Source organism: Ursus maritimus, unplaced genomic scaffold (assembly GCF_017311325.1).
Source record: "Ursus maritimus isolate PB19 unplaced genomic scaffold, ASM1731132v1 scaffold_21, whole genome shotgun sequence".
In the NCBI taxonomy this organism is placed as follows: domain Eukaryota; kingdom Metazoa; phylum Chordata; class Mammalia; order Carnivora; family Ursidae; genus Ursus; species Ursus maritimus.
The window spans coordinates 36,325,113-36,397,201 of record NW_024424564.1 but is presented as its reverse complement, the minus strand read 5'-3'; the positions used below and the strand labels follow the sequence as shown (position 1 = coordinate 36,397,201).

The window sequence follows — 72,089 nt, the reverse complement described above, 5'->3', positions numbered from 1 at the left end:
CTGGGTCCCTGCCACCACACAGCTGCTACTTCTGTCCCAAACCACTTACACGCAGACTATTATGTGAAGAGCAAATAGACTTCTCTCTTATTTAAGCTACTTTTATTTTGGTTCTTTGTGACAGCCATTAAAACTATATCCTGCCTAATATACCTCTTTACACAGATATTGGCAAACATAAGCAGCATCAGTAAATACTGTGACAGGCATTCTAATTAGATTATCCATTAGAGTAAGCCCCACTCATTTCCTTTCTATTGCTTTTTTTGTTTTCCTTTTTCATGTAGAATAATTCTGCCAACTCTTATCAGGTTGACAGATCTCTATTGTTTTATAAATAAAAAGTTTAGCATTTTATATGCAACAGGATTTTTTTTAAACATTTCCAATTAACACAGCATGCTTCTGAATTTAGGTTAAGTTTACATTTAAGTTAAATTTGAATTTTCTATTTAAATTTCTACTAAATTTTCTATTTACTTTCAGTAATCTTAAAATTTTTATTTCTTTCAAATTTTTTCTTCTATAAATGTTTTACTCTGAAATCTTCAATAATACAGAGAAACAACATATTTTTAAAAAACCCCAAGAAATCACTAACAAATCATATTTAAGAAATCTTAAGGTTTTTTCAGACTTGGTTCACTTAAACTTTATGTATATTATTCTACAACTTGCTTTTTCATTCAACATTAGGCTCTAGTTCATTCATTTTCATTCTCTTTTCTAATTCTTCTGCAATGTATCCATTCTCCCATTGATGAATATTAAGGTTGTTTTCGATTTTTCACTATTCCAATCAATGCTGAAATGAACATTCTCACATCCAACTCTGGGGGCACAGGTTCAAATGTTTTCTAGGATATATCCCTGAACTGAAATGGTAGCACTGTAGTGTATGCACAATTTCAACTTTAAATAGACTTTACAGAATTTCTCTCCAAACTTGTTCTACCAATTACTAACATATCTTGTCAGCTTTCTTACTTTTTGCCAATACCATAAGATTGAAATGATATTTCATTTTAATTTGCATTTCCTTGATTACTGGTTAGGTTTATTTGCCATTCAGTTTTCCTATTCTGTGAGATGCCTCTTTATATTCTTTGCCCATTTTACTATTGGGTTGTTTGGATTTTTCATTGATTTATAGCTAAATCTTCACATATTTGCAATCTTAAATTTTTCTAGTTATATGCATTACAAATATGTTCTCTCTCTCTCTGCGATTTTAACTTTCATGCACAGAATTTGAACATCGTAATGTCAGTTTTTTTCTCTATAAATTCTGCTTTTGTCTTAAGAAATCCTTTCCTACCTGAAACCATAAAAATATTCTTGAATATTTTATTACAATAATTTTGACGCTTTATTTTTCAAATAGAGGACTTTAATCCATGGAGAAGTAAACCTAAATTCAAACTTAAATGTTTTAAATTCTGGGAATACCCAGTTATAGCTTTTGTGACAATTGAAGGACTGGTGAAAGAAAAAAAAAATTGTGAGAAAGTAGAAAATACACCAAAAAGAGTCCAGAAAAAAGATGCAAGGTAGCTGAAAGAACTCTGTCACATGTATTTTTTTCTTTTTATGTCACTTTTAAAGTACTCTTCAGATTCTTTCGTCCATTTCTCGTACAACATATGATCCTCAGCTTATGGACTGAGCTCAGTTTATGCCCCACTCCAGATCTGCTCATCCTCACATATCCTGCAGCCTTGGCCACTTGCCTTTCTTCCCAGGCTGGAGCAATCCCAGACATGGCTCACATCCCAGCTGCTGCCACCATCACCTCATATCCTAACATCTCCAATTTCCTCAGCCTCCCTAGGGATGAGGGCTGGGCTTGGCCACAGATTCCTCTCTGCGCCAGCTGTGTGGGAACAGTAGCAGGTCCAGGGTGCACCCCCAACCTGATTTTCCCAGCCAGGGGTTGCCCAAAAGGGCAACATCAGGCAAGTAAGGGAAACTCAGTGCCCTGTAGGGCAGGCTTTTCCCAATGAAGCAAAAGATGGAAATAGGCTTGCAAATAAATGCCTCTATTCTTCTTCTACAATGGACTGTTCTAAGAAGAGGGGAATCCATGTGGCCACTCAGGAGATGTTCCACATTAGCTAGCAATGTTTTCTTGAAAAGGTGTGCCTAAGTGTGGCAACATACCAACTTGTATTGCTTTCCCTCCTTCTCTGCATTATTCCCGTTTTTCCCTCCCTCTTGCATTCTTAGGACTGCATCCTTTTCTCCAATGAGCATTGCATGAAAACTTTGCTTCATACTCTCTTTTCCAGGGATCCTACACTAAGAGAGTTTGCTTAAATTTTTCAAACATGTATTATTCATCAGTAACTAAAATTCATAATTTTTATCAAAACCGGTAAGCAGTTTTGAATTTGCATATATGACCCATTTCTAAGGCAAGGGAAGTTTACTGGGGAACTTCTAGGAGGGTCTTTTTCCCCTGATAAAACAGAGAGCAGCATGAGAAGAAAGCTCTCTTCTGCCTTCAAACCCCCTTCCTTCCATTCCCGATGTGTTATGTGGGAACCTGACGCTTGGAGCTTCAGCTGCCATCTTGAAACTCTATGATGCCCTTGCAAATGGCAGAGCTGAGGAAAGAGTCTTTGTACCTGATGACACCTCTGAACCCCTAAACCAACCCTGGAACAGACTATCTCCAGACTTCTTAATTCCATGAGATGACACTTAAAGATCATCATTGTTAGGCCGTTACTGGGTATTCTGGTGTTTGCAGTGAAAGTCTCCCTAAATAACACAGATATCTGCACACCCATAGTAACTGGAGCCATAGAAGTGGATGAGACCAGCAGAGAAGGCTTGCGGCAGGACTCTGAAAAATGCCATTGTTAAAAGGACAGATAGGAGGGAAAGGAACCTACCAAGGGTTGTTAGAAGGACCAGCTCAGACGTGAACACTCTCAAATAACAAAGGCAACAGTACTCATAATCTAGCAGCACCACAAGGAAGAAATGTAACTGAAAACTGTCGCTTTAGCTCTTTAATTGCAAATCTGTTCAAATATTTGATCGAGATAAGATGGAAAACAGGAGCAACAGGTTTTTATCTAAATAAACATTGTGCTTTTTAAAAAAATTCAGATAACTTAATTCTTTTTTTTTCACTCCATTATCTCAATCAAGAACTAGTATGGAGTCATTCATTGATATATAAAGTGAACATCTTCAAATTCCTTGCTTAAGAGTTTCCTATGGTGTTGGGTCATGAAATTCACTTGGCCCTGGAGAAATCATTGCTTGTCAGCGTGAAGCCAGGCTGATGAATAATTCTGACAACATCACACACCAAATTAGCGAACTGGCCAACTTCAGATTTCTCGACTAGCTACTGTTTTTGCCAACTTTCTAATTGTGAATGGACATGATAAGGTTATCCCTCTTCCTTCACTTAGAATAAATATTTGTACACTCACTGACATTACCCTGTCCATATAATGCATTTATTCGGTCATTGTGTTATTGGTGGTTTAAGGGGATAATACTTTGCTAGACCATAGCATAAAAGATGAGGTCGGGAAATACTTTGTGGGAGATAATAGTGCAATTTTAGAAATGTTTAAGGTAAACTAATTTAGCCCTAGAAAGAAGAAAGGGCCTGGGAAAGAGTCAGGTCAGAGTTGCTGTTGAATTTCAGCCTGTCACTTAGAAACTGAGAAATTAAGCAAGTTGCTTAGACTCTCTGAATCTCAGTTTTTGCTCTGCCAGAGAGAGATAATAATACCAACTCCCTAGGGTTGTTCTGAGGACTAAATCATGTCTGGAAAGAACTAGCACAGTGCCTGGCTCATAGTCCATTTTAATAACTAACGGTCTTAAATCAAAAAAATTTACAGGTTGTTTTTAATATTGGAAAACATTATTGAGTCTAACTATTAACTACATGCAAAAACATTTTCCCAAGCATCCTTAAGTTTCTTAACTTCGTACATAGTGTTTTTCTTTGGGCAAAAATTTCCACTTTTATGTAGTCCTGTCTGTCCATTTTTTTCTCTTTATGGCTTCTGTGTTTATGTCTTGCTTAGGAAAGCCATTCTCATCTTTAGGATTTAAATATGTTGCCCCTTATTTTGTCCTAATACTTTCTTAGTTACATATATGTAATAATCTGAGACTTTGTGTTAGATTATGATCTAACTTTATTTTTTTTCCAAATCAATATCCCGTAATCTTTTCTATTGAAATGACAACTTTACCATAGATTAACTTCTGTAAATGTATGCCTTCGCTTCTAAACTTTGTCTTCTGTTTCATTGATCAATTTATCTATTTCCACATAAGTACCACATTGTTTTCATTAATACTGCCTTATAGTATGTTTTAATATCTGGTAAGACAAGATCATCATTATTCTTTTTTCTCAAAATATTTTTTATTCTAGCCCAATTTTTTTCCATCAGATGAGCTTTGGAATCAGTTTATTAGTTTTCTTTCAAAAAAAAAAAATCCAGGTGTAAACATTATTGAGACTGGATTGAATTGCTATGTTTATGAAATTCAGTCTTCCCATACAGATCTATTCAAATGTCTTTTATGTTCTTTAAAAGAGCTTTCTGCACATTTCTGTTACGTTTATTCATTTTTTAAAGTACAATTCTTGTTGGGTTTTTTTGATGTCCATTTTAGAGTTTTATCACTAAGATAAACAGGAGTTTTATTTTATACTTTCGAATTGGTCCTCACAGCTGTGGTTTCTAGCTTCTTGTGTGATCATGTGTGATCTTCTGAGTCTTCTTATTAGCCTGCCTAGTTTTTCCATTGGTTTTCTTGAATCTCTAAAAATAGAACATCAGATTTTTACAAAAAGTGACAATTTTATCTCTTCCAATCAAATGTTTATACTTTCTTCTTTTTGTCATTATATTGCATGTTTTAAACCTTCCAGAATAATGTTGAATAATAATAGTGATAATGGGCTTCCTTGTCTTGTTTCTGACAGTAGTAGGAATTTTTCTGATTTTCACCGTTAGGTACAGTGATTTTTTCCCAATCCTACTTTTGCTGAGTGAGTTGATGAGGTACACATGCACCGAGTTTCATCAAATGCCTTTTCAGTATCTGCTTCCACCTGTTTGTAAATAGTTTTTCAAATAGTGAAGCATCCTTGTATTCCTGGGATAAATCCTACTTTTCTGTGAAATATTATTTTTTCTACATTGCTGGATTTAATAGGCTGATGTTTTAAGAATTTTTCATCCCTCTATCAATGGTGGGTATAAATTTTCCTTTGTGTGTGTGCTCTCTGTAATAGTTGTTGAGTTATTGTCGCTCAGGTCCAAACTCACCCTTCTATACTTTGACTCACGGTGCTAGAACTCTGCAAAACACAGTTCTGCTCCGCCAGCTGGCTTTTATTAGGCTCTGACTAACAAAGAAGACTGCAGGGCTAGAGAAGGAAGAGGGGATTTGCTCCTTCCTGACAGCTTGCTATGATCTTCCTGTTCGCTCCTCTTCCTGTGTGTGGTATCTGGGCAACGCTTCTTCACCCAGGCAGCAGCAGTTCCTTCCCTTAGCAACAGCTGAGTCCGGTTGGTGGTTTTCTTCAAGACTTGCAGAACCAGCCTCAACATGCTCCACACCCCCTCCCCCCACTATATTCCAGACACCAGCACAAGTGGGACAGCAGCATCTCTTGAGAGATCTGAATTTCGGTTCATGGGGACCCTCCTCTAAACTTCTCTATATTAATAAATTTAAGTTCTTGCCTTTATTTCTTCATGCCCTGGGGTGAAGAACCTGGTCTCTGCAGTTGCAACAATGCTGATACCTTAGAGTTCTCTTTCCATCCTTTCGGTTACCTGGGTAACAATTTCATATCTAGTTATCAATTCTTTCCTTTATTTTATCATTTTTCAATAACTGGCAAGTTTCCTATCTCCTGACTGGACCTTCGCTCATCCACTCTCCTGTCTGACTTTGGTAACAGGGTCCGGTAGCCTCTTTGATTGAGTTAGAAAGTTTTCCTTTTTTATATCTATTCCTTGAAGTTTAATAAAACTCTCCTATAGATACTTCTGGGCCTGGTGCCTTTTAAGAGGTATATATTGAAATTAATTTTTAATTTCTTTTGTAAATATAATTCTATTCAATTTTTCTATTTCTTCTTGAGTCAATTTTGGGGATCTATATTTTCCAAGAAGAGTGCCCATTTCAACTTTCTTTTCAAATTCATTCCTATTAAGCTGTTCACAATAGTCTCTTAAAATTCTGTTATCACTCATATTTTAATTTGCCTGGGTATAGAATCTTAGATTCAAAACCAAATCCTTTCAGGCCTTTGAAAATTTGGTACATTGTCTTTCAGCTTTCTTCCAAAGAGAAGTCTGTTACTACTCGGCTGCTATCCCTTTAGTAGAGAAAGCCTTCCTTTCTATTGTATTCTTTCTTCCTCTATAAAAGTTTCCTAATTTTTTTCTTTATTCTTTTAGAGTGAAGAATTTTCCTGAGATGAATTTTGTTACAAAAAAAATTTCTGCTTGTAACTCTCTGTAAGAACGTCTATTTCAATGTAACATGTCTATTCAGTTCTAGAATTTTTTTATTGCTTGATAATCTTTGATTATCTCTTTCTCTGTCTGGTAATCTTATCAGATGAATGTTGCACCAGCTTTCACTCCTGCCCATGATTGGGTAACAGGACTGAATTTATGCTTTTGCCTTATATGACTAGAAAACTGGACAAAATATTAGAAATGATGGGTATTAGACATTAGATAGTAGAATTTTGGACCATCAATCCTGAGAAAAGTGAAACAAATGAAGTGACACTTAGAGTTGGACCAGCTTACTATTGGGAGGCCATAATGCAGGGAGGCTGCTGCCAAACAGAGATCCCTTGGCAATTTTGTTGAGTTGAAGATATAGAAATCAGATTTTAGGGAGGTACCATTGCTCAGCTATCAGATGGACAAAAATTAAAAAGTATGACAGGACTGTGAGGTAACAGACACAGACACCCTCATACATGCTGGTGGGAGTGTAAACCGATAAAACTCTTCAGGAAGGAAATTTGACAATATATTACAAAACTACATGTGCACTTGCCTTTTGGACCAGCAATCTCACTTCTTGAAGATACATCTTCAGTTATATATATATATATTCACTGCATCATTGTTTACAACTACAAATATATGGAACAACCTAAATCCTCATATACAGGGGACTGGTTGGATAAACTATGATACAACCACACCACAGAGTAAAATGCCACTATAAATAAGAATGAGAAGATTTCTATGAGCTGATAGGGAGCAATCTCCAGGATATTGCCAACTGAAAAAAAAAATCCAAGTACAAAGAGTGTATATAGTATTCTTCCTGTAAGAAAGAAAAGTATATAAGATAATACACATTTCTGCTCATCTGTGCAAAAGAAATGCAAGAAGGATTAACTAGAAACCAATGAGATTATTACCTGTGAGGAGTGGGTGAAAATGACATGGAAAGAATGGGGGAAGGGGAACGGGGTGGTAGGGATAAGAAGATTAATGACACTTCTCTGAATATACCTTTTGGATAGTCTTGACTCTTAGAATCATGGTCATGTTTCATATGCCAGAAGAGGAATAATCAATAATGCAGAGGAGAGGGGAAGAGGAGGACCCAAAATGGGATGTAAACAGTACAAGTGAACCTACCTATATTACATGTAAATAATAGAACCACATTTGCTGCACCACTGCAAAGTCAGATCAGAGTCCAAACCGTATAGCAAGGACCCACTGAACAAGCAATCATGAGACTGCCTCATAGCCAGAGACCTAACTTTGTTATGCTTTTTTGTGCCTGCACTTATGGAGCCCTCTAACTGTATTATTGGGTTTCCGTGCCTGCACTTATGGAGCCCTCTAACTGTATTATTGGGTTTCAGTTATTTGTCATCATCCTTACCAACAATGTCAGTTAGCATGTGAAGAAGCCATAGGTTTAGGAAAACGTTCATTATATTTAGATTTGGCTCTTAGTTTTAGAAATATCTGCTATTGGGATCAGGACCATGCCCTGACAAATAGGGGGGAGAGAATGAAAGAGATTGACTGGCATGGGGTTGGTGAAAAAGGAAATTCTCCTTTTGTGAAATAAAGAGCATGATGTTGGGTGAAAAGATTTCATAATCATCAGTTTCTACATGACTTTAGAATGTTCTTCATGCTCATTAACAAAGATTAATTATAGTTAGCCTTTTCAGTTTAATCAAAATTGGAAGAGAAGTAGGCACAGGTTTTAAAAGCCTGGTGAGACACTGAGTAAGTGAGTGCTTAAATGACTCACTGTTGGGGACCTTAACTCTCAGCTTATCATGATGTGTTAGGTATAATGCTGAGAAATAATCAATAATCAAGAAGTTATTATTTTACCTTTAAAAATATTGACCTGCTGATTTTACACTCAACTATTTCTCACAAGGATATCATCAGAGACACGCACAAGTGTTTATGTACAAAGAGTGCAGCATTATTTTTCATAGCAATAATGGAAGGTACCTAGATGTCCAACAATAGAGAAATGGCTAAGGACATTATGTTACAGCTATGCTGTGGTATATTACACATCTATTTAAAATGTTTTCCAAAAAGTAAAAAAATAAAGTGTTTTCCAAAACCATCTAATGACATGGGGAAATACTCAGAATATTAGAAAATAATGCTGCAGGGAAGTTTGCCTGCATAATACTGTCTGCTAGCAGAAAAATGTTGGGTATCAATAGCTCAGGGGTATTTTCATTATGTTTTTTTTTTTAAAGCAGGATAAATATGTGTGTGTGTGTGTACTGGTTTATATATGTATTTATATATTTTTATAAATATGTGTACATACACACACAGAGAAAAACCTAGAACAATTAACAAGGAAGGAAACAATGACTAGATGAAAACCCCAAATGTTAACAATGTTTATCTTTAGGTAATAGAATCTTTGGGTAATTGTTGTTTTCATACTTATATTTTAGATGTTTTCCAAATATTCTGCACTAAACATGAGTTACTTTTGATAATTTATTTTTCCGGTTGCTTAAGCCAATAATCTTGGAGCTATTCCAAACCTTTTTTCTGTAAGATCCCATATCCAATGCATTGGCAACCTGTCAACACTACCCTCAAAAGAGTTCTGAATCTATTCACTCACTTACTGCCTCCCCTTATTATGGTCCAAATCACTGTCATCTGGCACCTAAATTTCCGTCATAGCCTTCTTTCTGGTCTTTTGGTTTCCACATTTGCTCTCCACTTCCACCCCATCTCTAGAAGGACCAGAGGAGGGGTATCGAGAGAAAATTATGGGGAGTAAAACGGGGTTCCATTTACAGAACAACAAGCCAAAGTCTAAAGAGGAGCATTTCTAATGGGGGAATTGCAGGAAAGCCTGATGCGTTTCAAGGAATAGTAGAGTCTGACATTGCATATGAAGTTATGTTCCCACTCTGTGATTAAATCACACACACCATCTACCATTATCCATTGAAAACACACAGTGAAAATCTCTTATCCAGAGTAAGGTTGAGTTAGTGGTGCTTTGGGTTGCTTGTGATAAATCTATCCAGATCTCCACAGAGAAAGTAGGAGACAAGATGACAAATGAAGAGCACGAAAGAAACTGGTGTGAGAAGTGACAGCCAGGAATCTTCAGAAAGCACTGAAGTAGGGTACTAAATTTCCCACAGTACATGTGACAGAGGTTTGAGCCATTTTATTCCCACGTGAAGAGAAAAGGGACTTCAAAAGTCTGGAGAACATGGGGCAGTTGGTTGAGTGTCCAACTCTTGGTTTCGGCTCAGGTCATGATCTCAGGTCATGAGATCAAGCCCCACATTGGGCTCTGTGTTCATCGAGGAGTCTGCTTGAGATTCTCTTTCCCTCTTCCTCTGCCCCTCCCACTCTTGCTTTCTCTATCTAAGATAAATAAATAAATAAAGCTTAAAAAAAAAAAAAAGTCCGGAGAACTTAAGTACATCCACTCAGGCAATTACATTACATTAACACAGTATCAGGGAAAAAATGGGTTGGACAGATGCCATTTTCACATTGCTTTCTAACTGGCTTCATGTGGAAATCTCCTGAGCAGAGGCAGTGCCTCATCAATCTTCATATGCCTGACACCTACCACAGGACCTCCCAAAAAACGGTGTCAGAAAATAGTCATGAAATGAGTGGATTAGTGAATTAGGAAGGAAGAAGGAAGGGAAGGAAAGAAGAAAGAAGGAAGGTTGAAAGGAAGGAGAGAAAGGGGAGGGAGGGAGGGAAAGGAGGAAAGAAGAATGAATGAACGAATTTACAGATAACAATAAATGCCTAGTGCTTCTGGAGCATTTACTACACCAGGTGCTCTTCTTAGTACTTTTATGTATTAACTCATTGACTCAGGATTAGAACTCAGTTCCCCCTGGCTTTATGTACTTTGTATATCTTCATTATCAGCTTCACCAACGATCAGATTCACGGCGCAAAGAACTCTCTAATGAGACTGACTTATAAGAAGCAGATGTCCTTAATTAAAAAGAGGATGCTCATCAAAGCTGTTCTTATGTAAGTTGTCCAGGTGCTGTTGGCCTATGAAAATGTGTATGAGCACCAGAGGCTAGAAATGCCAAGGGATGTTCTCATTATTCCATTATATGAGCAACGAGAATTGACAGACTAAGTCAAAACAAAGTAATTATGCTGTAAATTCAGGCCTTGCCAAAAGGTGCTGGTCCCGGCAGTTGTCTTAGTTCACTAATAACAAACCGAACATAGATTTGTTAATTTTTCCCAAGGGTCTTTGAGTACATTCCCTTTCATTTAGTCACTTAACAAGTATTTATTGAGCACCTACTATGCACAAGGCACTACTCTAAGTGCCTGGGTACAGTAGTAATCCAAACACTGTCACGGCTCCATGGACTTCACATGACCTCACAACTGAGACAGCAGGACAGTAATCCCCACTTCATAGATAAAGAAGTTGAGGCTCAGATTGCTTAAGAGACTCTAATCATGATCAGAGATAATGGCACTAGATTCTAAGTCTTGCTACTTAGAATTTCAAACGTGATAACTTGTATAGAGAGATCTCCTTATATAGAGTTGAAATAGTTTACAGTATTTTGATTTCCCCTCAGACTGTAGAATATTTTTGTGTCTCACACACAATGTGAAGGTTGAGCCCTCCATTCCCTAGTGGGAGTGTTGCTTGCAGAATTCAATGGGGAGACTCCTGGTGGGAAAGCTGTCGGCACCCTTGATTCAGCTCTTTCTATCAAATCCCACAGCAAATCTTATCCAGAAGCCCGTCATTGCTACACTCTGGCCTAAGCCCTGTTCATCTCTTGTCTAGGTGTCTACCCTTCTTTTTCTCTTCACTTCTGTCACCACAATGGCCAGAAGGATCCTTTTAACATGTAAGTTGGATCTTGTCACTGCTCTGCCCAAAATCCTACAAAGACTCCCCCATTTCAGTGATAGTAAAAGCCAGCCAGCATCTTTAGAGTGGCTGACAAGGCCCTGCACAATCTGGCCCCCATTTCACCTGAACTCATCTCATTCATTCTCCTCTTTGACTCACACTGACCTTCTCACTGTTTCTCAAACCCACAGGGCATGTTTCCATCTCAGGGCATTTGCACCAGCTCTTCTCTCTGCCTCAAAGTTTCACCCTAGATATCTGCATCTTCAAGTCTTTGCTCAAGTATTATCTTCTTAGTGAAGGCTGCCCTGGGCACTCTATGTGAACTTGCCACACTCTCAGATACTTCCAGTCCCCCTTACCGTGCTCTATTCATTTTCCATGTCTCACTTACCACCTTCCAAAAAACTATATAAACTGTTTCTATATCATGATCATGGTCTTTCTTCTTCCACAAAGTCAGGAATCTCGCTTCCTTTTATTTTCTTATGTATTCCCAGAAACTAGAATAACATGTGGCATATTATAGGGACCCAGCATGCATAATCATTATAGTAATAATTATTATTGCTATTATTTGTGAATGTCAAGGGGCAGGAACTATGAGACCTTTAGAGAAAGAGATTTTCTCACTTGGAGACCCTAGACTTCAGAGAAGGAGATGAAAAATTTTCATAGTCAAAGATAATTAGATTTGAATCCTAGATCTGCCATTTACTTGGGGGCTTCCACCAGTTACTCAGTGCCTGTGAGTTTCAAGTCTCTTGAATGTCAAAATGGAAAACTAATACTTACCTCACAAGGTTGCAGTACAGATGAAGTGATATGATATATAGCAAGTATCTGGTGGTGCAATCCAAGCATAATTAATACTAACTCTCTCAAACTAATACTCAAGTAGCAGTTTTGTTTTACTGTGGCCAGATTATTACTTAACAGCATGGCTTTGAACACATTCCTTCCCCTTTAGAGCCTCGGTCCATAGAGCTATGTAATGAAGGAGTTCATCGCCATGTTCTCTCAGTAGGAGCCCATGACCATGGTTTGGAGAGTTCCAAGGGGACTGGTGGGAACCTTGGGCCTCACAAGACATTGCTTCATCCTTTCCAGCGGGTTAGCTAATGTGCCTCTGTTCGTTACCCAGCCCTTTAAAAGTCAACAGATAATAACAGGAGATAAATAAAACCTTTGTCACTTATTGCTGCCTCAGTTTTATGCAAGTGATGCAAAAGGAGTTGCAATAGGAACCTTTGAACAGGAGACCAGTCAAATGGCACATGCTGATAAACGCTTAGAATGCAGTTCCCCCCCCACACTGGAATTTCTCAAAATTAACCAACTGCACTAACCAAGACCCTTCTAGACAGCTGTTTAGAGTAGCTACTCCCAAACTTCTTACCACTAGACATCCCCCTTTTTTTCCCCACAGCCTCCCCCACGTAAGCTCAGGTCTCTGAAGTTCTTTCTACCAAATAAATTGGTGTATCAAGTGATAATTCCTGTATTTTACATTAGTCAAATTAATGAGTATAGTCAAAGACTTATGCTCATTGGAGCTTCCAATCAGCATGAGGTAGACATACTGTCACACTGCATGGTTATCATTTGAGCCACAAACAAAGAAATATGATATTTTACACAGCCTAAGCAGCCTAACTGGAAGTATATTCATTCATTCAACATATATTTAATGAACACCTATTATCCGTCAGACACTATTCTAGATGCTACAGTAAAGCAGTGAACAAAATGCGCAAAAATTCCTATCCCTGTGGAGTTCACATTCTAATGAAGATAGACAATAAAGAAGAAAAATAAATAAACTATATAGATAGCATAAATGCTAAGGGAAACATAAAGCAGGAAGAAAATGGGATTCTCAAAACATGGTAGTGTTGTTCTTTTTAATGGCGAGGTTAGAAAAGTTCTGACTGAGAAGGTGACAATTGAAGAAAGATCTGGAGGATGTGATAGAGTGATCCCTTGAGACATATGAGAGAAGAGGAATAGCCCCTGAGGAGGAAGCATGCCCAGTATCTCTGGGGACAAACTAGAAGGCCAGGACAGCTGAGACAAAGGACAGAAGCAGGAGACACAGGAGAAGAGACCAAAGAAAAGTCTTGGAGTTTGTGCTCAGGATCAGTTTTACTATTAGTGAGAAGGGAGCCATTGAAGGCTTTTGAGAAAAGCAATGGCTTGATCTTCCATTTTAATGGCATCATTCTACCAGTTGTGTGAGACAATGGGGTGTTTCCAGTAGTACCCTTGAAATATTAAAAAGGGTGCAGGAGGGGTGCCTGGCTAGCTCAGTCAGTGGAGCATGTGACTCTTGATCTCAGGATTGTGAGTTCAAGCCCCACTTTGGGAGTAGAGATTACTTAAATATAAAATCTCTTGAATAAAAAATTCCAAAATCGCTTTGTTAAAAAAATTTAAATAAAAAGGGCTCATGAAAGTAGTAAAGGCTATCTCAAAGATGCAGAGCTTAAGCATTACTAATAGTATGCCCAAAAGTGAAAACAACCCAAATGTCCATCAACTGATGAACAGATAAACAATATGTGGTATAGCCATATAATGGAATATTATTCAGCCATAAAAAGGAATGAAGTACTGAAGCATAACCACAGGGTTGAACCTTGAAAGCATTATGCTAAATGAAAGAAGCCAGTCACATAAGCCATATATGATCCCATGTATATGAAATGTTCACAACAGGCAAATCTGCAGAGACAGAAAGTAGATTAATGGTTGCCAAGAAATGGGGAAGGGGGAATGACGAGCAACTGCTAATGGGTACGAGGTTCTTTTGGGGTGACAAAAGATGCTCTGGATTAGATGATGATGTTGGCTGCATAACTTTGTGAATATACTAAAAGCTACTGAATTGTACATTTTATTTATTTTTTTAATTATTTTTTAAAGATTTTATCTATTTATTTGACAGAGAGACAGCCAGTGAGAGAGGGAACACAAGCAGGGGGAGTGGGAGAGGGAGAAGCAGGCTCCTAGCAGAGGAGCCTGATGTGGGGCTCGATCCCAGGACTCCAGGATCACACCCTGAGCCGAAGGCAGACGCCCAACGAATGAGCCACCCAGGCGCCCCTGAATTGTACATTTTAAAAGAGTAAATTTTATGGTATGTGAATTAATCTCAATTTTTTAAATAAAAGATTTTGGTTTTTGGAAAGCGGTGCCAAGAAAATGACTTCTTCTCACTGCTCTCTGCCCAGTCACCCTTCTTCCCTCAGGAAACATGCACATTAAGTAAAGTCAATTCTGTGAAACTAGTCAATGCTCAGCCAGAATAATTTAATCCAGGGGAGTGGATTGTGATTGTGACTTGTTTCCTTCTTCCAAATGCCTCTTGCACCTATCCTTGACTATATGTCGCTGTCACCATGACCCTTATCTACTTCCCATGGATAAATGCATCAGCCTGGCTGTAGTACCTATCTCTTTTTTCTTCATATCTCTAATCTCCAATATGTTCTAACAGAACAATCACAAGACACTGCTTTCATCACCCCTGTGCCCCACTTAAGAATCCAAAGTTGCTTACTCACTGCATTTCCCATGTCAGAGAACATATTTTCTAAAGAAAACAAACAAACAAACAAACAAAAAGATTTGTCGTTTAACTATGATTTTGTATTGCTTTTGCCTTAGAAATAGAGTTTGGATGCTAAAATGTTAAAGGATGTTTTATTGTTTTACATGGAAAATGGAATACAGTATTTCAAATCAGAGCTAGCTTAGAAAATTCAGGAAGAATGGTTGATGTACCAATGGTTTATTGAATCAAGTTTACCAGCCTATTCCTGGCATTTTTTATTCTGCAACATCCATTTCCTTTCTTCCTTGCTCCTCTTATGTCTGCTCTGATTGGGAGGCCTTCTTCCTCCCTCCACTGTTCTAAATCTTCTTTATAAGACCCAGCCCTGGTTCCTACTGCTCCGTGAAGTTTTCAGGCCAGGCCAGTGGTCCTTCACTTTGGCTGTTCTTTGGGATATGCTGGCATTACCAGTTATCTCGAGTGTAGTCCGGGCATTACTCCATACCCTCTGGGTGGATTTCAACTGTAGCCAAGGTTGAAACTCATTACGCTAGGCATATTTTTATCCTGGTATATATAGGAATAAACAAGACAGACAAAGCCTTAACTCCCACAGAACTCATACTGCAGTGGGAAAATAGGCGTATTTTTTAAAAGTAAGGTAATTACAGAGAGTGATTTTAAAAAGAGATAAAAGCAAATAGGTAATAAAATAAAGAGTAGCTAAGAGAGTTGGAAGAGGCAACTTTAGACAGAGTAACTTTAAATATTATGAGAATTCTCACATGTGAAATCTAGAACAGTCACACTCAAAGAAGCAAGGGGTAAAATGGTGGTTACCAGGGACTGGGCCTGGTGGCAGGGAAAATAAGCAGGTGATGGTCAAAGGGTACAAAGTTTCAGTTATACAACATGAATACGTTCTGGAGATTACTATACAGCTTAGTGCCTACAACTAACAATACTGTACTGTATACTTAAAATTTGCTAACTGTAGATCGTATGTTAAGTGTTCCACACACTAATAATAATAATAAAAACAATAGGGGATGTGAGGAAATTTTTGGAGACGATGGACATGCCTTTGGTCTTATGGAGGTGATGGTTTCATGGATATATACCTATCCCCAAACTCATAGAGTTGTACATATTAAATATATACAGCTTTTTACATACCTCAATAAAGTGGTTTTAAGAAGAAAAAAGACGGGGCGCCTGGGTGGCACAGTGGTTAAGTGTCTGCCTTCGGCTCAGGGCGTGATCCCGGCGTTATGGGATCGAGCCCACATCAGGCTCCTCCGCTAGGAGCCTGCTTCTTCCTCTCCCACTCCCCCTGCTTGTGTTCCCTCTCTCGCTGGCTGTCTCTATCTCTGTTGAATAAATAAATAAAATCTTTAAAAAAAAAAAAAAAAAAGAAGAAGAAAAAAGACTTTCAGTGACATTTAACTGAGACACGAAAGATGAGAGGAGCGAAGATTTGAGGAAGGAGAAATTCAGAGAGAGAGAATAACAAAGTGAGGCAGTTTGAGTGAGAAAAGGGCAATAAACAAAGGGAAGCATGCAACAATATAAGATGGATAAGGAAGGCAGATGATGTAGCAACTTGTAGTTCATGACAAAATCGTGGTTCTTATTCTAAATGTGATGAGAAGCTGTGGTAGATTGTTTGCAAAGATGACCACTATAATCCTTTCATCCCTATGTGGATGCACCCATGCAAAATGATTTGGAGACTCCTTTCATCAAGAGGCAAAGTCTACTTTCCCTCTTCTTGAAGTGAGGAGGCTGGTTCTGGATCCACGGGAATGTGGCAGAAATTACATTGTGGGACATCTGAGACTTGACCTCAAGAGACCCTGCAGCTTCCATCCTCTCCTCCTTATAATGCTGCCCTGAGTTCACCATGTAAAGAAGCCCAGACCAGCCAACTGGAAGATGAGTCCATCCAAACACCATCAAACACAAGATGGCTGAAGTCACATGAGTGACCCCAGGAAAGACCATCAGAAGAATCAACTGCCTGAGCCCAACCCAAACTGCTGATGCATAGAACTGTGGGCTGTTACATAGTTTTGTTTCAAAAACATAAAAATTTAGTGGTGGCTTTTCTGCAGTGATAGGCACTACAGAAATATTTGGAGTTTTAAATGAGTGAAATCAAATTTTTATCATTTAAAAAACCAGTTTCATCCCGAATACACTGATGAATCCATATGTAAAAACCATGGTCTTTGGGGCTCCTGAGTGGCTCAGTCGGTTAAGCTTCCAACTCTTGATTTTGGCTCAGGTCACAATCTCAGGGTTGTGGGATTGAGACCCACATCAAGCCCCTCATGGGCTCCATGCTGGGCATGGAGCCTGCTTGAGATTCTCTCTCTCCCTCTCCTTCTGCCCCTCCCCCCTTGCTTGCACAGGCATGTGCTCTCTCCCTCTCAAAAAATAAATAAATAAAAATAAAAACAAATTTTTAAAAAACCATGGTCTTCAATCTTTCTTGAAAAGATAAAAATATTATGACCTTTATTAGAGAGAATGCCACTTACAGGTCTATGTTGGACCGCAGGGGCCTTAAACCCTTCTCTTCAAAATGAAATCTTATCCTCAAGCATATTAAAACCATGTGAAACCACAAACACTAGACAAAAAAAGGAGCCAAAAGTCATTTGACTCTTTACCCCATTTCAGCTAAGAATAGTATGAGAAAAATTCTGATGAAAACCAGGATAGCACTTTAGACCAGAATTCATTATGAAATGTGTTTCTGAAGAAGATTAAAAAGGAAGTACCCATGAACCCTAAAATGTGGAGTTTTGATTCCATGTTATGCTGAAATAATCAAGGAAACATTACATCATTCTTAAAAATGTGAAAGATTAAAAGATGATCTTTGAACGTACAATCTTGGAAACAACTTTAAAACAACCAGCACTCTTAAAATACAAAAAGCTATTTTGTGGAAAAATCCTGTAATTAGTAAAAGCCAAGATGCTTGCTCTTGCTGTGCATAATTATTTGATCTGCAGAGAAATGGGATTCACTTTCGTTATATTAATAGCATGATTTTGTAAATGGTTCTTTAAGTGATAATATTTAACCAAGCTTTCTGGCTATTTATTCACAGTACCTCATAGTATTTTCCATTAATTTCTCAAGGATGTTAACATTATCTTCCTGGGGTGTTCATCATCATGGTTGATCACATATTATGGTCAAATGGTATATGGGCTTGAAAGAAAACTATGCATAGTACTTTCAAAATGAGTTTACCTATTTAATTCCAATGTCTTATAATCATATCTTATAAGAAGAGTGGGAAAGGATGGGAGAGAAATAAATTAGAGAAGTTCTCACCTACCTGATCCCCCCACCACTCCAAGCCAAGCTCCCCCGCTCGGTCTGTGACAGCGAAGAAGAAAAGGAGTGTAGAAGCAGACAAAAATGAAGAAAGGAGAGCCCAAGTGAAGGAAGGAACTAGGGGGAAAGTGATAGAGAATCAACAAAGGAAGTTAGATGAGAAAAAGAGAAGGCGAGTCGCGGCCAGACGCTTGGGCCGGAGAACTCGGCTTTCACAAATGACATGTCAATTACAGCTACCGTGTAACTATTAGGTGCCTTCCATTTAGCACCTGTAGCTCGTTCTGGGCAAAGCTTAGCCTCTTTTGGATCATGGAAAACTTTGAGAATATGATGACAGCTATAAAATATAGATAGATCCTCTTTCTGGGCAGAAGTGAACATAAACGTTTACTCACCATTTCCTTCATTTTTCTGGGGGTGTTCTATGAAATTTGGAGTTCTATCCCAAATCGAGAAGTTTCAAGGTCTCACAGCAAGGCACTCAGGTAGCTTCTCCCACAACAACATTATCCGGAACCACAGTGGCTTTACTTTGCTTCAGGATCCAACTGTAATTGCTCCTCTTTCCCTGCTGATACTCCCTTCATATGAAGTTTGTGGCAAGGTGAGTGTTTGGCCAGAAAAGCTCAGCCTCCTCCCCTCGTTTGGGTAAACACGGCTACTTCTGCTCTGCCACAAGTCATGGCTGAAAGGTGGTGCTATCCACCTTAATTAGAGGAATTGAAGGAAGAAAGGAAGCAGAGTCACCTGGCAGCACCTCTCAAGCCAGTCTGCAAATCCTACAGATGCTACCCCACAGATGGCCGAACGAGTTGGAAGTCTCTTAAGTTGGTGGTAGGTCTTCGTTATTTGACTGAACTCAAACTTTCTTTCAGAATCCAGACATTATGAGTGGATGTGTGTATGTGGAATAATAAAGTTAATTCATATATCAGGACCCACAAATGAAGGCTGCCCTAGTGGCCCGGCCCACACCGCAAATCTCAACCCAACCCGGCCTGCACATACAGAAACAGCACTTGTCAGAGCAACCTAACGCACACCGATCACAGTCCCGCAACTCAGCGTTAGCCAGCTTACCTGACCCTAGAAAATAGGGCCTGCACGCCTTGTAGGAAATCCCCGACTTCCTAGCCAATCATGCCCTATTTCCATGTTGCCTCTTCTAATGCTCCCTAAACCTCCTGCCTGCCCCAAACCCTTGGGAACAGTGTCCCAACTGCTTGCGAGGCACTGTACTCCCCCAAGCCGTGTGTTGTTGTCCCTGGAAAAAGGGACACCAAACTCATTACTGAATTGTTTTAGTTTTTAAAAAGTTAAAAATAAAAGTAAATAAATTGCGTACTTTTGTCATCTGACAGGAGAGAGAGAGACTAAAGGGAAAGGGAGAGGAGGGGTGAAGAAGGAAAGGGAAGGGAGCGATGAGAGAAAAACACTATTACTCCACGCCATTCCTGTGTTTGAAGTACTTTCAGGCCCTGGAATTTTAATTAGCTAGTCTCTTCAAATATAACTATTATCATCTGTTCTGTCGTTGTTGTTAATAAGCTTAACTGGTTACTTATTGAATGATAAATAGAAATGGAAAGTCAGGTTAATTTTCCCTGGAAAATAGCTCTTACAGATGAAGTCAAGGATTTATAATCAAGAACTATTATTTAATAGTGAAAATTTAGAAATTGCCTAAAGCATTTAACAATTGGTCTAGGCACATAAGATGAAATAATGTCGATCAACCATTTTAAAAAATCATGTTTTGGGGGCGCCTGGGTGGCTCAGTTGGCTAAGCGTCTGCCTTCGGCTCAGGTCTTGATCCTGGGTCCTGGAATCGAGCCCCATGTCAGGCTTCCTGCTCGGCAGGGAGCCCGCTTCTCCCTCAACCTCTGCCTGCCACTCCCCCTGCTTGTGCTCTCTCTCTCTCTGTCAAATAAATAAATAAAATATTTTTAAAGTAAATAAATAAAATAATTTTAAAATCACGTTTTCATCTGCAAGGCTGTAGAGCAATGGGAACTTATATTTATAATGATGGGAAAGTAAAATGAAGTATCCACTGTGGAAAAGTATTTGGCAGCTTTTTACAAAGTTATACACCTACCCTATGACCCAGCAGTCCCACTTCTAGAGAAATAAAAACATATGTCTACAAAAAACCAAGAATGTTTATAGCAGCTTTATTCACAGTAACCCCTTCCCTCTGAATTGGAAACAATCCAAATGGCCATCAATAGGAGAATGGATTAAAAAAAATTGTTATATCCATACAATATAGTATTACACACCAATTTAAAAAAGGGAACTACTGATAAACACAGTAACGTATATCAAATTTTAAAATATTATTCTAAGGGAAAGAAGTAAGATTCAAAAGAGTTGATTCTATATGGTTCCATTTATACAAAACTCAAAAACAGGTAAAATTAATCCACAATAATAGAAATCAGAATAGTGATTACCAGTAGGGGTAGTACTCAGGTGTATGTATACATAATAAAAATCTGTCGATGTGTAAACCTAAGACTTGTGCATTTTTCTCTGTGTAAAGTGTATCTCCGTGATTATTTTAAAATCATGTTCTCAAAGAATATTTAAAGACACAGGAATTTATTAAATAAGGTTAAGTGCAAAAAGCAGGACACAAAACTGTGTATTGAAGTATGATCCCAATTTGTTCAAAAATACGTATGTGTAGAGAAAAGACGGGGCCCATGTGCTGAATGGCAAGAATAATTAAATCTGCTATAGTATTAGGGTGATTTTTATTCCCTTCAATACATTTTTCTGTGTTTTTAAATGTTTCTACAAGGAGCGGATATTATATTTTTTAGGGAAAAAAACTTTTTTAAGTATTCTGTAACTGCCCTCCCCTCCCCCATCTCCATTGCTCCAATCCTGGCTCTGCCCTCATTTCTAAATTATTATAGCAGTCTCCTAACTGATGTCCCAGACTCAAGAGTTTATCTAGTCCAATCTGCTTCTCCGGATATTTCTTCCTTTTTAAAAAATAGAATTCTATTTTTGTGTCATGCATGCAATATTTTTTCTTCGCTTTTAGATTAAGATTTATTCTAATCCCTGCATAGACAATAAAAACCCACCCTTTATTTAACCCATCCACCCAGGATTTTGTCATTACCATGATATTGAAACTGCTCTAGTCAAGGTCACCAATGATCTTCATGTTGCTAAATTCAATCATCCATTATCAGTCCTCATCTTCCTTGACCCTCCTTTGACACAACTGATCGTGTCCTAACCCTATGTCCCCCTCTGAGACATGCTTTCTTCACTTGGCCACTAGGTTCCTCAGCCCACCCTCCCAACTCCCCTCTATCCCCCATTTTCCCATCTCTTCTGCTGATTCCTTTTCATCTTCCTGATCTCTCTATGGTGGAGCGTCCCCCGGGCTCAGTCATGTTCAAATCTTGATGCTCTCATCTGGTCTCGTGCCTTTAATTACCACTGTGTGATGTGATGACTCACGAGTACACAGCTTCAGATCTGACCTCTGCCCTGAATCCCAGACTCTTTCCACTGTCCACCTCATATTGACACATAGATATCAATAGGCAAGTAAAATTCCAAAATCAAGCATGCCCCACTTCCTGATCCCTTCCTCACCAATCCTAATCCTCCCTAGTCCTGCCTCCCAGTAAATGTCCCATCTTCCTTCAAAATATGTCCAGTACTTCAAGGAACTGATGTTCTTTGAATATGCCAAGTGTGTTCCCCCTTGAGGGCCTTTCTACTTGCTTTTTCCTATTCCTGAAACTTTCTGCCCAAATATGTTCTGCCTTATTCCCTCACTGCCTCTCTTTCTCTGCTCAAAGTTCATTTTATCCCTGAACACTCAACGTAACCCAACAACTCCCATACTCCCTATCCCCCTTACCCTGTTTTATGTTTGTTATTAGCATTTATCACCCTCTGATATACTGTGTACTTGATTTACTCATCAACCTGCTTATTTTTTGTGTCTGCCCCCTAGAATACAAGCTCCATAAGAACAGATACTTATTTCGTTAACTTATTTTCTATCCCTAATTTCTGGACCATTGTAGGTACTCAATAATTGAGGTACTTTTTATCAGTGCTAAATAATTGTAGGATGAATGAATGAATGAATGAATGATGGGATTTCTATTCCCATGGCAGGACTCAGTGGATGGCCTCCACAGGGAGTGATTGGGTGGTTATTTTGGTGGGGAAACAAGTCCCCAGATGTCAATGGCGGTAAGCCTTTCTCTTAGTGAGTTCTCACCCCTCACCCTGGGATTCCTCCAATCACTTGCCTAGGGGATATAAACCTGACCACCTGCGTTCTGGAAGTTCTGCTCACAAAGGCAGTTGAAAGCTCTCAGTGTTCATTATGCAAACTGTTAATTAACTTTCCTGTGTTTAGTAAGGTTCATTCATTTATTCATTAGGCAAATATTTACCAAGCGACTATTAAAGCCAGGCACTGTTCTAGGTACTTGAGATCTATCGGCAACCACAACAGATGAAAATCTCTCTCTTTTGGAGCTTATTTTGAGCTATGACAGGTGGTCTTGAGTCCAGAGATCTCCTGTCCAGAAGATAAACCTCCTGTTTCCCACCAGGTATGGAGAGAAGCAGTTCTTCGTTTGAGCTGGTCAGGGACAGACTCTGGGGTTGTAACTGCCCCTTATATGTACTTTCAGCAGGATTGGGAAATCTGGCAACTCTCACTTTCAACCAGTCCTTGTCCTTTCAGGCCCCTTCCTCTGATCTCACTCTACCCCCACCCCCACCCCGTCCTCCAGAGGTACCTAGTGCTGGTGTCTTCAATTCTTCAGCTTCTGTGAGTGCAGTAACTTAAAACAGCTTCCTTTTTTTTCACTCAGTTCTGCTGAGGTCGTTAAGACTGATGTATCCCTATTCAACTTCCTAAATGCAATTTTCACCTCCTTTCTTTTGTGCTTGTGTTTCCATACCTGGGGTGCCTGGGAGAAATTCAGTCTTCTGGAACCTGCCCCCACCCCACTCCCCAAGACACATACCCAGTAAGCATTGGGTTCAAACTTTGCATGTTACTGTTTGTGTAGTTAGGGAAATAGGGAAAAGACAAGGGTCTCTGGTTCTTAATCTCACTTTAGTCCACCAGTTGGTGAGAAGAGGGATCTCACCTGTTCATCTGCTGTTTCACCTGTCCCTGTGAATGGGCCTAGACTAAACTACCAGGGCTCATTCCATCAGCTGGCTCCTGCCTCGCTGAAATAACTGGGACCCTCTCCTGACTTTGAGAATCACCATTTTCTGGAATTACCGCAGCCAGGAGAAGCAGCGGAGAACAGATTAAAAATTAAGATTAAAATATGGCCACTAGAGTCTTGCATTTAAGTTCTGCTCTGAAATACCATTTATTTATTAATAAATGTTTGAAAATGAATAGTTGAACCTTCCTCACGGGGTTGCCATGAAAATTAAATGATCATGTATGGAAAGGCCTTAGCATAAGGTCTGGGACATAGTAACACATGAAATCTAAAGAAAGGCTTAGTTTTCCTTGTCCTTCAAATAGGTCCATGTGGTAATTAACTCAGGTTTGAATCAGGCCAGAATCTAATGAATTGGCATTTTTGTGGTCTGTCCTGGAGGGGGCTCAAAGCTCCCTCCCATACAAAATTTGCTCCCTATAACCTAGTTCAGATCTTCCAGAATGCCACAAAGCAGAGTCACATTATTTATGGCACTTGGAGTCAGGGGACTAATTCAACATGCCAAGTGAAAGTTCAAAAGAGCCTGAAGCTAGGCTAGAGCTGAATGGCAGATGTAATTAGCGTTCACTCTAGGGATCCACAGGCTCCCTTCATTCTGTAGCCCCCTCTGAAGTCAGGTTGGGACTATATGGCTAGTGTAGGTCGATGGACTAGAAGCAGAAATGACAGTGTCATTTCCAAGTGAGGCAGTGAAAAGCCAGTGTGCCTCCTTCCCCTTTGCATGGTGATATCTGAGATCATATGTCCTGAATGGTGAACTATAAGATGTGAGTGGAGAAAAAAACAAATCCTAGATACCTGAGTGACTGTCTGAAACAAGCTTCCAGGCCACCTAACTCAACCCACACTTGATTAGTAACATAAGAGAGAAATCAACATTTGCTGTATTAAGCCACTGAGATTTGAGGTTTATTACCACACTATCTCAAGGGATATAAATCCGTTCAAGATAACTTGTGAAAATAAAATTAAAAGGGACTTCAGTGTCCATTAATGACAGGTTACATAATTCAGGTGAACCTTCACACTAGAGAAGCTGAACAAAAAAAAAAATTTTTTTTTTAAATGTGTATTTAACAGCATTGAGAGTTAGCATGGAAGTAAAAAGTTACCTGGCTACCATCTGGCCATCTGGGTGAAGATAAAAATCCAGAGAAGTGAGCCTGACATTTGAGGCCACCTTTCTCCTGGGAGCATTTGTTAATTATAACAAAGCCAGTGTTTGATAGCTGAGCAGTCTGATGGCTAGGTATGGAGACAAAAGTTGGACTCCTCTGATAAAGCACAGTCGTGTGGGTTGGGAGCCAGAAGTGCTGCACTCCAGGAATAAAGCTGAATTGAAAGTATAAGAGCCTTCATGCTGCCTGTAGCCCAGCTTTGAGTCATCTGGGTGGCCCAGAAGATCTCAGACTTAGCAACTGGAAAGTCTTTGGCCTCTGAGAAAAAGCAAACAAAAATCCTTTCTGGAGAAAGAGCGGAAAGAAGGCATTATTTTAAACCTAAAACCATTTCTACAAACAATTTTTCTTTTTTTTTTTTTTTTTAGATTTATTTCTTTATTTATTTGAGAGGGAGAGAGTAAGACCAAGCATGAACAGGCAGAAGGGCAGAGGGAGAGGGAGAGAGAAAATCTCAAGGAGACTCCCTGTGGAGCCTGACAACAAGAGCCAATCTCATGACCCTGAGATCATAACCTGAGCCAAAACCAAGAGTCGGACGCTTAACTGACCGAGACAACCCAGGTGTCCCTCTACAAACAATTTTTCAAATACAATTTTGGATACAGAGAAAACCAACTACAGACCGAGATACGATAATGTGAACAAGAATCAGCAAAACCCACAGAAAATAGAAACAGAATGATATGGTCTTCAGATATTGGCACTGATCAGACTTTAAAATAATTTGCTTACTGTGTTCCAGGAAATAAAATACCAGATTGACAATTTCAGCAGAGAACTGGAAACATTTTTTTAAAAGACATAGCAGAATTTTAAAAGAATCAATAAAAGTTCTCAAAGTGAAAAGACAATAACTGAAATTAACAACACAATGGATGGATTTTTTTTTTACCAGATTAGATCTTGCTGAAGAGAGAAGTAAAGAACTTAAAAAAAATCAAAAGAAGATATCCAGAATGAAACAGAAAGAGGAAAAACCCTGGAAAATGTAGAAAATGTAGAAGAGATATGGAAGAGACTGCCCCACACACTGTCCAGCGTCCATTTAACTGGACTCTTAGAAATTGCACAGAGATGAAGCAAAAGCAGAAGAAATAACAGCTTAAATTTTTCCAAAACCAATGTAAGACATTGATCCACAGACTGAAAATAAAGTTAAATAGATTTGGCAGGGAAGAGAAAGGGAAAGGATTACTTTTTTAGAAGTCAAAGTTGACCCCAAGATTTCTAGCTCTAGGAGTAGAGTGAGGTGATTAGCTGAGATAAGAGACAGAGGAGGAAGAACAGGTGTTCTTGGCGTCAGGAGGAGGCAAAGTGAAAGAGAACAGTACCTTCCAGTTTTTATGTGTTGAACTTAACATCCACGCTGGGATAGCAAACGTGCATGATTTCTTGAATAATTTTTGGGGGGGATCATATTTAGAAGTCTCCAAGACTTGCATTCTTTAAAAGAGCTAGTCAAACCTTTCTTGTCTCAAGAATCCAACACTTTCAGGCTTTCCCTTCCCTTCTGCTGAATCTATGGTTTCCCTCCAAGAGGTGGCCTACAAGTGGATATTTGCTGCAAAACATAAATGGACTTGAAAACTGCATCTGCCTGGTGTTCAAATGTGATTATCTGTGCGAAGCAACCTTTGCAAAACCCATCACAACAACATAATGTGTTTTTGTTTTCAACACCATGATCCAGTGCTCCATTCTTTTTTCTTTCTTTAATATTAGAAGGGCAAGTTACAGGCACCTTAAATGCTTTGATTTCTGCATATGACATTGACTTTAAATGATGGAGTAAATACAACTTTGCATTGCAATCTACAATATTACCTTAAGGATCATGAGTTTTTTTAATGGTTATTTGGCTTTACTAACAGAAAAAAAAATAAAACACTGACTACCATAAATTTCTCTCTCTCTCTTTTTTTTTTTTTTACTTAGAAAACAGCACGACCTTCATAATAAATTCTATGGCTAATGGATGAAAAGTAAATAGCATGCTTTCTTTTCAACTGAAAAGTTCCCAGAAAGGTTGCAAGATGATAATGATGATGATAGCTAATGTTTATTGAGCACTTTTTACATGCCAGGAACTGTTCATGGGATTTACATGCATTCACTCATTAAAGAGATCTAAAGATATAGGATAACATAAATTACATACCAATGACATATAGGATATTATTTACTAGAGAGTCAGGCAATTCTTTTTTTCTCTCAAAATTATTCTTTTTTAAAAATACACTGCAACTCTGCTGGTACAATTAGGGACAAGAAATGTATATGGGAGAACTTACAAAAAACACTTTATAATAAGCTATACAAGTAAATCTATAATTTTTCTTTGACATTATATTTTTCTTCTGAAAGTAGAAATAAAATTTTCAAAACCAATGAACAGGAAAATAATTTTATTTTCAAGCAATCCTTTACATGCCAACTTTAAATTTTAAAATATCATTAGACTTTAAAATATATCCAGAGAGTATCCATGTTATTGCCATTTGCGATCAAAGATGAATTCTTCAACATTAGCTATGGGTCTAGTTGTCACAGCTGCTTTCATTCATGCTTTCATGTCATTTCCCTGTATAGTTACTACTATATTATTGTGGTTTTCCCCAATAACATTCCAAATACGATCATTAGGAATACTTCAACCATAGTTGATCAAACTTCCAAATATCACTAGCAGAAATGGCTAAAGACAAACATTGTTTAAAACAGAAGACTCTTCCAAGAGAATTTTACCAAATAAAACATACGAACCAACTTCTTAAATTACTAAATGTCTTAAAGATGTAGAAGTAATTTAGGGCATTGTTTATTTGACTATATTCTTAATAACATGAAGCATCAAAATTTAGCCAAGCCCTTGCTTACCCCTCAGCCATTCTGGATATCAAATTCCTAAAAATCTAGCTATCTTACTTAGCTTTTTTCCTTTTTTTTTCTTTTCATTCTTTTTTTTTTTCCCCTTTTCCTTCTCCTTTCTTTTCTTTGTTGTTTTAACCTCTCAAACCCAGGATCCTTGAATCCAGCCCCTCATACAGTGGCAATGCTTTCACACCAACCCAGATGTTTCCCATCCCCCATGCCTGCCAAAATAGGGAATTCGCCCCAAGACAACCCTCTCCAGTTTCAGTTTTCACTACTTAAAAAAAAAAAAAAAAAGTCTTCTCTACATTGAGGTGAAAACTTCTTCCCCAAAACTGCCACCTATTTTGGACCCCACCAATCTCAACCCTGGCCCTTGGGCAAACCAATATCTTGTTGCTTTAGCTTCCTTAGTTGTAAAATGAAGACAAGAAATGTATGTGATAGCGGCGTGGAAATGAAATGAGAATGTTTATAAGGCACCTGGCACAATGCAGGGCCTCCATGAGCAGTAGCCTCTCCTGGAATAAGAAACCCTGCTCTGCACGGCTGCCCTCAGAAATGTAGTGGCAGCTACTGTTTTCTCTGCTCCAGGCCAAATATGCCCAGTTCCTTCGATTTTTCTTTGAACAGCATGGTACTGTCTCCCTTATTTTTCTGGTCATTCCTTTCTGAATAAGTTCAGTTTTTTGAGAACTGAACTCTGAGAACACTTCTTTGAGAAGAGTCAACTGCCAGTCCAAAAAAATTATATATTTATCCCCATTTTGTCAACTGAGAGCGAGCTCCAGACCCTGAAGTGTCATAGCAAGATAGTATTTTTCCTTTCTTTCTCTATTGCTGATTATATTTCCTCTCCACCCCCCTCCTACCTCCAGTGTCACTGTATTTGACCCTCTGGCAAGCCGGGTTATGGGGAAGGCAATAGGTATGGATACTTTCTGGCTCTACGTAAGAAGACGGAAGTGCCCCTCAGACATTAGGCTGTGTCTGAGAAGTTTCACTCTTCATTCTGGTAGGATGTCAACTCTTCCTCATCGAGGGTCACGCCCCTCTGTCCTCTCCATTTCTTCTTCTGGACTTCACAATTCTGGGTGGTGGCACCGTAAGACATCTTCTTTTGGGGACTTGCAAAACTCTCGTGGTTGAGTTCTGTCTCCTCGGCTAATTCATCTTGGTCAATGATTCCACACTTCTCCTCAGAGAGATTCTCAGGGTCAGCCCACTCCTGCTTCTCCCCTGAAGCAAAGATTCCATAGAAGATCACACCGCTGTAGTGCACCAGGGCAGCTATAAGGAACACATTCTGCCATTCCTCACGGGTCTAGACAAGGAAATATAGTACCAATTAATGGGGGTTAACAGTTTGTTCTAGAGGCTTCCACTGGGATAAAAATCTCCTGCCCACACCTAAAGGCAATGCTGTGCTTCTAGGGAAGGTAAGTGTCAGATGCATTCTCAGGAGCCAAACAGACTTGGAGTGTTTAAAAAATGAAAGTTAACACTACAGTGAATATAAAAATCAGAGACTACAATGAATGTGTGTTCTTTTAATTTAGGAAACTATTTTTTTAAATAAACAATATGTACCATTTCACGGGTCTTTTAAATATACAAATGGGGTTTCCATTCATATGGTAGGTTACATTAAACTCTCTTTAGGAACCCACCATTTTAAATATCAGAGGTCTCCTTCTTGCTTGCTGTAGGATACATAACAATATTTGAACCATGAAAATGCTCACTCTTGACTGTCAAAAGCTTATTTATAATCCTATTATCTGTGAAAAATACGGTAAATCAAAAAATAATAGGAATTTGTGTTTAAAGTTAGGTGAAGTCAATATCTGAGATTTAGCGGTCATGTTACCTGCCCCGTCATCTCATGAGCAGAGAGGGAAAACATAGATCTTCTGCCTATAAAATCCCCAAATGCCACCTTCTTTTCTATAAAAATTAAATAAATAAATAAATAAATAAGAAAAGTTAACCTACAGTTTTTTCTCCAAGAAGCTGGGAGACTTTCTGAAATCATATTAATAATAGGCAATCTAAGAAAATAGTAGGGTAAAAACTCCATAGAATCAAAAAATTCTTATTTGTGGAAAGCAGCATCCTAAAACCTTTTCAATGACAGAGATGAAGAAAAACCACGTGGCCTGTGGTTGAACTCTGGGGAGGTCTGGGATCCCCTCATCTAAACACACGAAGGCTCAGTAATGGCTAAGTGCCCCACCCTCGTAGATTCTGAGGTAAGGCCATTAATGTATTGTTCATTTTCTTCATAATAAGGAAGTCTAACAGCACTAATATCTTTACACTGGAACATGCTAAGTAATAGGTGGAAACAGGCTATAAAGTTTAATTACTTAGAATTATAAAACAATCTTGGGTAAATTATTTATCCTGAGTTGATCACCTCAGTTTCTTCTATGTGTCTCTAAGTAGTCCCTAAGGTGTTCATTTCCCTTCCCCCACAACACACACCCCTTTCACTTCTCAGTTGAGGAAATGTGGAACCGAACATCGATCAGCCCTGTTGCTGTCAATAAACAATGATTTTTTTAAAAAAAAAGAAGAAGGAAGAAAAAAGTTCAAATGACTCGGCCAAGGTCGAAGACATACACATTTACAGACTGGGGCAGGGCCTTGACATCTCAAGTTTGCACAGTAATTCAGTCCTCTGATACTGCAACCCAGAGCCCCAAAGGAGACCATTACCTTGTGCTTGGTCATTGCACCGACGATGAGGGGACAGACCATTCCAGAGAGGGTCCCCACTCCATTTGAGATCCCCATGAGAATGCTGGCATAGCGGGGGGCAATGTCCAGGTGGTTGACGTTAAAACCTACAGTGAAGCCAAAAAAACCTCAAAATCAGAGTCGAGAACATTTTGGGAACTACACTGCTTTTCCCAACTCTCCTCAATCTATTTGGTTTCCTCTACCATAGGGACTAATGGACACCTCTCCCAAGACAGCTGGGTTGAGGATTGTCAGGCTGTGTCTGCACATAGCAGAAAAACGTGCTGTGATTGATCAGCAATGGCTACCATGGGTCCTCTGCAGGGAGAATTACGACACCTGTGCTCCTAGGTAGACTCTAAAATAACGGTGTTTTGGGGCAATACTGAAAAAATCGAAAGGATCACATTTACCCAGAGTAAACAATCACACTGATTGTTTACAGTGTGATCAGAACCAAACGTGGCCTCAGAATACCCTCCCTCCCAGTCCTCAGCTCACTCCCGAAACGGCAACTGAGGTAAGCCTGTCTTAGTGGCCACATGGCACAAAATGGAAAAGGTCCTTTTTTGATAACAAATATTTGCACAAACATTGGCAGGATTCTCTGTAACTTACAAAAGACTTCCCCATAGGTACTTGATTTGGAGTCTGAGGATCTGGATTCGAATCTTATTTCCACCACTTACGTAAGTTTTAGGCCTTCGTTTTCTCCTCTCTAATGTGGGGCTAAAATGACTACTTAACTCCTAAAAATGCTGTGAGATGAGCCTCGGGGAAATGTGTATGCAAGAGCCCTTGACAAGCAGCTGAGCTCTGCTAACCAGCACTACTAAAACCACCAGGACACGGCCGCGGCAGCTGCCGGGCTGAGCCTCCCCCTCCCTTTGAGGTCTTCTACGGGATGGTAATACTGCTGCGAGTGGTAAACTAAGTTGCCGACCCCTCACTATTCATCAAGAGAGAAGAATGGATGTGTGGCTCAGTTAAGGTTAAGGTTAAGCATCTGCCTTGAGCTCATGATCCCAGGATCCTGGGATGAAGCCCCTGCCTCAGGCTCCCTGCTCAGTGGGGAGCCTGCATCTCCCTCGCCCTCCGCCACTCCCCCTGCTCACGCTCTCTCTCTCAAATAAATAAATTACATCTTTTAAAAAATGAATGAATGGAGTGAAGGGGGGAGGAGCGAAGGCAGGGGAAGGGGCTAGGCTCTGAAAGAGGAGGTCACTGGCCCTGAGAACCAACTCGACCAGTGTTGCCCAGGCAAACATTCTAGAGCAGACAGACCTGCCTCTGGCAGCTTCACTGAGATGCAAACATGGACAAAGGATTTAAACAACGTCGGAAGCTCTGCTTCTTCATCAATAAGGTAGCATAACCATTCTTATAAAATTATTGTAAGAATTAAGTTAAATAATGTATGTTAAGGACGTGGCACATAGAAGTGAAAACCAACAGGAATGTTCTTTATGGCTGGTTATTCATTGGTCTTGTTTACCACTATCTTCCCTGAACTGGCAAAGAGTCCGGTGCATAGTACGCACTTGATAAATAACTGTTTAATTACGCATTTGAGCCGCTGAAATTACAGCAGGGGATTGTAGGTGTTGTTTATTCATGTTTTTGTTTTCGTTTGCGTTGCGTTTTAATTCTCTATTCTGTGCAAAGAACCTGAAAATAGGATTTAAAAAAAAATTTTTTTTTTCCCTAATCTAGCACATTGGTTGTTTTTCCCTACCTCCAATTCAGGGAGAATTTTGAGAAAACCTTTTTTGTAATAAATATACCTTCTCTTTCAGATCCAAGTGGCAGACAATCAGAATATAAAACACCTGCAAGATTAACTAATCTTACTGTTGATTTGAAAGCGATAAACACTTTATTAGGAAAGAACCCAGAGATAAGAAGCAATTAGTATGATCGTTGAGTATTATATTCTGATACAAAGCTGAGGCATCTGCGTTCAGCTAAAGATAATGTGAGAAAAGCCATTTAGATTTCTAGCTGCACAATCCTGGTGTTTAGGCGAAAAAAAATCATTAAGAAACTCAGATACTGATAGATTTTTTTGTAGTAGATACAAAAAAAAAATGCATACAAGCTAGGAGAGTCTGTCTTCTCTACGTAGGACATTTCTCAAAGTAAGCATCACCCATCCCTCTATCTTCCTAATCTCACCTGTGTCAGCTCTCTTGTTGATAATCAGTTCCAAATGGTACCAGTCTTCCCTGACATCCCTATGAACTCCTTATGAAGTCAGCAGACAGCAGATCCTGAGAAATCATTGCCCCCAGGGCCCTTGTCCCTCCCACAGTGTCACTGCTGGGTCAGGTAAACCTTTTTTCCAATCCCAGCCACTCAACTTACGTGGGCAAGTTAAGTCACCTTTCTAAGCCCTAGTGTCCTCAGTGGTAAAATGGATATAGCAATATCCTTCTCATTGGGTTGGCAGGAGGATTATACGAGATCATGTCAAAAAGTCGCTAGCATTGAGTAAGTGCTTAAAAAAAAAAAAAGGCAGGTGCTATTTTTTGGTATATTGGGTTTCTCTCCTTCCGATCACGGTGGAATTGGCAATCCAGGAACAATGTGAGCCTCCATATTTCGTTATCTCTGGAGACAGGATATGAATCCCTTTTGCATCACAGAGCTATCAGAGGAAGGTGTTCCACGTCGACTGGAAACAAGTCATGATTGCTTTATCTCTGCTCCTCAAAGTAGAGACCACAGATCAGCAGCGTCAGCAGCACTGGGGAGCTTGCTGGAAATGCTGAAACTGGGGCCCCACGGCGAAGCTGCTGAATTGGAATCCGCATTTGGCAAGATCCTGGGGTGATGTGTATGGACACCAGAGTCTGAGAAGCCCGGGGGCTAAAGTGAATAATAACTGAACAACACAATTCACAATAGTGAATACTTCCTAATTTTGTTGTGCATCTGGCTCTGGGCTAAGGGTTTCAAAGGCTTTATTTCTACTAGAATGTAAGCTTTATGAGGACACCATCTGGGTTTTTTTCCGCTGTAACATCCCTCCTGCTGCAAACAGCTGCTAGCTCATAGGAAATGTGAGCGAAGGCATGAGTTATCTCAAGTTCATGGCCATCTCCCAACCACCCTGTGAGGCTGCCATTCATTGTACCTCTCCAATTTCTAGGTGAGGAAACCAGGGCTTGAGAATTGAAATAACTTAGCATTTTTTCTTTTATAAATGGCAAATAATAAAGAGAGGCCTCAAAATCAGGTCTATGCATCTCTAAACCCAAGTTCTTAGTAGCTGCATGCTACTTTTAAAGTAGACCCCCCCCCCCAATTTCACTATCCTACAGCTCTGTTTATTTTGAAAAGATCAAGGCTTTATTTTAGGGTGGTTTAAAAAAGTATCAGAGGTTCCATATTTTTCTGTCCTGGGATATTCTTACTCTGATCTTTCAGGCAGCCTAGAACAGTGGAAAGGGCACAGGCGTGGAGCCAGCCAGAACTGTGCTTTACTTCTTCCTTTGCCACCAATTGCACGAACGTAGAAAAATTTCTGATTTTTCTGAGTTTTAGGTACCTCATCAGTAAACTAGTGATGTTACCCACTTGCTTCACAGTGCTGTGAGATACACGCACTATATGTAAACTGTCCAGGAGGTGATCGTTGGCAGGTGGCAGTCTGGTTTAAAGGCAGGAGAACTAAATTTTGCTTTTTCGTCTGTTGTGCCTAGGGCGCGTCGGAAGCCCAAAGACCTGCTATGACAGCGCCCTGGGCTCTCACACACAGTAGGAGACTGGTCTCCGCTCCCGTGAAATGGGGAGACTGATGCCACCTCGGGTAGTGGGAGAATTCCACAGAGGGCTTTGAGCGGTTCTAGGCACAGAGTCTGTGCTTGGTCAAGGTCAGCTCTCACTAGCACCATTATTATTCTTACTATCTGCTCTCCCTGTTGGGGAGGTCACTTGCCCTCTCTGGACCTGAGTTTCCTTCTTCAGAAAATGGAAGCCATGGAGAAGACAAAATTTAAAGCAACTTTCCACTCTAAAAAAAACCTTCAGATTTTATGACACAATGTCAAATGACCTCATCACATGACTTTTGAGCTAATAATAGCCATTCTCTAGTTGGAGGTGAGGATCGAAAATGTCACAAGAGCCTCTGTGACACCCAGCCCAGGCAGGTGACCTGGTCCTGAAGTATGAAAGGGCCACTTCACCCGGGACATGGGCTTGTGCCTCTGCCCATGGCTCAGGGGGACTGTCTGTACTTTGTGTCTTTTTCCAAGCAGGGAAGTAGGGACAATTCGAGCTCGACTGGGCTCCTAAGCCTAGTCCTCAGTGATCTTAGAGAGTCATGCCCACATGATGAAACTCTCTAGCCAGGAGCCTGTTCCCTGGGAATGGCCTGGCTACTAAAGGAAAGTGATACAACACTCCCTTTCCCTTCCTTCCTCCTAAGACTCGCTGAATCTGTAGGAAAGATTTGGAAAACCAAAGGACACCTCACCTGAAATAGCAAAGCCGCTAAATCCTACAGCAAGCACCAGAAAGGAGATGGCCACCCCTTTGGTATGGGAAAAGCCAACCACCAGGAGCAAGGTCGCCTCCATGCCAAAACCTGCAAATGGAAACAGCAGGAAAAATATATACATTGTTTTCGTGTCAGTCAGCTCAGTTCATGCATTTATCAAATAAGAATCTATTCCTACTTCCACAGACCTAGGTTTTTAGTATCTACATTCGGGCCCATTGCTTACAACATTACCTGGGTGCTTCGTGACGACATGACTATGCTAATATTTCCCAGGGCTTCTGTGAGCCTTCCAACGTATACCCTGGTGCACTCTGAATACTGAAAGGTTCCAGCAGGTTCCAATGATAGCCCTGGGATGGGGAATGTTTATTATCAGTTGCTTCATGGGTAGTTGCCCTGCCATTTCTAGATACTAAAACTCTCTTCTATACTGTCAGTGATCCCCCTTTGATTATAAAGTCATGGCCTCTCACAGAAAGACAAAATGACAACACTCTAATACATATTGCCAGAAATGACCAGAAAGCTGTAGTGAGTATCTGAAACAAAAAGCAGCACCTCACTTCTTGTAAAGCACAAGGCAAAATTCTTCCCTTTCAGAAGTTGGCCAAGCTCTCAGGCCTCTTCATAAAAGCCATGAGATATTTGCACAGAAGTACATCAGGACAAAAGTACTTTCTGTTCCTTTCATTCTGAATAAGTGAATCCAGTACAATAAAAAAGGATGAGGAAATTATGAAGATGTTCCTTCTCACAAAACACACACACACACACACACACACACACGAGCTCAGTCAACAGCAGAGAGAAAGAAGATATAAGTACCATTTCCAGGTATATGAAGTGTCCTGGGAGGTAGAAGACAATGATGCTTCATTCTGGAGACTGTCTGCTGATTCCAGACATCACTGACTGTTCTGTAGTTACCTCAAAGACTACACACTCACATCAAATCTCTGTCCCCCTGTTTTTTACTTCTACACAAAGAACACCACCACCATATCACCTCCACCATGCTCTCTCTTCCTCTCTGAATTAATCTGTCCACCTGTGTTTAGAACCCAGACTTTAGAGTCAGACAAGCCCGGGCTCAGATTTCACAACACATCACGAATTATGTGACCCTGGACAAGTCACCCAACCCCTAATAATACAACCTTGTAGGATGCTGGAAGACAAAATGAAATTGAGTATATAAGGCATCGAGTACAGTGCCTGTCACATGAGCATAGCTCAAAGGTCAACCAAAAGTGGGGCACCTGGCTGGCTCCGTCAATGGAGCACGCAACTCTTGATCTTGGGGTTGTGAGTTCAAGTCCCACATCGAGTGTAGAGATTACTTAAAAAAATAATAATAATATCTTAAAAAGAAACAAGCCAGAGAAGTCAAATGTACAAATCTCAGAATCATCTTGGATATTTCTCACTCTTCCTCAGCTTTCACAGACAAATCTATGGGTGTCAGATCTGACCTCTGCTTTCTCCTCTGCCACTTCTTGTCCTGGTCCCATTACCTGTCACCTAGACAACTTCAACAGCTCCTTTTAGTCTCCCCATCTCTTCCTCCTCTGACCCATTCTCCACATCCTCTCTCTCTAAACCACAAATCTAGTCCATTGCCCCTTTGCTCAAATAAAACTTTTCGTCAAGGGTTCCACATTATCGGTGTAGTGCATATAATAAGCTTTTCCTGCTGCCCCACCTGCCAATCCTCACCTCCCTGCCCCCAGGCCATATAAAGCCCTCTGTTGTAGTCAAGCAGATCCATGAGCCATTTCCTACTCAAAACACTTGATTCATGCCCCTAACGTATTTTCACAGGCTCTTCCTTTGCCCAGGATACTCTTCTCTGGCCACTTACTTCTCTTTTTCTAGAGAAACCTCACTACCCTTTAAAGTCCAATTCAAACATTGCCTCTTCTAGGAAGCTTCCCCAACAACCCTGCCCTTCCCCCATGAGTGAAGCTGACATCTCTTTCTTCTTACTCATTTTACAGAACTTTTCAACGTTGCTTTGTAAGACACCAAGTATATAGCACAGAGCCTGACTAGCATGTAGTTGGCACTCAGTAAATAAGATTTCAAGATATTCATTTCATAATGCAAAGGAAAGAAAATAGGACTCAGGATCAAGATAGTTAGGTTGAAATACAAGCTAAAACACTTTTGTAGACCTTGGTAAATTGCTTACCTTCTGAGCTCATTTTCTGAAAACTATCAAAGAAACAGGGCAAGCATTGGTAATTGTTTTAGATGGTCATTAAAAGAGAATCAGATGATGGGGCGCCTGGATGGCTCAGTCAGTTAAGCTTGCAGCTCTTGATTTCAGCTCAGATCATAATCTCAGGGTCATGAGATGGAGCCCCACATTGGACTCCATGCTGGGTGTGGAGCCTGCTTAAAATTCTCTCTCTCCCTCTGCCTCTGCCCCTCTCCCTGCTTTCACACCCTCTAAATAATAAATAAATAAATAAATAAATAAATAAATAAATAAATAAATAAATAAATCTTTTAATAAAAATCTTTAAAAGAGAATCACATGAAATGGAAACAGTGGTGTTTCTCAACTGTGGGCTTTATACCACTGCTACCTGTTATCAACTTTGTTTCAACATTTTAAATTAAATACAAGGGAAAATTGCTAGTGTTTTATACAATAACTATATGTGCTTTAGAAGTGCCCTGTCTTAAATAACAAGGCATCTGGCTGAAACTTCTTTTATCTTAATCTAGACAAAGTTGTGCCAAAAAATTAATTCCTCCAAACAACTAGAATGGAGACACTTTGTGAAGAATAAAACTTACAAATGACACATGAGTTCATCTGTAAGGGAAAAAAATGATCTTTGCCAAACAGGAGATTTCCAAAGGGAGGGGAAAAAAACCATTTAAGAGCTTAAATGGTTCCTAGTGAAAAAATGCTAGAGATAGAACTATATATTTCAGGATCTTGAGGAAAAAACTTGAACTTCAGAAGTGAACAAGAGACCTTGAAAGTGAACCTATCAGAGCTGACAAGAGAAACAGAACTAGGATTTAAAGGTCAGAGGAAAATGTTCATTTCATATTAAACAATCTGAATTTCACACAGGCAACTGATTCAGCCAGACTAGAATTTTTTTACCTCAGTCATGCTTTCCATGTACTATAGAGGGAAGTACACGGATTTGACATCTGTTTTTAAGGACCGTGGAAATGTGCCCCGACTGAGAATGAACTAGAACAGAGCTTCATGTCTTAGGTGATCTGTTTGCTTTAAATGATTCTAGCAGCAAACATCCCTTGCCTATGGAAAGAAAAGAAGGTGACAGACTCTAGGAAATGTGTGATCCTTCTCAGATGAGAAATGTCCTCTATATTTCCTCTTAGCGAACATGAAACCAACTAAATTCATGCAACTAAAGACATGCAAGTGCTTCATTATGTCCAAATCAATCTGGCCTCTTCAGTGATGGCACAAAATTTTCTCTTCATGTATTTATCTCTAGTCTAGCATCTTTGTATATAAGCAAAATAGGACTACCATTTTTAAAAACATACAATGTAGAACTGCTATTTCAAAATATAAAATGACATGAAAAGATATGTGAGGAGGTTTGGGTTGGTTTTTGTTATTGTTGCTGTTTTGTTTGTTTGGTTTTTTTTAAGATGGGAGAGAGGCTAGGGAGATTCAATGTTTACGTTCTAGTTTCTGGAACAACAACAACAAAAAGATTTATTCTCAATAGTCACTTTGTTAGCACTTTAAAATCTTTGAGAATTCTCACCACCACCACCACCCAACACCAACACTATTGGTTACGGAGGAACAATGGCTGAAGTGACTGGGGCAAAATTAAACACGAACAAGACAGTCCCATAAAATATGTTCAGAGTCTTCAAGGCATGCAGCTTGAGAAGCGGTTGTGCAAATGGGGTTGAAATCCAGAATTTTCTTTCAAGTTCCAGGTTAAGAGGTTGCCTGTTTTTGGCTATGGGAAATACATTTGAATAGCAGACAGTTATCGAATGCCTCCTTAGAAAAACTTCTGTTTTGTCAGTGTCTTAAACACAGGAGAGGAAAAAGGCATTGACATATGTTGAGAACTTTTATAGGTGGGACCCATGCTAGGTGCATTTGTACCTTGTCCCATTTAACATCCATAACAATCATTGGAAGTAAATACCATTATTCAGATTTTAAAGAAGAAAGTTAGGCTCAGAGAATTTCGAAACCCATCCCACTCTCTCTACCTCCAATGATAACACTTTAGTTCAAGACATGATATTCTCTCAGCAGAATAACTGAAAAAGCGTTCTAGCTGGTCTCCCTTCTTTCATTCTTATGTTCTATGTTTTATTCTTCAGATTTAAAAACATAAATCAAATCATATCACTTTCTCTGCTTTAAACCCTCTATTTGCTTCCCAGGGCATTTCAAGTAAAATCCAAGCTCTGTGCATATCTACAAAGCCTCCCAAGATCTGGGCCCAGTCGAGCATTCTGGTCCCATCTCCTGTCACTCTCCATCTCACGTCTTAAGCTCCAACCATTCTGACTTTCCTTCCTTCTGCTCTCTGACATACCACATTCATGCCTGCCTCAGGGCCATCGCTCATGCTTTCCTTCTGCCTAAAACACTTTTCTGCAAGAGCTATAATTAGGTGGTACGTGATGAGTTACGACCCATGTGTATGCACAGGAAGGGCAGTCGCTGGAGGTTGATGTTGACTTCATAAGAGGCAAGATGAACCCATGTGGAAGGACATGTGGTGAGGACTAGCGTGAGAGGTGAAAGAGGACAGAACTCACAGTAAAGAGCAAGGGAGTGAGCAAACTCAGAGATGGAAAGAGATATCCAGGGCCTGGTATGAAGTGGGTTATTCAGCTGGGACAGAACGTGATAATCAGAGGACAGGAATTGGGCTCCTGTATTAGTTTCTGATTGCCGTAACAAATTATCACAAATGTGGTGGCTTAAAACAACAAAAACTTACTATCGTACAGAGCTGGAAGTCAGAAGTCCAAAATAGGTCCTATGAGCTAAAATCAGGATGCTGGGAGCTGTGTTCATTCTGGAGGCTCTAGGGAAACTCCGTTCTTGCTTTTTCCAGCTCTGGAGCCTGTCTGCATTCCTTGGCTTGTGGCTGTATCACTCTGACATTTGCCTCAACCATCACATCTCCTTCCCTGACTCTGACTCTCCTGCTTTGTGATTACATTGGGTTCACCCAGATAATCCAAGATAATCTCCCCATCTCAAGAACCATAATTTAAATACAGCTGTAAAGTTCTTTTTGCCATGTAGGGAAACATAAGCATACATTCTGGGAATTCAAATTTGAACATTTGCGGGGGGCCATCAATCTTTCTACCTCAGCTTCCATAAACGCAGTGCCCCACGGCTTCACCTCTCACCCACCAGAGAGCAGGTCCACACCTGCCAACCTTCAGTCTCCTGTAAAAAAGTTCCTTCAGTGTCAGGGTCAAACATCTCTGCCGGGGCCAGCAGTCAAACTGCTGGGACACCTGATGCCAACAGATTATTCCCAAACTCCCTGGTCAGACTTATACCTGAAATACTGTGGGATCAGATTATGTCTGCTCTTGTGCAACCTCCATATAATCTTCACTTCTGAGTAGCCTTGACCCATCTCATCTAGAGTGACAGTCCACCCGTTCCCTCCTTTCCAACGGACTAGCTGTTGTGACTTTTTACCCATAGATGGCGCTGTTCTCTGCCTCCTGCCTGCCCACCCTGCTCACCTGAGGACACCACCATTACCACCACAACCACCCCCCTCGTGGAGGAGTAGCAGCAGTGACTGGGACAATGGCAATGAGCTCAGACAGACTTGGGATCTTGCACAGCATCTGCCCCTTGAGGAAGTCACTTGATTTTACCCCCGTTTCCTCACTATAAACCACAGTGTGGTTATGACTAAATAAGATAATGTGTATAAAAGATGTCGCTTAGTGTCTCACACAGAAAGCATCCAATAAATGCTAATTTAAAACACAAAAACAAAAAGAGGCAAGGAAAAAGTGGAAGGTTTAAAAAGGTGAGCAGTCATAAATATGGCAAATGTTCACAATTACTTTTACCTACCTCTTTCGGAAAATCACCCAGCTTCCTTGTCTTTGCAAAATCAAAACATAAAGCAGGTACTAAATAAAAGCAGAAAAGAGGATGGTGTGCGTGCGCATGTGTATGTGTGTGTGTGTGTGTGTGTGTGTGCGTGCACTCCATATACAAGCATAGGCTGAGAGGAAAGAAGACTATTCAGAGGAAATACTTTTCTTGTGTTTCTTACCAAAATCTGTATGTGTAGAAAGGGAAAAGGATAAGGGGATACACTGCAGAAGCAAAGGATTATGTGTATGGGAGAAGGTGTGGGAAGGATAAACGATAAAGACATGTCACAGGAAATCAGTTTTGGCTTAAGAGTAGATGAGAGAAGCATTTCTGCAGTTGGGGGTATGTACTGATTACCAACTAAGTTGTCCTATCTCAGGTTGCACCAGTATGGGCTGGAGGACCAGTTGGCAGGACTATGATGGACACTCGAGGATCCGCTGGACGAGGGATTTAGGGGCCTTTAAGATCCTTTCTTTCTTTCTTTTTTTAAGATTTATTCATTTATTTGAGAGGGCCTTTAAGATCCTTTCTTTCTTTCTTTCTTTTTTTAAGATTTATTCATTTATTTGAGAGAGAGTGCAAGCAGGGAGGAGGGACAGAGGGAGAGAGAGAGGGAGAGGAGCAGACTCCCTACTGACATGAAGCCTGACACAGGGCTTGATCCCACAACCCTGAGATCATAACCTGAGCCGAAATCAAGAGTCAGCCTCCCACCCGACTGAGCTGCCAAGGTGCCCCCAGATCCTTTCTCGTGGGTAGACATGACCTCCAAACTATGTTCTGCAGCTCAGTTTCATCTCATTCTGTAAAGGCTGCGTAAGCCACCTGTGAAATCCACAGTACCTCCACAGTTCATGATTTTTCTGACAGCCGTTGTGGTCAAAATTTTTCTGCTTCTTAAATAATCAGCCAATTGTCCTCCAATAGGCACAATGATGGTCATAACCATGTGTGGGACTGCTGACAGGAGACCCACCTGGAATGAAAAGAAACAATGAGCTATTTTTCGCTGCTTTGGAGAGATGCACTTCCCTAATTCCTTGCCTCCCCTCTCCCCCATCACCAAGTTTAATCATCTAACTACCTGGGACCCAGATGGGCCTGAATTTTGTAATAAATTATGAATGCATGAATGATTTTAAGTATAGCCCTGTCTCTCCCACCAGACTGGAAGCTCCTTGAGGACAGACACGGCTCATATTCAACACAGAGGCCCCAGCACCCGCCGTAGCGCCCGGCACCTGCTAGTCAAACACTTGGCGCAGAGTGAGTGCTTCGCTGACGGGAACCACTGTGCCTCGACTATGCTAGCTCCTCCAAGGTCACTTCAGACCGTACCTGGAGCTATGCAGACAATCGACCTCTATGAGGCCACTGTTCTTTCCCTTGTAGAAAGGAGGTTACGTCTTTCATGGTTTATGTTCCACCATCTAGGTCTTTCCTCCTAAAACACGGACAACCTAAGGACAATGGCTGGGGACACTGAAAGAGGTTCTTTGTCAACTGTACAAGGCAATGGCTGTTATTGCTAAAGCTACCATTACAGCAAGAGGAGTAGTCTGCAGAATGAGCTTTAAGGCTCTTACTGCTACTCACTGGGTAATTAAAGGGGGGAAAAACCCACAAAAACCTCTTACCTTCAAATCTTTTTATCCTCACCTAATATGCAGTCCTTGAATTTAGCTTCAAAACCACTTTGAGATCGAAGAGAACAAAAATCTTTAAAAGCAGCTTAATACAGCTCTGATCCTTATGAAGAAGAAATTGAATAGCTATGTATACCATGCCCAAAATGTAGAGCTTGTCTGACCTCTAGGGTACTAGGAGTCACAGAACTGTTATGAATTCTGACCAGCAATTTAATTATTTCATCATGCAAAGATTTTCTCAGTAGAAGCGAGATTTAAAGTTCAAGAACATTTGAAGCATCTCTGTGTTTACCTTACTTATTGCAAATCCAAAGACCTCTTCGAAGTAAGCAGGCTGACTTATTAACAGCAAATAAAAAGTCCAGCTTCTGCAAAAATTTGCCACAATGATTGCATAAACCGGCAATGATGTCAAAAACCTTTTCCACGGTGTGTTAAATTTCTAGAGAGTAAAAATACCATGAGATTTTTAGTGACTATATTGACATATTACTTTTCTTAAGAGGACAACACAGTCACTAAGAGAAATAGAAAAGAGACAAGTCTTTCCATCTATACTTACACTGAGGCTAACCACGTTGGCTCCTTCTCCTATACTTGTCTCTATGTAGGTCCTCTCCTCACTGGATATTGTTGGGTGAGCAGCTGGGCACTCATAGGCCTGCAATAGCCAAAACGTGTACCAAATAATCCCAAACATGCCTGCAGTAAAAAACAAAAGGCTTAATCATATGGTTTCCTTGTTTTCCGTCTCTCAATATTCCAGTTCTCAAAATATTCCCAGATGGCACGGTGTTCATCTAGGAGAAAGTATTTTGTTGCTTTTCCTATTATTGTTGTTGTTGTCGTTAACTGGTATTTAAAGAAAGATAATATTGTTCTCATTAAGAAACTCAACTTTAATAGAAGCATTAAAAAATCCTAAGTAGACAAGTATTCCATTTACATGATAAGCTTGTTTTAATAATCTCTATTTTCATATAGTAAATTCTTAGTCAACCTCATTATACAGTAAAATACCATCTCTATGAGTCATCCATGGGAACTCATGAAGTCAGATTACTCACCATAAATATAAAAGACAGAGGCCCATCCAATGTACTGTACCAACACCCCAGCCAGAGGCATGGCAATCACAGCCCCTGCATAGGAACCTAGAACAAGAAAACACGGAGGAAACTTGACAACGGCCACACAGGCCCCTCCCACCCATCTAGAGTTCCTGTTGTAGAGATGAAGATGAACCAAACTAAGAAGAGCCAAATGCCTCCCTGCAGAGGGACGAACTCCCAGCATGTCTTAAAATAAGGCTTCCAGGAGAGAAAGGTCACTGGATGCCCTTTAACTTTATCCAGGTACCATGGAGGGAAGGGACAAAGATTACTCAGGCACAGCAATTTCAAATCACATGAAGGAATAGGACAAAAAGAGGAGGAAAAATCTAAGAGAAATGGGAAAAATTCAACCAGGTAGAGTGTTAGGGGCTGAAGAGAGCAAACAATGGAGCAAATGATTTTCCTTTCAGAGCTCACAGTTCCGAAGAATTATCACCTCGGTCTTTAAATGAGGGACCTCAAACTATTAAGAAATCATACTTTTCAGAGTCTTGATTTCCCTTAAAAAATCAGGAAACAGTTCTATTCTAGGATGGCAGAATGAATGGGAAGGCTGGTCTCTCCACCTACCTCTGGAATGGGCCCATTTTTAAGTGTATTTCTTTGTAAAAACACTTAGCCTTGTAAATACTTACTTACGTGTGGATATTTAACTTGTCTAGACAAGATCACGAAGGCTAGAGGCAGTGGCCTGGTCTCCACCATCCCCTACAACTTCGTGATAATCTGCTATAGAAACACGAGCCCTAAAAACTCCCAATCTGTATTAACTCTATCCAAAAAAATTACTACCTGAAATTCTCTCTGGGCTGGGAATGAAAAAAATTCTTGGTCAGAAAAAGTGAGTAGCAACAGGAAATTCTGTATTGCAGACTCCAGTGCTAAGGAGACCTTCAAGAAATGGGAGTTTGGGAATCTTCCTGAGAAAGAGATGAAATCCCAAGTTTCCAAGCTGGGCCTGACTGGCCATGAAAGGCGCATCCTGGAATCTCAAATCTGAACCTCATGACACCTGAAGGAGTCTCTCAGTCACTCAGAATCATTATCCTCGGATAGAAGATGGGAATGACATCTCTATGTCAAAGAGAGGTTTTGAGAATCAAATATGTCCGTGAAGATGTTTTGTAAGCTGTAATTAGTGCCGTACAAACCCCAACAATCACATGACTGTAATGTACAGAATGACAATGCATTTTTCTTTCAGCCTCAGACTTCCTCAAACCAGTAAGACAAGCATTCCAAGGCATATTGTTTAGAAAGAGCTACAGGCCTGACTCTGCTGTGGGTGTGGAGAAGGTGGTCTTCTCTGGGCCAAATTTCCTAGAAGTGAGAGGTAGGGGAATGCCCGGGGCAGGGAGGGTCCAGGGATAACTCCCCCACCTAAGATGCACTGGGTGCTTTTTGTGTGCTCACTACTCTGTTGAGGATTCCAGAGCCATGATTTTAGTTAACCCTTTTTTCAACTAACCCTTTTTTCAACCTCTTCGTGGTGGTACCAATATCATCCTCATTTATAGGGGAAATCAAGGCTGGGGGAGGGGAGATATATTGCGTGAGGTCACACTGACAGGAACCAGGTCTGTAGGAAATCCAGAGCCTTTATCCGTAACTATTTAATAATTTGGTTCTGCCTCCTCCATTCCAAAACAGCCCGTTAATTCTTCCTAGTAGGAAACATTCTCTCACTGAGGAAATTTTATACTTGAAACTGTCCTTCCCTGTCTAGCAGACAAACTCTCCCTCATCCTTCCAGACACAGCCGAGTGTAATCTCCTGTCACACCCACAGCCCCTGAACATACCTCAGTGGGGCGTGCCACCCAGACTGCCCTGGGGGAGCTCTCTGCCCCTTGATCCCTCCCTCCGTGAGCAGACGGTGGAGGACAGAGGAGCCCTCCAATGCTTGTTGAATGGCGTGAGGAGGGGGAGTAGCTATTAGGAGTGGACGCATCCCCAGGTCTGTCCTCACTAGCTGGGAAAACTTAACTTGATCGGATATTTCCTAATGTCCCTGCCAACTCCAACATTTTTCGTGTAAGAACAGATTAACCCCAAATATGGGTTTCCTTCTAATGACATTTTTCCTTGGCTGTTCTTTCAAACCAAGGCCACACACCTTAGCTGGGAAAAGTAATAAAGCCTATGACTTTGATCAGGTAACGTTCCTTGAGAGTCAGCCATTTTTTAAACCAGCCCTTGAAGGGTTATAAAGACACTAAGAATGGGCACGGCAGCCAGTCATTCTCGCTTTGCTGGCAAATCAAAATGCAAAGCCTTATAAATAAACCATCCAAAGAAAATAAGATCAAGGATCTGACAGTTCGTAGGTTGGAATCTTATATTTTTCTAGAGTTGGCACAAGGTCAGTAGTGAGGTGGAGATGATCTTGAACTACAAACAAGAGGACAGAAATGGTTTCTACGGACAAGAGGGGCTAAAGATTCAAAGGCATCTCAACTGAGCACGCCGTTCCAAGCTAGGCGTAAAATAGGCACATTGGTGAATACGTCACACCAGAGTCCCAGGGATTCTATATTATTATAATAATTATTATCATTATTATGCAAGGAGGTAAAGAGAAAGAGCAAGGGAGAAAGAAATTAAAATATTCACAGAAATTAAGAGGAAGCTTTATCTCTCCCTTTCTCTAAGAAATACATGTTGGTTTTTCCTAGGAAAGACATACTAGCTTAAAACACTAGGCAGAGCTGAATTCTGATCCTAATTTTGCCCAGTCCCCATTATGACTTTCATGGCCTTAAGGCACTTTTATCTCCCTGGGCCCCTTCCCCAATAAAAAAAATATTGGAAAATATATTTTACAACTGTGTTGATGGGGTCAGCATGCACTGTCCTTGTTAAATTATTGTTTGGTATCTAGGTACACCCTTCAAACACTGATTATTCTGGAGATACATAGAGGGCCAGTCCCACAGAGTAAGACAATTTTAACAAGGCGAAGTTTGGTGACCTAGGAATTAAAGTCACTTCACTACTTAAGGACCATTAATATACTTTCAGGTAAGATGGATGGCCTCCATTTTCATCTGGAATATAATGGTAAAAATTAATCAAAAATCTATATGACAATATGTACATAGTAGTGTGTAGTGAGGAAAGTTCTGAATTAAGAATCAGGTGGTCTAGGGGCACCTGGGTGGCTCAGTCAGTTAAGCATCTGTCTTCAGCTCAAGTCATGATCCCAGCTGGGATCAAGGCCCTCATGGGACTCCCTGCTCAGCGGGGAGTCTCCTTCTCCTTCTGCCCCTGCTTTCTCTCTCTCTCTCTCTAATAAATAAAGGGGAAAAAAAAAAAGAATCAGGTGGTCTACCTTCTGTTCCATGCCCAGTGTGACCTTGGACCTTGATTTCCATTCAATAAAACTCAACTTTAAACTTTAGTTTCAGTTTCTCTGTCTATAAAAAGAAGAGAAGCAAAAGGCTTCGTGATTCTCTCTTTTCTGCTTTTGACCTCGGCAAATATCATTTGTTGGCTAATTCAACCACCACTTCCAACCCCTGCTTTCTGACCGTTCTCTACTAACGGTGCCGGGAAAGTTAGCACTTGGTTTCCTAGCTGCTTCTGCAGTTGGTAAAGCATCTGACACAATTAGGGCCAAGGAAATATGTGGAAGCCTGCTAAGGAGTTTCTGGAAAGCTTTTGCTTTGCTGATAAAAGGAACAGATGTGGTTAGGACAACCATTTCCACTTCTTCCTGCCTGGAATGTGGGCTTGATGCCTGGAGCTGTAACAGCCATCTTGTGAACCTGAGGAACAAGTGTGAGAGTAAAGAGCTATCACTTCTATGATAGTGGAACAGAAAGTCAGAACATGCTCAGGCCCTGATGGATCACTGAGCAGTAAAACCAACATCAGCAATCACTCACCTTTGGACTTCTGTTACGAGAAAAAAATAAATCCTACATAGTAGGGTCTTCACTTAAAGACAAAGCATTCTTAAGTAAAACTTATGATTCTAATACACTTACCACAAAAAGAGGTTGTGGCCAGTCGGCTTCTCTCCAAAGGTGGTGCCCACTTACTCCACATTCCATGGCAGGCTGGGTAGGTCACACCCTGGCAAAACGGTTGAAAATAGATTATTTGATTTGACTCCAGTTTCTGTTTGTGTTTAAAACATGGATCCTGCTTCTTTAAGAGAGGCTACAAGATAAAAACCCAACTCATAAATACCAAGTAGCCTGTGTCAGCTATTTTAACTCACAGTACAGATGCTGCAATTTGAATATCAGTTCCAGTGTAAGGATGGTGGGGAATGGGGAAGGGGTCTTTATATTTCATATTATGATAGGATATTGGTGTAGAAAGGGATTTCTGCAATCAGCTGACCCTTGCCCTCATTTCCAGATACAGAACCTGAGGCTAAGAGCCATTAAGTGACCACATTCTAGTCTTTATGGCTGTTAATAGCATTGTTTTCCACCCACCAGTATTTTCCGAAGTCCAGTATATGTCCCTCTAGTGGAATGAGAGTTGGATTTGAGTTCCTACAACAAATGACATTTTTTTATCATAATTGGTGCATATATATTCGAATAGGCCTTAGAAAACACTGTAACTGACGCATGAAACCCATGATTTCAAGGATATTGTTGCTTACGATGAGATTCGTGTGTGTGTGTGTGTGTGTGTGTGTGTGTGTGTGTGTGTGTGTTTAATGAATTGATCTAGGGAAAAACTGTAGGTAAATTACAGTACAAATTGTACACGGATATGACAGAAGTGCTGGAGGTTAGAGGGGAATGACCGAGCTTGGGAAACAGTGGTCTACATCGGGGCTTGGGAAACTATGGCCTGATTTAGCTCACCATCTGTTTTTGTACTGCTCTTGAGGAAGGACTGGTTTTTACATTTTTTCCTAGACTCACATTTTTATTTTCTTCTTAAGTTTTTTTTTAATTCCAGTATAGTTAATACACAGTGTATATTAGTTTCAGGTGTACAATATAGTGATTGGACAATTCTCTGAGTTAAATCTCTGCGTAACACTACACCCTGGACATTTACAGATTTATTAATAAATCCATTTAAATTGCTTTAGTAGAAAGGGACGCTGCTGTGTGAACTATAGGATTCGGGCTTCAGTTTCATTGTTTATTAAATGACTGGGTTTGGATTAGATTATCTAATCTAAGATCATTCCAGGCTCATGTGAAATTCTGCACTCTATGAAATGGTACTTTATTGTGTAGACGTTTGTAATCACACAGGCATTCTAATTAAAGTATTCATAATTGTAGGTAAAACCAGAGAGTGGGAAATAGCAGGACAAAGTGGAAGATCAGAAAACTAAGTGAAGCAGGTTTTCTTCAGAAGCTGGATTATCTAAAGGACCACACTGTATCTAGCAGTAGCAAAAACCATGAAGGAAAGAATCTCCTACCTCCACGAGCCCTTGCAAGATTCTGACGCACATGACACAGCCGTAATGCACTCTGGCCGCAGAAGGGATGAACATGTTCAAGGTTGATGTTAAGAAGATGGCAGCTCCAAAGACCCTGAGGGACCAAAACACTGTGTTAGGGGGCAGGCCCACCTGTGGATGTGGCACTTCAGTTAGACATTAGGATTGAACCTCAGCTTTCATGGACAAACCACCATGGAAATTAATAAAAAGAGAAATAGATGTTAGGGTCTGGTGTATCCCAAGCTAGACTGTTGGGCGGCTTTGAATCCTCAGCCCATCCCTGGACCAATTGTACAGGCAGGTTGTTGGCAATACAGGAATGTCCTTCCTGAATGAGGTCCCAAAGCTAGAGACTGACCAACGTGAGGTGAGCTTGCTGGAGATGCACCATTCTGCTTGGTTCTACCCAGCTGACTCATTCGATCACCACATGACATCGGCGCATTTGCATTATGTCTCCCGCTTCACAGTTCTGCTGTCACTTTACCAGAAGGCCATACTCTCTGAAAGCAGGCTGTGTCCTGGGACCGGCCAAGCATAAAATCAACTGTGTACCTGTCTGAGCCCCCAGCTCGCTCCCCAGTGCCCCATGCCTTCTCCTGCCTGCCTGGACCAGAGTGTTCTGGGAAAAGAGAGCAGGCAGCATTTTCTTCTTCTCTCACACATTAATGATGCTTCAGCCCTTTCAACATGATGGGAAACATTATGTGTGATTTTCTTTTATGGCAGAAGTGTAAGCAGTACCCCCAGAGACCAGGTGAGCCAGTATTTTATCACTTTTGAAAAAAATACAATAGGTAAGTGATAATAAATAAAGGATACAAATTAGACAAGAACGTAAGTAAGTAAAGTCATGCTTGTATATATTTGGATCTTATGGTATTGACTTTCAAACTTAAATAAAACAAAATATATTTTATATTGCAACTCAATACATAATCACACACTCAAATGTAACCAAGTTTCAAAAACCAATACTAAAGTGTGCAATGAATTAAGATATTTTCTATTCTATTTTATTCTATTTGATTATCCTCTCTTCTATTTTTCTCTCTTTTTTTAATAAAATGCTCATTGGTAAGTCACTATGTTGATTCCATTACCATCTAATGAGTTGTGTTTTGGAGTTTGAGAAACACAGCTCTATAAAATGTATGGCTCATGAAGTCCATACGTATACAGTGACACAGGACATACAACTGGAAGGAAACCAAAGACATTTGGTACACTCCTTTTCTGCCACATATACATCCTACGTATCTTCCAAGTGGCTACCTTCTTCTGCTTGAATGCCTCTAGTGACAGAGAACTCCACTGCTCCTTGAGGCAGCTCATTGTCTTGGATACTTCTAATTGCTCAAACACCTACTGTAGAATTTCAAGGGCATTAAAGACATCTTACACTCTAGAGGCAAACCCCTACTACTCACATGACAAAATCTGTATGATACTGGACTGTACTAATATAGTACATAGAATGTCACTTGTCAAAGGAAACTCAAACATAATCTAAACCACGCTTTATTTCACAGATGAAGAAACAGACCCAGAGAAGGGGAAAAAAAAAAAAAGTGACTCAGTAGAGGTCACCAAGTAAGTTATTTAGGGTCCAGGAACTATTTCTTCTGATTCAGATTCAATTGCTCTTTTAGTGATTACTAAAAGAATTGCAAGATAAATTAAGTTAGGCAAAAAAGTAAATAAAAAGAGACTTTTAAGAACAGAATCATATCAATATCTGGGAATCACATCTATTGGAATGGCTCTTGTCTTTCATTCTGCATCTCTAAATTGAGAGCGAACTCTGAGATTTTATAAAAATACGAAATCGTGTTATGATCTGTACCACATTCATGTTATTTCAGTTCTCCTTACCTGTTAGCAGCAAACTTATTTGAAATGAAACCACCTGGAATTTGTGTCACGATATAACCCCAGAAAAAAGATCCATGGATAAGGCCCACTGTCTCTGGATCCCAGTTAAACTGTGCCGTCTGAAATGAAAAATCAGATATAGTTGTGTTTGTAAGAAAACACTTGACCACCATTTTTCACTGATGACCCTACATAACAACCCCACAAGGTCCTTCTTTCCTTCCTTTACTCGACAAATATTTGTGGAGGGCTTCTTGTATGTTTGGGATGTAGCAACAGACACGACAAAGTCCCTGCTGTCGTTGAGCTTGCCTTCTAGTGAGAGCAAGGAGAGATTATGAACAAACTTAAATACATACATATGTATGTACTATGTATTATGTAATACATACATATGTATGCATGTATTAAATATAAAAATATGTATTTAATAATGATGCAACTCTTTTTTTTTTTAAGATTTTATTTATTTATTCGACAGAGATAGAGACAGCCAGCGAGAGAGGGAACACAGGCAGGGGAAGTGGGAGAGGAAGAAGCAGGCTCATAGCGGAGGAGCCTGATGTGGGGCTCGATCCCATAACGCCAGTATCACGCCCTGAGCCGAAGGCAGACGCTTAACCGCTGTGCCACCCAGGCGCCCCAATAATGATACAACTCTTAAGCCATTGAAAATGTGATTCTCCAAACCTAGACCCCCTTTCCTCCCTCTCTTAGCAAAGCAATTCATTCTGTTCAGACTCCTTGCAAATGTTCCTTCCTCTGAGGAAGCTCCCCAACTCCCTTTTGAAGTGGTCACTTTTTCCTGTACTTGTCCCACAGGCCTCTGTCCTTAACAGTCATGGCCCCTGCCTGGTGCTGTTCTCAAACTAGCCATTCACATGTCCATTTCCCACACTGGTGGAAAGCAACCCTAAGGTGGCAGCCATGTCCCTTTGACTTTATAGCCTGAGTACCTAAAATAAATTTCTGAAACATAGAAGGTGCAAGTATATATTTGCCAAAGGAATGAACACATGAATGGCTTTGTAAAGGACTGGGCCACCTGGCTGGCTCAGTCCCTAGTACACGCAACTCTTGATCTCAGGGTCGTAAGCTCGAGCCCCACATTGGGTGTAGCGATTCTGCCTGAATACCTCTAGTAGCAGAGAACTCAACTGCTCCCTGATGCAGCTCATTCTGCCTTGGATACTTCTAATTGCTCACACATCTACTATAGAATTTCAAGGGCATTAAAGACATCTTGGAATCTAGAGACAAGCCCCTACTACTCACATGGCAAAACCCATATGGTACTGGACTATATTAACATAGTCCATTAAAATAAGTCCATGTTACCATAGTCCATTAAAAATAAAATCTCTTAAAAAAAACAACAACAATGATATCGAAATGGAAGGTGTTCCTGTTATGGAGGAAGGGTTCTTAATTATCAACATATTATGCCTTCTCAACTTTTGTCGGTTTATTTTGCCATCAGAAGTTGTTACATATTTATTTGCTCATTTATTCAACATTCACCTAGTGCCTCCTGTGTGCCAGGTCAGGTGCTAGACAATGCAAATACTAACTCAAACAAGAATTACCTCTGTGTTCTAGGAGATCACAGTCCATGTAACATTGGCCTGTCCTCTATACCACATTTCCCATTTTACCAATTAGGAAATTGAAGTTTAAGAGTAAAATGAAACTGGGGTGTCTGGCTGGCTCAATTGGCAGAACATGCGACTCTTGATCTCAGGGTCATGAGTTCAAGCCCCAGGTTAGGTAGAGATAACTCAAAAAAAAAAAAAGAGTAAAATGAAACTAACAATCATTCATTGAAATCAGCTCACCAAATTTTTATTTTGTGCTACTACGTGCCACATATTGTTCTAGGCACTGGGGATACAACAGTGAACAGAACAACAGTAATTGCTGTCTTCACAAAGATGCTGCCTTCACAACGGGGCAGCAGATAGGCAACACGTACAGACCGTGTTAGACAGTGATCAGGGATAAGGAGAAAAAATAAAGCAGGGAAGGGGTCAGGAAGTGCTGGATAGGAGTGAGGTAGAGTGCAATTTTAGAGAAGGAAGTCTTCATTGAGGAGGTGATTTTCGAGTAAAGACCTAAAGAAAAGAAGGAAACAAATCTTGCTGGTCATTATCTGAGAGAACTTTCAAGCAGAGAAATAGCAAGTGTGAAGGCCCTGAGGTTGGAGGAACAGCAAGATGTCAGGATAGCTGGAAGGTAATGAGTGAAGGACACGAGAATAGGAGTTAAAGTAAGAGAGGTTCAAATGTCACCAAGGACCTTGGCTTTTACTCAGAGAGGCAGAAACCATTGGAAGCCTGGAGCAAAAGAGGGACATAATTTTGTTAAGGCACTGTCCATATATTTCCTCCCTTAATTCTTATAACACCTAGAGGTAATTATTGGTTCTTCTTTTGTAGATGAGGAAAATAAGGCTTAGAGAGATTAATTTACTTGCCCAAGGTCATACAACTAGTTACAAGGAGAGCCAAGATCAAGATCTCATATCAGCTTGATCCAAAAAACTACATTCTTTGCACTGCTTGTAGAAATTTGACTTTCTTATTAAGAAAGAGAGACTAGACACCTTTGCCTTGAGTCACAGAATGACCCAAAGAACCAAAGATCCAAGGCAGAGGGATCCACTTCATCCCAAGGCTAATTAGCGATCACAATGTCCCTTGCTCATACTTTTTTCTCTGAGGGGATGGTGCTTCCAGGTATTCTCTGAAAGAGATGATACAGGACAAAGAGCACTTGGGCCTGCTGAGAACTGATCTTCATCATCACTTGAGGGGCATTAGAATCATAATGGCCCCATGAAGGTGCCATTACTATAGGCCAACCACTGTGTCAGGTACTGTGTTGGGTGAAGAACGGCCCCCAAAAGATTTACACACACAATCTGGAATCTCTGAATGCTGCCTTATTTGGGAAAAGGGTTTTGTTGATGTGATAAAATCAAGGATCTTGAGATGAGTTATCCTGCATTATCTGGCTGGGCCCTAAATCCAATGACATGTGTTCTTGTAAGAGAAAGGCAGAGAGAGATTTGGGACAGAAGAGGAGAAGGCACACAGAGAGGAGAAGCTCATGTGAAGACAGAGATAGAGATTGGGGTTATGCTGCCACAAGCCAAGGAACACTGGGAGCCACCAAAGCTGGAAAAGGCAAGGAAGGATTCTTCTGTAGAGCCTTCAGGGTGGCCCTACTGAAACTATCTCAAGTTTCTGGTCTCCACAACTGTGTGAGAATAAATTTCAGTTTTTTTAAGCCACCATGTTTGAGGGAATTAGTTACCACAGCCTTAGGAAACTAATATAGATACTTAATATATTAGCACCAAATTATCTCCTTTGATCTGCAAAGCAGGCCTTTTATTCCTATTTTACAATAAGGGCAACGAGGGTCAGCAAAGAATTGCTAGAAGTGCTGGTTCCTGCCTCCCTGGTCACGTTTTCTTCAGAAAGCATTCCCCACCCTCACCCTGGGTCTCTCCCCTGCTGACTGGACATCTGGCCAATCAGGCTTTCTCTGTCTCTGTCTCTCTCTTTCTCTCTCTCCAACCTGAACCCAGATATCGTACTTAGACAGGACTGAACACTTGAACTGAAACAAGTCCCCTTTTAGTCAGCTCCCAAGCAAGACACTTCATCTTTGGAGGGCACTGAGAAGGAAAGAAAACAGTCCGTGGAGAGACCTGGGACAGTGGAGCATACTCAGAGAGAAGCAGATGAGGGACCGTGGGGAGCAAGGAAGCTTAAGGATTAGGACGTTAAGGCTTAAGGACGTTAGCTAAGGATTTCCTACTTCCCAGGAGGGCCAGCTCCACTCTGCCCTTCCTGGCAGAGCCTCTGTTTATGCCTTGAAAAGAATTAGGTAAAGACTCCTTTTCCACCCCTCATGGATTACAGCCAGGATTTCAGTCCCACCGCAGGCTGGGCTCCCCACTGCCCAGGGCACAGACTGCACATCAGACCTGCTTTCTGCCCTTCACTCTCATGAGATCCCCTGTAGCCCCACCATAATTCCCTTTTTAACTTGACCTGGGTTCATTGCATTTCTCTTCCTTGCAACCAGCAATCCCTGACCAGGACGTAAGGACAACTTGTTCAAAGTCCCAGAGCTAATAAACAAAAGAAGTCAAGTGTGAAACCAGGTCTGGCCAATTCAAAAGCCCATCCTCTTAACTGGACAAGACTCATGATTCATGAGAAGGAGTTTGGACTTTTCCTGAAGGTAAAAAGAGATCATCGCAAAGTTTCTTAAACATCAGTCATTTATTGCTTGCCATATGCCAGATGATGTTCTAAATGGTTCACGTGTTTTAAAATTTATAATTATTAAACTAAAAATGAGTATTCACACATCAGCTAAAACTACTCTGTATACCACTAGTAGAGTATAAGCCAAATATTTGTAAGACCTACATATTCATACTGCTTACTTCTCTCCCTCTTTGGAAAAGGAGGATTTCAAAATATCTCAGTGAAAACTACCTAGATTCCCCCCCTAAAATGAAAAACCAAATAAACAAAAATACCAGTCATTCAGAGACTTAATACGCAGTTAGTGAAATCCTTGTCATCAGGTTAAACAGATCAGCTGATAGGTAAGCTTTGCTCTATTTGAGGAAGAGAGAAGTGGCCTGCTATAAATTGGAGCTGTCCTGGAGCTTCTGAAAGGCTCCCAAACTCCTATTTTTGAGACCAGAAGAAATGATGCAAAGCATACTTTGAATCTCAATCAGCTTCTCTAAGACTCCAAAGGGAAAACCACAGAAACTGGAGAGCACGCACTAGCATTGTTCCTTAGGTTTATCAGAATGTCTTTTCCATATGCCTCCAAGCAGACTCTGTTGACCTAGGCCTATCTTTCCAGCCAACAAACAAATGCAAACCAGCATCTCATTTTGATCTGGGCCTTGGCAGACAAGGTTTAATTAGCTGGCCCTGCTCACAAAAGGCTGGGAGAATGCATGCGATACACATCTGAAACCTCACTAATATACATCATTCTTTATTTAAAAAATACATGGCTTGCCCCATCACACCTCTCCTGCCCTCCCTCCCCACCAACAAATAAACAACTAGCATATCCCTTTAGAACAAATTCAGCTGCGGCATCAAAAAGAGGCTTGAAGACTCTCCATTGTGCTCTTTTCATCTGTCAGAATAATCTCTTAGCTAAAGGGGAAGCAAAAAAAAAAAAAAGCCTGCAGGGGCCAACTAAAGACTCCTTTTTAATGGATCAAAATCAAATTTTCCCAAACCAGTGCTGGGCAGGAACTGTTCCAGGTAACGCTAATAGATGTGGCACGAAAGAAAGTGTTCTACAATGAAGTCCGGGAAATAATGCATACCACAGCCCCTTCTTGGAGACTCTCACAGGACACAGCACAATAAAAGCTCCCATTTCCTACAACACCTTCTTCCTAGCACAGCCGACAGAACAGTGATGGGCCAAACACCAGCTTGAGAAACTCTGATGTGAATGTGTCTCCACATATGGGCAGGGACCAGAGGACCACTAGAGACTGTGCAATCCACATGTTCCTCCACACGAGTCATTCCCATGCGTGTGTTCGATGCAATGAAACTGTATCCACGGGGCGTCCACTGGGCGTACGTTTTTGGTTTTTTCCCCATAGCCTCCGTACTTCTCTAGGCCTACCATGTAAGAAACAAGCCAGATTTTATCTTCCCAGTGATTCATAAAAACAATGCTTTTTTCTTTTATTTAAATTCAATTAGCCAGCATCTAGTACAGCATTCGTTTTTGATGTAATGTTCAATGATTCATTAGTTACGTATAACACCCAGTGCTCATCTTACCACGTGCCCTCCTCCATGCTTTCAAGTCACCATCAGAGTATGCTTGCTTTAGGACCACAACGGCCTTTGAACTGGGGCTCCTGCTTCCACTTGCTTCAATCCCAATCCCCTGGGAGACCACTGGCTTGATAGCGATCATTGTGGAACAGATTTGATCATACGGCCACTCTGCACAAAGCCCACCCAGGGCTCCCGACATGGTTTACCAGGCTTTACCTGGCCTAACCCCTATTTACCCTGGTGTCTCCTTCTCTTGATGCTCATTCATGCTCTACTCTCTTACAGGGGTTTTCAGCCTGGAGTCCAAGGATGGGATCCTGTGGAACTGTTGAACTTTGATGGGGAAAACCATCATTTTTATTTTCACTAACTGCTAGCTGAAATTTAGCATTTCCTCTGATTTTGAATGTAGGCAACAAACTACGGTAATATTATCAGTACCTGTGGTTCCATCACTAGTGGAAATTATAAATCTGTTCATATGACGGTTCTCACCACTATCTTAAACTATGGTTTGTACTTCAAACTTACAGTAATTTTATTTTATTTTTTAAAGATTTTATTTATTTATTTATTTGTTAGGAAGAGAGCAAGAGAGCACGAGCAAGGGGAGCAGCAGGCAGAGGGAGTCAAGGAGTCAGATGTGGGACTCAATCCCAGGACCCTGGGATCATGACCCAAGCTGAAGGCAGACACAACTGACAGAGCCACCCAGAGCCCCAAAGTTACAGTAATTTTAGACTCGTTGTTAAATTTTGTCATCTGATGTGTTCATAAAGAAGCCCATATGTTTCTACATCATTAATTTCATTTTTAAGTACTTTGACATCTGTATTCCAATATAATTGGTTTCCTTTATAATCCCGTGCATTTTATTTTAAGAATTCAAAACATTGTTTTGACAAAGGGTTCCTAAGTCTACAGCAGGTTGCCAAAGGGGTCCATGGCTCAGAAAAGATGAACTCCTATCTCAGTTCCTAAACACGTAATTTTCTCTCTCTTCCCCTCCCTCTCCCTCCTTCTCTTTCTCTTTCTCTCTCTCTCTCTCCTTCTCTTTCCCTCCCTCCCCTTCTCTCCTACAGTCTTTCATACAAGATGTTCCTTTTTCTTCAAACACTCTTCTTCCCACCTCACCAAAACACCCTTTGTCTGTCAATTCCTCCTTATCTTTCGGAACCAGCCATCCCTTTCTCTGGGAATTCTTTCACGATATCAAAGTCTGGTCCAGCATTTTCCTATAGGACCCCAAGCATCTGAACACCTCCAACACAGCACCTACAACCGTGAATTATGCTCACTTACTTGTCCATCTCTATGACGACAAGGGCCCAGCCTGTGCTTTTCATCATTCTATTCCCTTAACCTTGCACCGTGCCTGGCACATCGTAGCCATTCTACATTTTTGCCACATCAATGGAAGAGGTGTGGTGCTTTCTTTCCTACAACAAAGTATTTGCACAGCTGTGGCCAAAAGAGCTCCCACCCAACCCAACGAGAACACTGACCTGAATTTCTGGTTTTCCATCAACATATACAGTGCTGTTGTTGACCATTTCCACGATGGCAACTCCAAGATTGCACCGGATCCCAAAGGAAATGCAGAATCCCAGCCCACTCATCATGGCAATGATGTAACGCTTGGGGAGGCCACAGCAGTGACAGTTGCAGAGTGGGGGCCTCTGCCTGGAGGTCTGCACTGGCCTTCCTTCTTCATTCAGCTCAGTGCTGTCTTCTTCCTCATTGGTCCCATCAATTTTTCTATAGTGGAAGAAAAATGGTTAGAGAAGAAAGGCCAGGATTAGAGAAAAAAGGAAATATATGAGGCAAAAAGAAAAGGTGTACGGAAGAAGAAAAAGGGAAACCCAAAGTAGGATGCAGACTGCCTTTTAAAAAGTTATTGTCATGACAATAAATAATAATGGCTAAAATTACTGATATTCTGGATATCGTATTGCACTTTTATAGGCATTAGGTCATTTAAAGCTCACAACTCCATGGCATAGATGGTGTTATCTTGCCATTATGTAGATCAGGAAACTAAGTCATCTGAGGTGGGATGCAAGTCCAAGTCCAAGTCTGTGTCCTCAGCAATATGCTTTACTGAATTTCCTGCTGGAAGAGTATTGACAGACTTCATCCGCATTGCATGACCTAGCTGACTATTGCACTTGACCTTGATTTTAGTATCATCTGGAGCTTGCTAAAAAGATACACAGTAGAAAATCAATCCATTTGCAGATTCTTCCTCTTTATCTAAATCTTGACAAAATATTAGGTAGAGGTAGGGAGGCACATCTTCTATCACAGCACATACCCAGTTGGTTGTATATCCTTTCTTCCTAGGTGGTTCTTCTAAGGAGGTGATCTGATCCTCTGGCACCTTTTAACCAGATGCTAGGATTTTTCATTGACTTCTATAGGTTCAGATTACATATGTCAATTACAGTGAATTTACCCTTTTTAAAAAAAAATAAAAAGGAATTGGACAAATTGAACGCTGTCAAGTAAACATCTCACATATTGTAACCCTTCTGAGGATGTTGCTATGGCCCAGTTAAGGTCCAAGTTTTTGTAAAAATGAGCAAAACTTCTAAGTTTTCATGAATATTGAATTCAGTAATAAATAGCTAATACGATGATTAACAGAATAGATTGAAGCGCAAATAATCTGCCCAATCAATTCGTAGAGAACATGATATTGGTAGCTTCTTAAGACTCAAGCAAAATCAGGTTTAAAGTATATGTATAGAGATTCAATTCAAGTATACTAGATTCAATTCAATCATCAAATATTTATTGAGTGCATGCTGTATGGCAGGCACTGTACCAAGTGTTCGGGAGCAATAAAGAATGTGACATGTTCTCTGCCTCCCTTCAGCTCTTAGCTGGTGAGGAAGAAAGAAAAGGAACCATAATTACTGCATGATTCAGGTTTTGTTGAAATCGAAGTGAAGAGCAATGATAAAACAAGGGAAGGAGATTTCAATATTTAACTGAGCTCAGAGCGGTAGCTTAATAAATGGGTGAGCACACTGAAGTAACCAGAAGAGAACTTCAGCAACTTCTCAACGTACCTAGCTACCCACCTGCACTTATGCTGATGCATTCTACCTTTTCTTTGGTAATTGTCCACACTTCTACCCAAAGCCAACCTCTCTTCAGATCTCACCCCCTCTCATCTACTCAAGGATATTGTTCCAGAAATTCCCACTCCCATAATTCATCAATTATTTTCTCCTCTCTACTGGATCATTCCTGTTGTCTACAAATATGTTCTTATTTCTCCCACATCAAAATTTAAAATAAAACACTTTCTCCTCCAGCTACCCCCATTCTCATCTTCTCTTTTTTTACAAAATTCGGAAGTCACTTTCTTCAATTCCCCACCTCCCATTCTCTCTTGGACCCATTCCAACCGGGTATCCCCCAACCTGTCCATCAAAATTGCTTTTCTTAAGGTCATCAATGCTTTCCATTGACCTTTGGCTCAATCCAATGGTCATCTTAGGTCTTCATGTAATCAGCCTATCAACACTTAACACAACTGATCACTCTTTCTTCCTTTATTTTCTCCCAAGAAACAACACTCATGTGCTCTTCCTCCTAATTCTCTGACCACACTTTCCATTTTGTCTCTTAAGCTAATTCCCTATTCCCTTGACCTGTTAACACTGGGATGCCCAGGACTCAGCTCACAGATCTCTTTTATTTTCTATCTACACTCTGTAGGTGATCTAATCCCATCTATGGGCTTTAGATACAGATTCCAATTTTCATAAATAGACTTATTTGACATCTCCTTCAGCACACAATCAGCATCTCAAACTTAAAATATCCAAACTGAGTTTCCCTAAAAAAATTTAATTTCTGAAATCTTTCCCATCCTAAGTAATGATAATTTTGTTCCTCTGGTTGCTCAGGCAAAAACCTTGAAGTCATCATGGATGCTTTGTTTCTTCTCCACCCTATACCCAAACTAGGAGCCAGTGTGACTTAGTATGAATGTTTACTCTTCCACTTATTTAGCTGTGTGACTTTGGCCTAGTTAACCTCTCTGGGCTTTTGTTTCTTCATCTGTAACCTAGGAATTATAAAAGTAGTTTCTTCTTCGTGAGGTTCTTCTCAGGATTATCATAAGTGGATTATTATAGTTAGACCATTTGGAACAGAACTTAACACACGTTAAAAACTCAATATATACCAGCTACTTTTATTACATTAATCCCCACAATCGCTTAATGAGTCCATTGTGTTAAACTGAGCATTGATGCCATGTATTGTCACTTATATTGATGTTCAAGAACCATTTGGATCACAGGACTATTTATAATTTGTAGCCCTGGTGGTCTACTGTTGCCCTTGTAAACTTCCTAGTACTGGGTGTAGTCTGAGACTCTTCCTACCAAAATCTTTCCCTTTCTCCTATACAGATAACATCACAGTCCCATTATTTTCCCAGCCCCCTCAGCTCTTTCCCCATTTTCCCTCAATAAATCTTTTATGCATCTGTCCCTGTCTGTGTGCATGATGCCATCTGGGACATCCTGAAAGTGTCCAGAAGAAGGACACAACGGTATGGGGGGCAGAGAGAAAGGAAAGAGTAGTTTGATAAAAGGGAAGATAAACCCCAAGGAAGGAGGTACGGGCTCCCCAAGCAGCAGGACCTACAGCCTCCTGACCTTGAGCACTTCCTACAGCACTCCCCAAGTTGGAGATAGGATGTGGGGAGCTGTGAAGAGGAGGCTTGGGCACTGGGTTGCAATTTTCCTTGCCCCAAGTGCTAGTAAAGTCACCAGACTTCAAGCCACCATGCAACCAGGAGCAAACATGGATCAACCACTACAGGGACCCCCTGAGTTGTTTGTGTGTCCCTTGCACAACCTAGTTGTGGCAGGAAGTGCCCACACACATCATCTGAAAGTTCATTTCCATCAGGCTGGGGCTCAGAGTCAGATTTGATTTGTTTTAAGAACAGTAAAGTAGGGACACCTGGGTGGCTCAGTCAGTTATGTGGCTGTCTTCGACTCAGGTCATGATGTCCTGGGATCGAGTCCCAGCTCCTTGCTCAGCAGAGAGCCTGCTTCTCCCTCTGCCTGCTGCTCTCCCTGCTTGTGCTCTCTAACAAATAAATAAAATTTTTAAAAAATAAAATAAAAACAGTAAAATAGTGGAACATTTCTTGTAGAGCCAAGCTCAGAGAGGAAGATTCTCAACCCCCTCCCCCTGTACGATGGGACAAGTCAGGCTTCACTGCCATCAGTCAACCCAGGTTTGATAGCCAGCTCTGCCACTTATTGTCCAGTACCAGCTGTGCGACTCTGGGCAAGGGAAGTTGGCCATTCTGAAACTCACTTTTCCTCATCTGTAAAATGAATGCAATATTTATCTCACAGAGCTGTTGTTGAGATTAAATGAGCCTACACAACAATGAGTAAAACACTACCACCACAAATGAGTGGCAGTTGATTCAGTGTTAGTGCCTACACCATCCCTGATGTGTCCTAGGTCCTGGACACATTCCTCAGCTGGACCATTTATCACATTGAGTTAGTTATTTGCTTCCATCAGCATAGTAGGTGTTGAGTAAATATTTGTTGATCTGAGAATGTGAATGAGTGAGTGAATGCCTCCCCAGGAGACATGACATGTTGAAGGCAGGAACCATTTCTGACTCATCTTTATTCCCAGGGCCCAGCGTACGGCCTGGACATAATTAATCCCTATTCAACTGAATGGAATTGGTGGGTCAATTCCAGACTTCACTCCTGATTTGAAGCACTTACACCTAGAGGTAAAGATCTGTTCACCCCTGCCCAGAAACAAGTTTGTTTGTTTGTTTGTTTGTTTTTCTGAAGAGGGTTGGGGTCATAAGGAGAAAAGGCGACTCCTTTCTTAAGAAGTGGAGGGCTTTAATTATCCAAAAGAGCTGTTCATCATATTAGGTGTTTTGGTGTTTGCCTGCACTTGGCCTATAAGATCAGAGAGCCGTCATTCTTGCCAGCGTAACATCTGTCTTGTTTCTCCAAACGCAGAGAGCTGCAGTCTGTGGGCTGCTGGCCCTTTACACACTAGGAAAGTACAAGCCCATTGTTCACAAACACAATTGTCCAGTAAACATTTCAGCCCCAGGAGTCTAATTGCTGACGATGTGCTCACTAGCCTTTAGGCACTTACAGAACTACTTACTTACTTCGAAGTACCCAGTAATTGTGGAGCAGGTTTGGTTTGGTTTTGTAGGCAATAAGGTCAACATTTGGAGCACAAAGTGAGCAGAACTTACGGATCATTTTGTGGCTTTTTAAAATCCATTCACTTGCTCACTTATGGTAAGTATTTATTATGAGCTGAATTGTGTCCCCACTGTCCCCACCCTACATTCTTACTTTGAAGCCTTAACCCTCAGGACCTCAGAATGTATTGGGACAAAGGGCCTTAAAGAGCAATTAAATGAAATTATATGGCTGGGCCCTAATGCAGTAAGACCAGCGTCCTTATAGGAAGAAATTTGGGCACACAGACATCAGGACTGCATGTCCACAGAGGAAAGACCATGTGAAGACCCAGCGAGTAGGTGACCTTTAGGAGAAAGCAAACTGTCGACACCTTGATGTTGGACTTCGAGTCTCCAGAACTGTGAGAAAATAAATTTCTGCTAAGTTTCCCGGTCTCTGGTACTTTGTGACAGCAACTCAAGCAGACTGATACAGTATTCTAACTGACCTTCCAGAAGAAGGTCATTTACATATATATATATATATAATCATACTCTTCAATAAATAGGTCTCCCTTTAGCTGGTTTTGTTGTTGTTGTTGTTTTAAGAGAGATGCCTGAACTATTATGGCAGATTATAGAAAAAGTAGATGTGCTATATGGATTTACTAAATAAGGCAGAAAACCCATAAGCTAAATATATTCCTTAGGAAGCCTGAGGAATCACACTCCTTTACCAAGGCAGTGAGGAATGGGGCCACCAGCACCACTGAGCCTCTCAGCAGTGGCTGTCCCAGGCAGATCCCATCTGACAGCAGGAGGTGCTATTCCAGAACTGGGCTCCCAGTGGCCGTCAGAAGCTAGAAGTCTGGAGTGGCAGAGGCCAGTGGCAGGACTTCAAGATCAGAGACAAGGGCAGTGAGGTCAGAATGGCATTTGAAGGATCTGCCTCACAGAACTGACAGCCATGAGATTGAACACAGAGCATGGACACAGAGTGTGAGATCGTGGGGTTGCTCATGAACACATACCAGAGAGCTTCCACTTGGAAAGAGGCACTAAACAGCCAGTGGATGGCTGGCTTGGCTGGTGGGTGGTGGCCAGCTTCTGCTCTCAGCCACCCAGGCCTGGAGCAGTGGCACGTGGGGTAGCCGTGGGAGCAGAGACAGAAGGAATGTCTGGGATCCCACTCACCATGACTGATGCAGCTACCACTGCTGTCAGCCACCAAACTAATGCTGAGCCCCTGATACGGGACGGTCCCTGAGGAGACAAACCAGCCTCATGGTGCCAAATTGTTTATATCAGACTCCTTCCATCTTGGAAAGGGTAGCAGTTCATCCTGACCGGGGCTGACATATATTCCACACATAAGCCTGCAAGTCTTGGCTAGCATCACCGCCTGAGGATTTGCAGAATCCTGATTAGCCAACATGGGATCCCACATAACATCACCTAAGACCCAAACACCCAGTTTATGGCAAAGGAGGTACAGCAGGGGGCACATGACAGTGGGATCCACTGGTCCAACCACGAGCCGCACAGTGCAGGAGCTGCGCCTACCAGAGCAAAGGAAGCCTCTTCAAGATGCAGCAGAGGCATTAGCTCAGAGAGGAATCCCCATGAAGATAGGGTGCTGTCCTTCAGGATGCAGTATGTTCCATAAACCAACAGTTATTATAATGGTGTTATGGCCCCAATAGGCTGAATACATTGTCTGAGAAACACAGGGTGGAAGTGGGAGTAGACCACTTACCATCATGCGCAGTAACTCACTTATGGACTATCTCATCTCTTCAACTTTAGGCTCTGTGGGTCTAGGAGTCTTGATGCCCAAGGAAGAATTCTTCCACTTGGGAATACAATGAAAATCCCATTAAATATAGCTACAACTGCTGCCCAGTCATGTTGGGGTCCTCATACCAAGACCAAAAGGCAAGGCCATGGGTCACCATAGTGGCGAGGCTGGTTGGTCCTGAATTGGTCCTGATCCTTAGCAGGGGCAGCCTACAGTCAATGACTCACTGATGCACAGACATGAAAGACTGGCCCCTTTGCTTAAAGGGACAGCTCAGTGCCAGTGATGCCCCAGACCCTCCCACTGTGATCTGGCCCCTGTGCATACCTGAGATCACATCTTTGCTTGGTTTTCTCCTTTCCGATCTTGCTTTACTCCCTGCCTCGCAATTTCCGCCTCTGTAAATCACATCCTAGGCTCTCCAAATCCCTGTCTCAGGGTCTACTTTTAGGGAACCCTAGCTAAGATAGAAGTGGGGTAAAATGAAGCAGGGAAGAGAGATAGGGAGTGGGTGGGGGAGGGGGAGAAGGAGAGCTTTCTCTTTAAATAGGATGGTCAGAAAAGTCCTCCCTGGGAGAATAAGCCATCAGGCAATTAGAGAAAAAACTTTCAGGGTGAAAAACTGGATGCAAAAGCTGGCAAAGGCGTGGGTCTGGGGAGTTCCCATAAGAGTGCAGAGTGTGGCTGGAGTGGGGTGAGGCAGGAAAAGAAGGCCAGAGATGAAGTCAGAGTTCTCAAGTTCCCACAGATCAGGTAGGGCCTTAAAAGCCATTGAAAGGATGCTGGCTTTAATTCTGAGAGAGGTGAGAAACCGTTGGGAGGTTTTGAGCAAGGGAGAGATGTGACCTGACTTTGCTTTACTAGCCTTACCCTGGCAAGTTGGAAGCCAAGTTGCCTGAAGTTGTCCAGGCAGAAAGTAAATGCTGTCACAGCCATTAGAACCCAGGCTCACCTGACCGCAGAGCCCACTCTCACACACTTGCATTTGTCAATGGAGTAGACAGTGCATGCCTGGCACATAAGTTGAACACACAGTCACTGAATGCTGAGGAGGGACAAAACACACAGAGATTGACTCCATCTCTTTAAAGAGAAGATATAAATACAAGGAGACCAGGCACCCCTTCAGTTCCCTTGGGAAATCTTCAATACTACAACTCCCTAAACCTAAATGAGTCATTAAGTTTCAACACAGTTAAGTGGGAAGAGCAAAGACACTTAGGTAGAGAGGTCACATAGTGTAATGACAAAGGTGGGCAGAGAACATCTGGTCTGAAACCCAACTCTGCCACCTACAAGCTGTGTGACCTTGGGTAACTTACTTAACCTCTCTGTGCTTCAGCTTTCTCAACTAAAATGGTCCTTTACTGCAATAGTCCCCACCCCATGGGGTTTAATGGAATTTAATGTGTTTACAGCGCCAGGAACAGATAATGTTTTCCATTAGTATTTTATTATACATAAGCAATTAGAGGACATCCATATTGCATGTAAGTTGAATAAATCTACATGTCAATTTCTAGGTATCAACTCCCAAATTTAATGCCTTTTATGTCATCTGTTCCAATACTGGACTATACATGAACATATTCTTTCTTCCTATACTTCCGAAATATTATTGTACTTTTAGCTGATGAAATTGTTCAGCTGCTTTTTATCCATGACTCTTCTCCAGAAAGGCTAATAATGCCTGACTGTAATCAGCCCCATGTATGCACTTCGAAAGCTTCCCTATGCATCTGCCACTCCCCTGACCATGTGGAATGCTCAGTAATTAAAAAGCATCCCAAGAGGGGTACCTGAGTGGCTCAGCTGGTTAAGCATTCAACTCTTGGTTTCCGCTCAGGTCACGATCTCTGGGTGGTGAGACCGAGTGTTGAGTAGGGCTCTGCGGTCAGCGTGGAGTCTGCTTGAGATTCTCCCTCGCCCTCCCCCTCTGCTCCTCTCTCCGCAATGCATGCGTGTACTCTCTGTCCCTCAAATAAACAAATAAAATCTTTCTTTAAAAAGACACCCCAGGAATTCCAATTAGATGATGATTTCAGTATCAAGTATTACAAGACATCGGTGATTGACACTGCTTGCTTAAGTTCTAACTTCTGAATGTTCCTCTACCTTACAAAACAGAAAACGGTTTTTTTCCGATTTTTTTTCCATTGGATTCTGCCAATTGGTTTTAGGTGAAAAATCAGCAAGGGGAGGGAATGTTCATTGTATACCGGTCTCTGGACAAGGCACCTGATATATAAATATCTTACAGACAAGGTGAACACCAAGTGTGTGTCAGAGTTGGTCTCACTGGAGGAACCGTAATTCTGCAGCTCTGCCCAAAGACTGTCAGAGCTTAGGGTCAACTTGGATTGCTAGTCAATTAGTGCCTTTTTTTTAACCTTCCTCTGCCAATAATTTCCTTCAGGATCATGGAAGGAAGGGGTTCAAGTTTGCCTCTATTTTTTCTCAAGTCATTCTATTATTAAGCCAACAGCGATAACATCTAACATGCATTTAGTGCATTCTGCTTCCCAAGTCCTGTTAGCCATTTTTCTATTGTATTGTGATTCACTTCCAAGGAAACCATTCAGAGTCCTAAACACATAGCTCAGTTTTGGGTTGAGGTCGTACAACTTGGAAATTGTGAATTTTGTTATATTCCTAAGCAAACCAATCTGGCAAACAAAAGAATTTTCAAGTGGATCATCTAATCAAACATTGCAAAAACCAGCTCTTACAGTAAGTCTCTTACCGAAGAAAGTGATTCACTTTCAAAAAAGCAATTCAACTTAATGTTGGAAAGAAAATTCCTAACTGCTTCCTTGTCCAATATTGTATAAACTAAGGCAGAGTTTGATGATTATAATGGTGGCTGTAGTCGACTGTAGTCCAGAGTCACGGTTTTTATTCCTGGCTTTATCAGATTCCTTTGTCATCATAGTTGAATATGCCAATCAAGCCATTATGCCTCCTTTTTCGTTTTTAATCAAATGAACACCACCACAGTAAGACGGATGTTACCTGGGGAGTGCGCAACACAAGGCTAAAACATTCTTAAAAGAAAAGGTCATTATAATCACTTCCTATGTTTGGCTGGTTTATCCTGCTGTCAGCTAGGTTTTTATCTATACATGATAATTCAGTGTGGGTCTAATTGAACCTTTTTGTTTTTAACATTTAAATTAATAAAGGGCTGAACCCAGTTCTCTTACTATGAAAGTTCGTCAAGAGTGATACAGTGGAAATGTCACACTGACAGGAGCCCCTGTGTTATAAAACCCAAGGAATGGAATGAATCTGTGTGCCTAGAAACAGTCCTTTGCATGCTGAAGTTTTTTTTAATTTAAGGGATATCATAAAAAGTTAAAAGGAGATGCCAGATGGCATTTTCACTCATCAGGATTAGAAATAGTCATTCAAACATATAAAAATATTATCAAGAGTATTTTTCACATTTATTTATATCAGAGGGTTTTAAAAAAATCACCTTACCTTGTACATAAGGACTGCTTATAAATTCATCTATAAAACCTAGAAAGGCTATGTCTATAAAAAATCACAAATTACAATGTCACATCAATTCATTCATTTGTGGCAAACTCTCCTAATAATAATGCATTTCACTTTAAAAAAAGATTTATTTTTTGGTTTGGACAAAAACATTCATTTTAATGATGGTACATAGTATTTTCTCACTGTAACCATGTAAGGTTTCTTTTTACTTAAATACTAATTTTTAAACATACTTTCTTCAAACTATTGTGTAACTATTCTCTTCTTTCAAAACCAATCAGCAACCACCTTATATAGTTTATATAACAAGATGAACATATATCTAATTTTCATTTGTAGTGAAAAATTCTTAAAAATTATTTCAAAAGCATAACCATGTAACAGGGTTCCTGATTTTGTCATTATTATTGAATTAACAGGAAATATTATCTCCCTATATCTTTTCTAATTCAATGCCAAACACACAATATGCAACATCACCATCTCCGGCAAGTACTAATACTGCCATATAAGCAGAATGCCTGTCTTGCTATTTTCCTAATTCAATCCTATATTTTTGATACATCTTTTTTTTTTCCTCCAGGCTTAGTGTGTTGGAGCTAGAAGGGGCTCCAGAAGCCATCTAATCTGACCTACCACTCCTTTTTTAAAAGGTGGCTTTTAAAATATGAAGCAAAGCCTTTCAAACATTGGCAATGTGAAACTACCCAGACATAAACCCAAAGTTTGCATTCAAACTTTACCTTTGTAAAATCCCCAACGAATCTCCCACGGCGTTCTTCACTTCTTCCTTTCCAGGTTTCAGAATTTTTTCTTTGAAGGTATCAAATGCTTTAAAAGGCATTTTGAATGGGTGAGGGGGACCTCCAAGCACTAACAGTTAAGTCTCACAAACTGTCATCGTTTTTCATTTCCACCGTGGGGACCACTCTGCTCTCCTCGAGGAGTAGCCTGAAGTCAGTTCTCATGGAGGTAACTACTTAACATCAAAAAGGAGATGAAATCCAGCCCAGCTCTTCCAAGATGAGACACCCCTCCCAAATCCCCCCCCAACAGAGGCCAAGTAATGTCTGGCTGGGAGTTCAGTCCCTTGAAAGCTACAAGCTCAGCAGTGCCTGTGGCACTGTCTCAGGCAGCCACTCTCGGGCTGAGCGCAGCCTCACTCCCTCCCTGAGGCTGCAGCTGGAGAGGCTCAAGTGGGCTCCAGCCCACGAGGTGTCCTGAGACCAGCAACAGCAACTGCAGCCTCTCTCCAGCCCCTCCTGCTGCTTCTGACCGCATCCCCCTCCTGCCTCACTCAGCCCGAAGCTCTCACTGAGTGATCCTTTCCAAGGTGATGCTATAGTAACCAGCACAATACCTGCCCCTCAGCCGCTGGGGCTTATTAATGGGCTGTCAGCCAGAGCAGACACCCAGGGTGAAGTGAATGAAGCATTTGCAAGTCCTCTGCTTCTCTGAGGTCTAGCCTTACAGACAGGCTCTCAGCCACCACATTATGCCTCATGTGCCCCTCGTGGGAGCCATGAAACAGTTTTTCCCCCAGACACTAGTGTGGATGTGGTCCTTGGAGGAACACTTGCACTCCAGGGTGCTAAATGCAAGTACCTAGGAAGAAATTTATTTGCTCCTGATCAACAGAGCAGTATCTCTCAAGGTGTAGTGTGGAGATGTCATCGGGGCCGCCTAACTGGAGGTATCTGAGCTGGTCCTAGTACTCACTTAGACCTCTTCCCTGGTCCTCACTGTCCTCAGGAGAAATCCAACTTCTTTATCATTTATCATGGCTCACAGGCCCTCCATGGGACCCCAGCCTTGTTTCTTGTCACTCTGCTCTTCAGAGCAGCCCTTCACTGAATTCATCAAGCTCCATACGGCCTCTGGGGTTTGCTCAAGCTGTACCCTCTGCCTGGGTAACTCTCCACACCCTTCATCTGGGAAATGTCAGGGGATTCTTAAGTCTCACCAAGACATCTCTTCCTCTAGTACCCCTCATAGACAAGGTGTCCCTCCTCCATGCCCCCCAATCACCTGTGCTCTGCCCCAGTAGGACCTGGAAGATAGTGGGGTAAAACCTAAAGGGTTGTTGGACTGGGGTTAAAACATCACATGTTGCTCCCACGTTTATAGGCAGCAGGTGACACCTCTGTAAACGATGCTGCCATGAAGAAGCAGCTTTTATCTGCAAAGCTCCCGTGCTCCAATCTCCCAGCCTGCATGTGCCTGACAGATGCTGTGCTGTAGGCTCTCAAATTCCCCAAAAGTCATGTCCACAGGACTGGTCACTGCCATTTGCAAGCTGCAGTCCCATTCTTCAAGATTTGACTTAAGTTACCTAAATCAGAGCTGGATCCTTGGTAGATTAATAATAATAATAATATAATTAATATAATAATAAATATTATTATGGCGAATATTTTATCGAGCTCTCTCTATAGTATAAATTCTGTTAAGCAGACTTCATGTATGATCACAATCTTCCCAACACTGCTTTGTGATTAGTAACTGATTTTTCCCGATTTCACTAACAGGCAACTAAGGCAAAGAGGTTAGACTCACCAGGTTTCAGATCCAAACAGCCTGGATCCAGCTATTCTTACCTGTCTCTGTGTCTCTCTCTCCTCCCCGTCACACCCTCCACATAGCCTCCTCTGACTTTACTAAGGTATATTTTGTATATTATATGGTTCATCCATTTCAAGTGGACAATGATCTTCAGTAAATTCACCAAACTGTGCAATATGGTGGTTATTGTGTGCTTACACTAAAGCACAAAGCAGATAGAATGTGTCTATCACCCCAAAAACATCCCTTATATTCACTGTTAATCCCCATCTCCCACCCCCACTCCCAGTCCCAGGCAACCATTAATTTACGTTCTATCTCTATAGATTTGTCTTTTATGGACACTTCATATAAATGGAATCATACAATATATGCTCTCCTACGTCTGGCTTCTTCCACTTAGTATAGTAATTTTGAGGTCTGTCCAAGTCACATTCATATCAGTAGTTGTTCCTTCTTTTCTGTGCAATATTTCAGTATATGGACTCACCACATGATTGTTGACTTACCTATCCATTGACCTGTTGATGGACATTTAGGTTGTTTCCAATTTCAGGTCATTATGTACAAAACTGTTAAGAACATACCCGTGTAAGTCTTTGCATGGACACATCTCTTCATTTCTCTTGGGTAAATACCAGCAGTGAAATTGCTGGGTCATATCATAGGTATATGTTTAACTTTTTTGGAAGCTGCCAAATTATTTTCCAAAGTTGCTGCATTATTTTACATGCCCACCATCGTTTATGAGGGCTCCCACTTCTGCACATCCTCACCAATATTTGCTATCTTTTTTAGTATAACCCTTCTAGTGTGTATGAAATGATATCTCATTGTTTTAATTTGCATTACCCTGATGACTAAATGACATTGACCGCCTTTCCATGTGCTTATTAGCCATTTTTATGTCTTTTTTGGTGAAATTTCTGTTCAAGTATGTTCACCATTTTTTAAATGAGATTTCTGTCTTATTATCGAAGTGTCTATGTTTTTGATCCTTTTTCAGCATATGTGTTTTGCAAATATTTTTTCTTGGTCTGCCATTTGCCTTTCCATTTTCTTCATGCTATATTTTGAAGTACAAAAAATGTTTAATTTTGATGAGC

The 72,089-nt window shown here is 40.8% G+C and overlaps 1 protein-coding gene across 1 annotated transcript; it reads right to left on the bottom strand.

Moving 5' to 3' along the window:
- Window positions 1-27,144: 27,144 nt before the first annotated feature.
- Window positions 27,145-70,733, bottom strand: SLC17A8 (solute carrier family 17 member 8). The gene is made up of 11 exons (XM_008705721.2): window positions 69,165-70,733; window positions 58,414-58,666; window positions 51,060-51,178; window positions 49,161-49,275; window positions 47,746-47,833; window positions 43,710-43,796; window positions 43,205-43,344; window positions 41,837-41,969; window positions 34,849-34,959; window positions 30,345-30,472; window positions 27,145-28,947 (listed from the first exon to the last, which is right to left on the bottom strand). Exons 1-11 carry the CDS (start codon window positions 69,263-69,265, stop codon window positions 28,624-28,626), a joined length of 1,599 nt encoding a protein of 532 aa, XP_008703943.1. The 5' UTR covers window positions 69,266-70,733; the 3' UTR covers window positions 27,145-28,623.
- Between the last annotated feature and the right edge of the window lie 1,356 nt (window positions 70,734-72,089).

Excerpts from the sequence above, each read along its gene's own strand:
- SLC17A8 (XM_008705721.2), bottom strand. The coding sequence starts at position 69,265 with ATGCCTTTTAAAGCATTTGATACCTTCAAAGAAAAAATTCTGAAACCT. Across the intron at positions 51,179-58,413 it reads ATGGAAAACCAGAAATTCAG|ACGGCACAGTTTAACTGGGA; the intron begins GTCAGTGTTCTC and ends TTTTCATTTCAG. Across the intron at positions 30,473-34,848 it reads TAGCGGCTTTGCTATTTCAG|GTTTTAACGTCAACCACCTG; the intron begins GTGAGGTGTCCT and ends GCTTCACTGTAG.